This window comes from Pinus tabuliformis, chromosome Q, assembly GCF_031772625.1.
Source record: "Pinus tabuliformis cultivar Carrire ecotype Pingquan chromosome Q, CPIR1, whole genome shotgun sequence".
NCBI classification, from domain to species: Eukaryota; Viridiplantae; Streptophyta; class Pinopsida; order Pinales; family Pinaceae; genus Pinus; species Pinus tabuliformis.
In genome coordinates this window covers 1,030,328,950-1,030,401,038 of record NC_142296.1, presented here as the reverse complement: position 1 = coordinate 1,030,401,038, position 72,089 = coordinate 1,030,328,950, and the positions used below count along the sequence as shown (strand labels likewise).

The following is a 72,089-nucleotide window of genomic DNA, read 5'->3' as shown; positions in this document are numbered from 1 at the left end:
TGACTCAAAGGCATTCCATGATTACTGCAAACAACATGGGATTAGAAGACAGTTTACAACCAGGTACACACTGCAGCAGAATGGTGTAATAGAGAGAAAGAACGGAACAATTATGAACATGGTAAGAAGCATGTTGAAAGGTAGAAACGTGTCTAGTGAGTATTGGGCAGAAGCAGTTGCATGTGATATTTATGTGATCAACAAATCTCCTACAAAGAGTGTGATGAACAAAGTACTAGAACAAGCATGGTTAGGTATGTATTGCAGCGTATCTCATCTCAGAGTATTTGGATGTGTAGCTTATGCACATGTGCCTAAGGAGCGAAGAGGCAAATTGGATGATAAAAGTGAAAAATGCATATTCATTGGTTATAGTGAGCAATCAAAAGCTTACAAATTGTACAACCTTGTCTCAAAGAAGACCGTAATTTGCAGAGATGTTGTGTTCAAGGAACAAGAGTCATGGAATGGAACTGTAGAAAAAACAGTTGATGCACAAGTGCCACTGATGGAAGAAGATGATGTAGCAGAAAAGGAGCAGCAAGAATCACAGGTGAAGACACCAAACAGAGACACACCAACAAGGACTCCAAGATTTTCAGAGAAGCATGGATCCTCAAGCAGATCAACAGATCAAGATTCTCCCAACAATCAATCAGGTGATGAATCAAATAATGGTAAGAGAAAGATGAGAAGTTTAAAAGATATTTATGATGATTTGGATGTTAGTTCAAATTTTGCATTGTTGTCATTCCAACCTTCTTTGTTTGAAGAAGCAATCAAAGATGAAAATTGGGTGCAAGCCATGGATGAAGAAATTGAAGCTATTGAAAAGAATGACACATGGGATTTGGTTGATTTACCAAAGGACAAAAATCTCATTGGTGTGAAGTGGATGTACAAGACAAAGTTGAATGAGAAAGGTGAAATTGACAGATTTAAAGCAAGACTTGTAGCAAAAGGATTCTCGCAGCAACCAAGAATAGACTTTGGAGAAACGTTTGCTCCGGTAGCTAGATTGGATACTGTAAGAGCAGTTCTAGCCACAACAGCTTAGAACAAGTGGAAATTATATCAGATGGATGTGAAATCAACCTTCTTGAATGGAATTCTAGAAGAATAAATTTATGTGCAGCAACCTCTAGGATATGAAGTTGAGAGTAATGAAGACAAAGTTTACAGGTTGAAGAAAGCGCTCTATGGACTGAAGTAAGCGCCTAGAGCTTGGTATAGCAGAATTGACAGTTACATGATCAAGAATGGATTTTGCAGAAGCAACATTGAGCCTACCTTGTACATAAAGGTAAATGAGCATGGACAAATTTTGATTGTTTTCTTATATGTTGATGACATGATTTTTACACGTGATTTTGACATAGATGAATTTAAAGAATCCATGATGAAAGAATTTGAGATGACAGATCTTGGTCTCATGAAATATTTTCTTGTTATAGAAGTTGAGCAATCTCAAAAAGGAATTTTTCTTTGTCAGAATAAATATTCCAAAGATTTGTTGAAAAGATTCAGGATGGAAAATTGCAAACCTGTCCCTACACCAGTTGCAACAGGTACAAAGTTAAGTAAGGATGATGAAGGATCAGATGTCAATCCAACTTTATTCAAAAGATTGGTTGGTAGCCTCATGTATCTCACAGCTACAAGATCGGATATCATGCAAGGAGTGAGTTTGATTTCCATATTTATGGAGACTCCAAAAGACACACATTGGAGTGCAAGAAAACGAATTCTGAGATACATAGCAGGAACTAGAGATTGTGGCATAATGTATGCAAGCACAGAAAAGAAAGAATTGATTGGATACACAGATAGTGATTTTGCAAGAAGTTTGGATGATAGGAAGAGCACTTCTGGTTTTGTGTTCCACCTTGGTTCAAGTGTGATTTCATGGGCATCTAAGAAGCAGCCCATTGTGACACTTTCATCAGCAGAAGCAGAATATGTAGCAGTAACATTAGCAGCATGTCAAGCAGTGTGGTTAAGAACAGTACTTGATGGACTCAAGCAGAAACAACAAGGAACAACAACAATATATTGCGACAACACCTCAGCGATTGCACTATCCAAGAATAGTGTGTTTCATCAGAAGAGAAAGCATATTGATACTAGATATCACTTTATTAGAGAACTTGTGAGCAATGGAGAAGTTCACTTGAAGCCTTGTAAATCTAGTGATCAATTGGCTGATATATTTACTAATTCATTAGCACAAGATTTGTTTGATTTTCATAGAAGTTGTACGCCTAGCTGAGACATAGACCAGCAGGCATGTTTGAGTTGTCATGAGTCATGTTTTAGTTTAGCAGTTGTAATTAAGGGGGAGTGTTAAAATAAGATAATTACTCCTGCATGAGGAGTTAGCTAAAAATAGAGAGTCAATTAACTGAGTGATTGCATGATTGAGTGTTTGAGTGTTGAGTCAAGTGAGTTAAGTGATAGACTACTTTGAGTGTGAGATTGCATGTAATTGCATGTCAAGATATTTTAGGCAATTCGCTAGTTGGAAAAGGTTTAAATACCCTTCACCAAGTTCATTGTAATCATTATGTTTTATGTGATGAACAGAAGAACAACAACTCATGTTTTATGTGTGAATTGTTTTTTGTCTTGTCTGCTTTTCCAACAACTTCGACGTGAGGGAGGACACTAAAAGGAAGCAAAGGACCAGAATTTCAAACTGGAGGTTGGCTTTATGACTAAAACAGGGCGTGTATGATCGATTGAACATAGAGACCTAAGTTGGAGACTATGACAAATAACATTATAGGTCGCCAATACACATGCTGACAAGCATTTGGTAAGAGAGGCTCGAGTTGGCCTCAAGTAGATTTCTTGAAGAGTTGCACTAATTTTGGAAACCAACTTAATATGGATCATACATTCATAGGAGAGCTGAAGACAAAGATAGAAATTTCACTTGCTTGAAAGAGAAACCGTGTCTGGGTTCGGTAGGGGCCAATATCTGTATTGGGCAACAAATTGTTCCAAGAATTAAACCACCACAATCCAGAGGGTTATATTCAACATGATCTCAACATATCTAGGAGATTACATGTGGTTCAAGACCTCCCACACTTCCCAGATTGAAATTAAATCCATTACCTATAGGAGGAGACAAATTTGCAGGGTACTAGAGATAAGGGTAGGCGAGGCAAAGAGTCAGAATTTAATTCCATGCCATAATTAATGTGAATACATGACATATATCTGAATGAGGGAGACGTCCTTGAAAGGGCAATGGCGTACTGAGATTGTCAATAGGAAAACTTCACACAAAATTTGAGCAAATGAGTGACTGAGGTGATGCTGTCATTTGGCAATGTATGCAGAGTGGGTTCTTCCATTGATGAGGGCACTTAGTCCAAGAAATATCCAAAATATTGTACAAAATACATGCTATGAGAAGGTTGGATTAATAAGGATTTATAGTTGGTCATGGTATACATGTCCAAGAGAGAGTGCCATCATTCCTCATTTTCCCTTCATGAAGATGGCAGGGTATATTAGCATGCTCATCCACTGCTTGATTCTGTTTGCAGAGGATATGGTGGAAGTATTTTTTAGGAAAAGATTCCAAGATATAAAAAAAAACTATGAAGAATGAGAGAAAGAGCACTATTTGAAGGGAGAGAAGACCAGTAGAGGTGTTGAATAATCAATACAGAGTCCCCCAGAACTGTAATGGAAGAAATACCCTGTTCCTTGGCTAATTGAAGTCCAAGGAGGAGGCCATACATTTTTGCTACAGTGTTTGATCTCTTCCCCAGGCCCTAGACATAATTGTTCTTTGTTTCTTCATCGAGATTGATGATAATTCCTCCCCCTCCTGCCACCCTTGGGTTTCTTTTGGAGGCCCCATAAAAAAATATCAACCAAGTCTTTTGTTGCATTTTCCAGGTTTGAAAATCATCATCAGATAACCTGAGTTTCCATTATGAAGAGGAGGGGCACTCTAAACAAAACTTTCTTGGGAAGCTTACCCTTAGAGTGTTAAGGCACTCTAGCCATTGTTTCTCTTGGAGATCAAATTTAGAATTAGGGTCACTAACTTTTATATGATTAGTATCTGCATAGAGTGAGAGAGCCTTAGCAACTACTAATTGTGAAGGCATTTTGATATCCTTGAAGATGACCTTCTTTCTTATGAGCCAAATATGTCAGCAAACAAAATTAGGAAGCGAAGTCCATATGCATTTGAATCTTGGTTCACCTGTGAAAGAGCCTACATATTGAATGGGTCAGTTAGTCAATAAATTAATATTTTCCTTTGGTAAATAATTCCTAGAGGATAGGGGGTCAGTGACCATATTCCAAACTTAGAGGGTAAAGGAGTAGTGTAAGAACAAGTGGGTGAGAGATTTTTCATCAAGGGAGCATAGGGGACAATAGGATGGTCTAACAATGCCTCTTCGTTTGAGATTTTTAGAGCTAAGAATCTTCTTATGAAAGAGCATCCAACATAAAGAGTTCACTTTAGGGATGGCATTATTAGATGAAATCTTCTTCCAGAGGAATCATTTAGGGGAAATTTGCTATTGGAAAAGGAGTTATACATATACTCAGTGGTATACACATAGGCCTTCCAACCAAGCTTGCCTTTCAACTAGAAATCTATGGGAGCATAACCTAATAGCTTAATTTTAAGCAAACGAGCTAGATAAGCAAGGTTGGGAGGGGGGTCTCCTAGCCACTAGTCAGAACAAGAGCCAAAATTTGACCATGCACTAATCTGGGGTAGCGAGTGTAGTCCTTGAAGAGAAAGATGATGTTAAAGAGGGCGAAGATATTTATAGTATTGAAGAGGGGGATGATGGAGGATGGAGCTCGACCAAATATTGACCTTTAATCGACACTGAGGGGTCAAACTGATATGATTCTTGATAAGGGAGGAAGAATCTAAGATGAGTCTCTAAATAAGAGAGAGGGATTTAGAGGGAGGATCAAGCCTAGAAGGAGAGTTGAATATTAGACGTTCCTTGGATATAACTTGTGCCCACCACACTTTAGAATCATTTTTCAAATTCCAAGCCAATTTGACTCCCATGGCCTAGTTCATCATTTCCAGATCTCTTATCCCTAACCATCCATGATCTTTTGGAGCCATGATAGTCTTCCAATTGAGAGGGTGAAATTTTTTTGAGGAGGCTTTGATTCCTTTCCAAAGAAAACACTGAATCTCCTTACTAATTTCATGTAGAATAAATTTAGGGTCTAGGAGGACCGAAAACTACAAAATAGGAATGGAAGATAGGACGTATTTGACAAGTATCATCTAGCCTGCTATAGTGAGACATCATGCACCCCACTCATCAAGTTTGGATTTAATTTTCGAGAGGATTGGGCTCCAAGCCTCGAAGGTGAGGGATTTTTGACATATAGGAATTCCAAGATATTTAAAATCAGTCCAATTCTCAACAATATTGATGCCAAAGATGCTACCGATTTAGTGTCGCTTGTCCATTAAAACATTTCAGGAATCAATATGATATTTGGAGGAATTCTTTAAACCCCTAGAGGCTCCTAAGAATTTTTTTAGGACCTTCTTGAATCTTCTTGTGATGGAAAGTGAGGCCCCTCAAAGGAAAATAGTGTCATCAATAAATTGGGAGTGATTGATGCTTTTTACATCTTGGATAAATATGATGCTTGGAAGTTTGTCTGTGATTTTCTCATATTCCAATCTTTTGCTAAGGGTATCAACTACCATAATATAAAGAAAGGGGGATAATGGACATCCTTGTCATGGTCCCCTTAAATATTTGAAGAAATTAGTGCCACAACCATTTAATAATGGGTCTATCCAAGGAGAACTGATACAAATGGAGATCCAATGGGTAAAGGTATCATTGAATCCCAGTCTACCCAAGACTTTAAACAAGAAACTATGCCAAATTCTGTCGAATGCATTAGCCATGTCAAGCTTTATAGTCATTCCCTTATCCTCCCTTTCTCTGCTTCAGAAGATCACCGATGTTATTAAAGATCTTCCTTCTAGGAACAAATTTTCCTTAGTTTTCAACAATCACTTTAGGGAGCTAATTATTATTATTATAAATCTAATAATAATAAAACCAAATCCATTCAATAATAAAAATAACCAAGGGAAAAATCATTGTAATATGGAGAGTTGTTGCTTTTGTTTTTTAAATAGGCTAGTTTCCATGGTTAGTAAAAGCCCAAAAATTAATGTCAACTCTTTTTGTTTTTTAAGAAAAGAAAATATTTGTTATGGAAAAATCCATAAATAAGGAACAATAACTAATTTATGTTGGTGATTAGAGGTTTTTTTTTAATAAATTTTAATTTTGAAAATTTGATTTTAAACCACATAAAATTAGTCATCCACCAATAAAAAATTAGAAATTCAAATTTGAATAATTCAGAAGGTGATTTTCAATTTCTAAAAAAATGAGTTTAATATTTAGTTTTACCAGAACTTTAATAAACTTTATAAATAGTTTCTAAAAATTTACAAATTAATTAAAAGTCAAAGCATTTTGACTCAAAGTGATTACAATATACTCTACCTTCAATAGTGATAAAAATAACTTAATGCCATGTTGTGTCGCTTAGATGGGTATTATACATCTCTTCCTTGATAAGTTATAGAATGTGCTTTCGTTTTATTAATGCAATAAAATTCATTATGATCTTCATTATATCTTGAGATGTTCAACTTGCACCTAATAAAACAATAAATTTAAAATAGGTTTGCCTTTGTCCTTTGTAGATCTTTGTCTCCATTAATCTTGGTCTTAATAGATTAATTGATCCGAATTTAAACAAGAACGCAACACATTACATATATAACCATAAATACAGAGATGCAACAAAAATAATACTTCATTTCATTAATGTAAAATACTGAAATATGCTTACAAACAGAATGGAAATCAAATAACTTGGGCGGTGGTAGCTTGTCTCTGAGAAGAGATGTGGCGTCTACATGCCTCTGAACTGCCTTACAACGAGGCTCAAGCGTCTTTTTATTATTGAACAATAAGAGCAAACCCTAAACAACCAAAACCATAACCCGAGGATATGTAACACCAAGAGTTTATGGGCCCCGTTAGGGTTAGTTGGGCAACCAACTTCTCGGGGTCGTGACTTGGTCCTATTATCTTTGTTTGACATGCATGATACCTCGTTGGAAAGATCTCTCCGAGGACTATGAAGGAAAAAACGACTTTTGGACAGTTGTTGGCGGTATATTGCCAAAAAAACATCGTTTAGGGCCTCAAAACGGCTTTGGAAGTTTAGGACCTAAAAATCTGCTAAAAATAGTAAATTGTGCTACAATTAAGGAAACTGGAAAACGGAAAGAGACAGTTGTGGGGGTCCAAGTGGGATAGGCGGGTGGCCACCAACATCCACTTGGATCATTAATTGTCTTATGGTGGCCTTGAGTGGTCACTTCCATTAGTTGTATGCTTTTTAGTTGCCTTTTAGTGACATTTCTTATGCTTGATAACATGTTATTTAATTTATGAAAAATTGTTATTGTCCATATTATTGTTAAATATTAATATTAAATATGTTGGTTTTGAGCATGGTTTAGCAAAAAGTTCCAAAAAGGTTTATAGATTATCTTTTATAATGTAATGATTCATTTCTTGATGAAATTGTTATGGATAATTTTTTTTAGTATATTAACTTGTATGTGATAAAGTTAAAAGTGACCTCTCTTTGAGATTGTCATTGTCAATTTCCCTTAAGGCCATCAAGTTCACCATTCAGTCATGGGTTAAGGAAATATAGGAGTCACGAAGTGGCATTGTCCAAGCACTTAAATCTTGAAACATGTTTTTTTTTATTCACATTATATTTCATTTGTGTGTAAATTCTCCACGAAAATAGTCTCGTGGAACATGAAGGGCCTCAATAGTAAAGGAAAAAAAAGACTCCTAAAAGAAAAATGGTACACAAAGCACCCATCAATAATGTTGATACAAGAAACAACAATAGTAAGTGAGGTTCTACCTCATATAATTAGAAAATGGGGGAGGAATTTCCAAATGGTAGTGATTGATGCTTAGAGATACTTGGGTGGAATGGCTATTATTTGGAGTGATCAGGGCATCAAGGTTACCAATATGTTTACCTCTTTTCGCATTATAACAATACGATTTTAGTTAATTAACATCGAGGGCTACTACCATGTATCCAATGTCTATGACTCTAATATCGCAAATGGCAAGCCTACCTTTCTCAATTCTATTGCCAACACAAGTAATTTATACTCCCCATCTCCATGGATTATTGGGAGTGACTTCAATATTATCAAGTCTCTCAAGGAAAAGAAAGGACGAATCACAATGTTTACCAAGAGATTTTCTAAGCTATACCATCAAATACCTAAAGAAGTCTCCATTAAAGTTCTCAAGCAATGAGTCTCCAACCCACACATGTGGATCAATGAGATGTAATACATGTGTGTGTGGCGACTAACTTAATACATTGTTCTAATAACTCCACAAACTTAAGTATTTCACTCCATCACATAAATTAATTGTAGTGTGACATAAGTAAACCAAGAGTAGACATGAAACCCTTAGGCAAAAAGCATTCCCTAGATCCTCAATTAGGGGCTTAAATGATGAAGTGAAAATGCAAGGGGAAAAGAGGACTTCATGATTTAACCATCACAAACATGTGATCAAGTGTGACTAGGAATGTATATATTCATATGTTTTCAAAGAGGGAGCGAATACACGAGTTATCATTCATTGGGCCTTAGTTTTCTTTCTTTTTCTTTTTATTATATATAGGACTTAGGGAATGAGGTTTTCATAAGTTTGGCACAACTCGTAGATATAACATTTACATGAATTTTCACTTCAACCTTAGAGTTTAGACTTGGATACATCATTCTAGTGTATCTTTAATGATTTTAGCTTTCACTTTTTTCTTTTCTTTCATCACAAATGACAAAAGGAGAAATATTTTGCCACAAATCTATGAATACTTAATCATAAAGGTGTCATGTGATGAAAATGAATTAATGATGTTATTATCTATGAAAAGGATGGGTATTCTTGAGAAAGGTTATGCTTGTGGATGTGTTCTCCCTAGTTGAGAGGAAGTGAGGGTGGAAACCATATTCTCCATGTGTCATGTACTATGGCCAGGACTAACAATCATAAGCCTAGTAAAGGCACCACTAGGGAGAATGGTGGATTGGATAAACATCTGGGACCAATATTATTTGAGAATTTGTACTTTGACTAGGACTAACCGCCATAATTCAAGTACATTAATCCAAAGTAAGAATATTCATGAGGATTGACATTTCCGGGTGTCAAGTTTTGTGACAATGGATTAGGAAATGGTCATGTGAGGACATACCTGGTGAACATCCTGGTGGGTTAAGTGCCTAGAGAGGCAACGGTGTCCAAATTTATGCCTCCCAACATTGTGCTCTGATCTAATGGAGATATAGAACTTGTTAGTCAAGGCCTTGTTAGTGATGATGTAAAATCATTGTTGATGCTTATCGATCCAGATCCTTTCTTATATGAATATTTCAACTTGAGAGTACTTTGTTGTGTCATTATGAATACCTCCCTAGTTTAGAGGAAGTGTTGAAAAATATAACTAGTGTCAATATTGCTAATATTATTAATAAAATGTAATTTTTATCATTGATATTTATTATTATATTCATTATTATTATTTCATTTTGGTTAAAGCATGTTATTCATGCTTATAGAGTCAAAAAGAAAATATTTTGAGTTAAGAGAAATGTATTTGAGTCAAGTCCCATTTGGACTTTTGAGAGAAAAAGAAGAGGAATTTTTTTATTTTGAGTCAAAGTATCAACACAAGACGAAGTCAACCTGAGAGGCAGCTATTCGACCCTATATATATATATATATGACCGTGACTGATTAGCATTCAAATTGCTCGAGAAAATACTTGCATCGACATAAGTAAAGGCATTATTGCATGCATATGAGTCAATCCGTGATGTAACAGAATGAAAATTGGTAATGACTAGTGAACCGATTAAATTAAATAGAATTGTTGCTTATTTGCTAGAATTTCTAGAAAATAAACTATCATTCACGAAGGAAAATCTTATGATCTTGGAACTGGTAGGATTTGTTAAGGAATGGGATGAAAATTGGTGAAATTAGATCAGAGGATCAATTTTATGGAAGGAAATGAGTATTGACAATCATCGACAAGTATTGCAAATTCCATGAAATTGCCAAAATTGGTATGTACATGCTTAGTTTCAATAACATAAATATTGAATCTAGACAGTTAAGTGGAATTGGAATTCTGAAACTAGCCATAAAATTCTGCACTTAATTCTGGTTTTGTGTGTATTAAATTCGTATGATTCATACAAAAAAATCAATGGCTTCAAATTCCAATCCATCGTTATTCTTTATTTACTTTTATTATTATTCTTATATTTAATTTAAATTATTTTGCTTCTGTTTTTTTCAAGGTGGGAAAACTATTATAACTTAGTTGTCAAACCAACAGTAAGGGCATTCATCTCGCTGTTATGGGCGAAGGGAAATTGGCTTATCATCCTTATTCAAGGAAAACTACCCCACCTAGAATAACCCCTTGGTGGTCCTTAAGGGGTCAATTTTTCACTCCTACCAAATGCCTATGGAATAACCTCTTGGTGGTCTTTAAGGGATCAGGATTTCACTCCTACCAGATGCCTTTGGAATAACCTCTTAGTGGTCTTTAAGGGATTAGGATTTTACTTCTACCTAATGCCCATGGATCTTGGATCGTTCCTTAGTTTAAGAAAAACTTTTAACCAAACTAAAAAAATAAAATATACTGAAGAGCCAAATACCTAATTTTAAATTATTTTATTATTTTTTATATAAATAATTTTATATACTTATTAGATAATATTAATTAAACATAAAATATAAATAAATTAAGATAAAAAAATTGAGAATTAAAATAAATTTCTGTTACTTGATGTCATGCATCTTATCATTAATTATATATTACTTATATCGTGCATCTTATTATTAGTTATATATACTTGATGTCATGCATCTTGTTATTAATTATGTAGATTAATAAACAATAAAAGATACTTATTTCTGTTTTCTAAACACTAAATTAAATCCTAAAATATTTAAGAGAGAAATTTTAGTTCATACTTTCGAATTCTTTAAAGCAACTTTCAACTTTATTATAAAATACGCGTTTTTAATTTAAAGGGCATTGAATTGCATGAAATTAATAAATGATTGAAATAATACAGTCCAAATTAAATTTATCAAATGATTACCGATTACATCATCATCCTATAATCTTATTTTAGCAGTCAAATACAGATTAGATTTTATTTATAATTCATAAAATATAATATAGTTTTTATATTAAAAAATATTGTAAATATATAACATTTCAATTAAATAGGTTTGGAATAAGTAAATGGGTTTGGAATATGTATTAAAATTGTTTGGAGTGAAAGGTGGTTTTTTTGCGGTAATTTCAAGTATGGTAATGTAATTTTTGCACGCGTCGTGCATGACATAGCAGCTGGGGCCGATGGCTTTCGCTCCCCCCAGCCGCGATCGAATCCTGCGGCGGATGATTGTGGACCCTGCGTATCTGCTGGCTTCGGCCTACGACGGCTAAAATATTCTGCGTTGGTTATCTGCTGGCTTCGGCCTATGATTTGTAACGGCTATGCCGTAATATTCTGAATTCTGCTGGCTTCGGCCATATGTTGTAAATATCTGCTGGCCTAGGCCATATGTTGATTTTCTCTCTGAAATTTTTTTTTTTTTTTTTTTGCCTAATAACAGTAATGAATTAATTTTCTCGAATTAATCTGCTTTCCCAAATAATATCCATACCTTAAGTCTTCATTTTAAAAGTCTATTTTTTTATAATTGCAATGGATATCAAAGGTAAAATAATTAATTAGGTACGGAAGCTTCACTTTAAAAGGAATTTTAAATTTTTATGATTAGAATGAACATTAAAGGCGAAATAATATAATTTGAACGTGGATTGAATCTTCGTTTTAAGAGTCTACTTTTTATAATTGCAATGGATATTCAAGGTGGAATAATAAATTGGGTATGCAAGCTTAGGTTTAAAGGAATTTTTTTTTTTTTTTTTTAAAGAATGAACATTAAATGCGAAATAATTCGTTTTGTTTAAAAAAAATGAGTATAATATAAAAAGCAAAATTAAAAGTTCATCGGAATGAAATAATTTGTTTATTTAATATATTTGAATATAAATTTTAAATATGATTTAATATGACTTTTTATATATAATTTTCTTTTACTTTTATACAATCACAATAATAGTGTAAAGATTTACAATAATTCTAGTAACAACAAATAAGGTATTTTATCATATATAAATATATATATTTGAACAATAATGGTATAAAGATTTACATATTGTAAAATAATTTTAATAATAATAAATAATGACATTTTATCACATATATATTTGAAACCTGAGTACCAATTTTATTGTTTTATAAAAATAAATATATAGTTACATAGTGAAGTGAAGTTTAGTTTAACAATCAGCATCAAATTATAAAAATATTGTGATTTTTTTTGTAAGGGAGTTATATTTCAAAAAACTCATTGAGGAGTGATATTATCGAGTAATTATAATAAGATGTTAAAGAGAAAAATGGAGGAGCTAGAGAACCAAATTTAAAATCTTAAGAATTAGAAAAGTCATGAATTAGATGGAATGAGCAGTAGAAATTCTTATAGGGTTTTTCTTTGAGGTGTCAGTAGCAACAAAGACTAGAACTTCTCCATTTTTTCTGGCTAGCGAAGTGCATACGGTTACCATAAGACACAATTGTTTCTCTACATGGTTGAGCCATTGATGAAGATTTAAGTGTTTTGCTTCATTGGCTTGAAGGGCTTGAGCCATGAATGATTGCATGTGTTAGTAGAGCTTAAGGGTTCTTTGATATTTTGTATAAACCAAATGTTGAACCATATATGCCATTTACTCATCATAAATATAAACTCTCTTCTGCTTGGCCTCGTCCCGAGATATAAGGTGTTGCTTGACATCAAGTGGGTAGGAGTAATGAAAATATCTAGCAATGAGTTACCAAAAATCAATAAGTATATTATTTTCTTTGCAAGAGCTATTTCCAAACCTTTGCACAAAGCAAAGAACTCAGCTTGGTTGTTGGTCATGACAACAAGTCCCTAAGTAAATTGCGACCCAATTTTTCCATCAAAGCTAAATAGTGCCCCTCCTACTCTTGCCTCCCCCTATATTTCGTTAATATTATACATAGTAATATTTATAGGTTTATTTAAGACTATATATTTATATTTGTATCTGCATATATCTATATATACATATACATGTGTGTGTGAGAGATTTATTATGAATATTTAGATTATAGAATAAATATTTATTATGATAATAAGGTAAATATGTTTTTAGAATTATTTATTTATTTATTATATTTCTTTTCATTTTACGGTTTTCTAGCCAACCATTTTCGGTTTTTGACTTCTTTCTTTTTCCTTTTTAATTTTTATTATTATTTATTTCTATACTTTGCCTTATCTTTTTTCATTAATTGTCATGATGGATCCTCTTAGGGATTCGAAACGTTGACATATTTCAAATATTACTATGGATAATCTGAAATTTCTATTTACAAATAATTGTAGTGTAGTGGAGGAAGTATTTTTAGTAGTGGCTAGGAATAAATGCAAATCACTAGCAAGAAATAAATGATAAGAAGAAATTGTTGGCCAATCAATTATTGGTTGTTTCCAACATGTATAATTGGAAAACCATAAATGGTTTATGGTTTTTGCTATGCCTATTTATTAAAAATGCTAGGGGTACTAGAGTGTGAAATTTAACTTACTGATATGTTACCAAAGTTTCTCCAAAATCCTTATGTTATTGTTGAAATCTCTTGTCGAGAACATGGAAACTATGTAATGCACTCTAAATATTTAGCTGTTGAATAATATATTGAATTTAGTTTAGAATGTGGGTTTTCTCTCTTGTAACAATTTTCTTAATAATCATGATTCTATGCTTTGTGTTATTTATTATTGTAACTATATTTATTTTATTTTTGCATATTTTCTATCATTAATTAATATAATAACCTTATTCTACACCCTTATTTTTTAAATAATTAATATACATTAAATTAACACTATTAATTAAATGAAAATTGCATATGAGCATATTTTTATGTATTTATGTTATTATACTAGCATAGCTCCATCTTAATTCTCGATCAACCAAGGGCGGAGAGAGATCAAATCTCTCAAGATGCAAACTTCTTTTTGAGTGCAAAACTTGAATAAAGATTTTCACCTCAAGAGATTTGATTCTTCTCATAGCTTATTATATCCTTAGTTAAGATGGATCTATGTTAGTTCTTAATAATATTATTTATATTATATAAATTTTAGATCTCTATATATAAAACTATTCTCAATTTTAATTTTATTAAAACATTGATTTAATCTCTATGAAATATCCAGAGAATATTTTAATAGTAGTGAGGATAGAGGGATTAGGTATTATCAAAAGTAACTATAATTTTTTTTCTTTTAGATTTAATTAAAATAAAATATTTATAAAATATTTTGATTGCTAAATGAGTTATGATTTATGGACGTGTGGTACTGATAAGGCATGATATTGGCTCATAGTATTGTAACAAAACCTATTTACAAGTTAATAATATCTATAGTAAAGTGAAAGTGAATATGAATGGTTAAATTTTTTGTTATATTATAAGTTTATTGTAAGTATTAAGTTTTTTTAGATTTTTTTTTTTATTTTTTTTATTTTTTTTTTTTTTTTTTCTAAGTAAAACTATTCTATTGATATGAAACAAAATATAAGTACATCGAGGCTCTGGCCTCAGCAGTGCTGAACATCATTTGTCAAAAAATATAACAGTCTAATCTCGACTGCCCCATTGATGGGGAAACCAGTCTATGAAAGCAGAAAAAACCCACACAGGGGTTACCAGTTTTAACCAAAAATACCAAACATTGCAAAAAACAACCAGGAGGAAAGTTTTAACAAAACAAGTCATAACAGAAATCATCCTATCAGCATAAGAAAACGCCAGCTAGCAGAAGGGCGACACCTGGTTGCCAAGTGTCAATCCTGGAGGTCGTCTGGGGCAGGCTCTTCCTCGATAAGACACGCGTACTTATACCACTCCTCCTCCTCTGTTGACGTGCCGCTCTGAATTCCACGAGCTGGTTGAGTGCCAGTGGAGCTGCCTTCTGCTGCATGCGGGCTGGACGTGTCTCCTGCTCTGCCTCCAAATGCCTACGTGTCTCCAGCTCTGCCTCCAGCAGCCTACTGACTGCCAACCAACTCCTTTCCATGCAGGGTGGTAACATCCTCGACCAGCTACTGCTTGCCTGGGTCACAGGCACTCCTGTTCCTTTGAGCGGCCCTCTGCCACTCACCATTATTCTCTAGCGGAGCTTCCTGCGGGTCGTTTTCCTCAAAAAAGGTGATGGTGACTATGGCGGTGATAACAGGCCTGTGAAGGGTGTTGTGGAAACAAAATTGAGTCGTGTGAGGAGCGAGGTGAAGGGGAAGGGGAAAATTGGCCGCATGAATGATGAGCCCCAATTTTTGGTACAATTTGGGCTCATTTGGCCTACTTACCTTGCTCAACCATTCATCTTTTATCACTTATGCATTCATTTCTTGGTATATTCGTGCTATTTGTAGGAAGAAGGGCAGGCATTATATCTATGTGGCTAATACATGATGATTTCAGGTTTTTTGGCATTAAAGGGAGCAAAGACCACGTAAATGGAGACAAGGAGACAACAAAGGTGACATTGCGGGTTCATAGGGAAGTTGTCCACAGTCTTGATGACCTTCCTCGTGATTTTCACCTTAACTCCGAGCTCCAACAGCTCTCCCCACCGAGCTTAAAGGCAGCCAACGGATTCTACAGGATCAGCAGTTTAACTTTCAGTTGGACAGCCAAGCTCCACGAATGGAGGAAGCCAGCTTGATCTTCATTGTGTATAAATATGAAGGTCGTAGCCTTTGATAGGAGCTTTTTGAACTTTTGAATTACTATTGTAATTTCTGAGCACGAGTTACAGCTCGGTGTTTGTTTTTGTAAGCCAGTTTTGGCATGACATTAGATTCTTGATTATGAATAAAGGCAAGCAGATTTGGATCTAATTCTGAGTTTTTAAGGGAGCTATAGCTCTCAGGTTAGGGCCCAACCTGAGAGCAATAGACCTCCTCTTCTTTGTAGTGTTATTTGCCTTTCTTTTCAGCACTTTGTTTCTTTGTTTTGACATGCATTTCGAGAACACAGTCTGCTGATTTGATTTCTTTAATGAGATTGAGTAGGATTAGCTTATGATTAAATCACTTTCAGTTGCTTAGATTAGAATAGGAGGATTGTAATTCATTGGAGCTCCAAGAAAAGGTTGATAGTGCCTTCACTGCCATCTCTGTTTAGAGATTGGGGTGCAGTCTGTACCAACCACCAAAAAATGCAGTCTTTTTACTTTCATGCAAGCTGCAACACGGTCATTTTAATTCTAGATCCATCCATGCACTCTGATCTTGAGCCATACTTCTTCATTCCAACTCCATGCACGACTTCTCTTCATGATTTACATTGCTGTTCATTTGTTTAATAGCACAGGTAACACAGGTTAATGAATTCTCGTTTTTGGTGCAAGACGTAAGCAATTTGTTTTATTTACACTGCTCAGCATCATCCCATTTCCTTCTTCTTCTTCTTAGCCACGCCTAAAGCCACCTACTCGACCTCTGTTCAGCTCGTTTACCTTCCAACTCTTTCATTGTCCACGTAGCTCCATTTTCTTGACCTTTCGTTGCTTCCATTCTGCTATCCACCAACCAACTTCATGCACTCTTTCTCCATCTGATTTCTCTGCCCCTGAGCCATCACAAGCTCCATCTCCATCTCACCCATCCACCCATACCGCTCCATCACTTCACCATCACCCAAAATTCCCACGGTAGAACATCCTGTAGAAGTTAGCAGACTTCCTGTAGAATTCCTGAGTTTCCTGTAGGATACCCTGCAGACATCCTGTAGAAGCCTGCAAACTCGGTTGCCGAGCATCTGAACGTTGTGGACTCCTGTGGAATGATGTTAGGGATCCCCTGGGACCTCTCCTAGCCCTCCTGACCTTTCCCAAGCTTTCTTTCCCTTCGCACCACCTCTGCACAGCCAAACCCTAATAAGAAACAAAATCATAATCACTCCAACCACTTAAGCAAAAATACAAAAACAATGTTCTTTTCAATGGAAGTAGTTTAAGTTCATGCATTTCATATCACTAGCAGTCATGGCATCATTTCTAGAAGTTTGCACTCTCACTATTGCATCATAGAGGTTAAACTAGTCAGATTAGGGTTTACTAGGGTTTCCATGTTTTGATTGGCTTTCAGTTCATTTTTGCAAAGTAGATTAATTTCCTTTGAGATAGCCTTCGTCCATCATTTAGAAAGCTTCTTCTAAGAACATATAGAAGTTGGCTTGAGCCCTAGCGGACTTGTGCCAGCTGACCAAGTGATAGCTGCGACAAGAGCTAGTACTTGTGCATACAGCACCGTCGCTTCCAAGTTTGTATGAACTACCGGGTTGATAAAATTAGAGATAGGAAGCCCCAGGAGTTGTAGCATTATTGCTACAATACTGGGGCCCACCATATTTTTGGCGCCGTTGCCGGGGAAGCGTCAGAGTATTAGTAATTGTTGCTTTTCTTCTATTTTCTTACTCTTGCCTTCTGCTCAGTAGTTTATTTCATTTCCATTCTGCAAAAGTAGCATAGACATTTCCTGCTTTCATAGATTAGCATTTCCTGCTTTCATAGATTAGCATTTCAATTCCGCAATTTCAATTCTGCAAGCGTAGATTAGCATTTCCATTCCTGCAATTTCATTTGAGCAAAGTAGACTAGTTCTTTCCTGCTTTCAATTCAATTCTGCATCTTCACTTCAGTAAGATAGTTAGTTGTAGATCAATCTGTTTCAGTTTTGCAGGTACCAAAGAAAAAAGCAAAAGCAATCAAAAAAAAAAAAGAAAGTCTTTTCCATTTCATGCCTCGTAGGAACCGAGATAAAACAGGCAAATTCCTACCCAATACCCCCACCACATCACTGAGTCACCCTTCTCTCTTCTTAGGTGGCAGTGATCCAGAAGAACCTATAGGTGAACCTCCTGAGATATACAAAGATCCTATAGAAGAAGAAGAGTTAGAGACCACTCCATCTGAAGCTATGGCTGACAATAGAGGAGAAGATGAGAGAATAGAAGGTGCCTTCCCCATCCGAGAGACCAATGGAGAGATGAAAATGAAGAACATTAGCCCCTCCGCTTTACCTAACTTCCATGGACTGACTACTGAAGATCCTGATACCTTCCTGTTTGAGTTTGCTATCCTTTGTAGAACCTATGACTATACTGAAGATGAGCAAAAGCTGAAACTCTTCCCTTCAACACTTAAGGATGCAGCATTACGCTAGTTCATGGGCTTACCTGGGAATAGTATCACTACTTGGGCTCAGATGCAGCAAGCTTTCAATACCAAGTACCGGGACTACTGTAGGTCCAAGGAAACTAAGGGAGAAATCTTTCGGATGACCATGGGAAATGATGAGTCCTTAGAGGATTATGAGGAAAGGTTCCAACTTAGCTATAAGCGGGCCAGGTGCACACTTGACCCTGAATCCCTCAAGTTGGTTCTGCTCCGAGGAGTCCCTGAAGACCTCTTAGATACCCTTCACATGTTAGCTGGGGGGGATATTTACCAACTGCCTTATGAGGACATCAAGACTGTGTTTAGAAACCACTCCAGGGCAACACGGAAACGAGGTAGAGGAAACCTCCTCTCAACTGGTGTCCCTTTCTCCAAACATGAGCTTGCAAATCAATTAGAAGATCTTAAGAGTGAGGTGAGACAGACCATTGCCATGCAACTGGACACATTCAGGATCCAGCAGAAGAAAGAAGAAGCTGAGAGAGCCTTGGCTGTCTTCTGCCCTAGGTGCACAAGGAGACACCCTAAGAACGAATGCCCATTGCATTCGGTTGAAGTGTGTTTCGTTTGTGAGGAGGACCATCCCACAAATCAGTGTCCAACCTTACCTGGGTTTAAAGCCATGTACCAAGGGACAGAAGCCCCCACTGAACCTCTCTATTTCATCAACCAAAGGAGGCCACAAGGATCTAGACCTTATCAGCAGGGAATGCAAGGGGCACCTCAAGCTTATTACAGCCCCAACCAATCGACTCCTATGCCTTCCTGGGGTCCCCCTGCTCATCCTTCCTGGTCCATGCCTCCTCCATGGTCTTATCCACCTCAGTACCCTACTCAACCTGCTTCTCATTCATATCATTCACATGCCCAGCCACAGCCTCAGTGGAATGCACCTCAGTCGGGGTGGAGGCCCCAATACAACACTCCTCCTGCCATTTTGCCTCCACCGCCAGTTCAACCTCAGCCATTACCTCCTGCTCCTCCAAGGCAACCTCAAATACCTGCTCGACCGAACCCGAACCCCAACAATAGACAGGCCCAGCAGGTATACACTGGGGAAACCTCATGCCCTACCTATGCTGTGGAGATCTAGGAGATCAATCTTCGATCGGGCAAGACTCTTCCAGATCGCCAACCTCCTCCCCTAGAGGATGAGGAAGATAAACAGGAAAGTGAACCAAAGGCTATTCCACCCTTTCCTGAGAGACTAACAGCCACCACACAACCCAACCCAGAGGAGGATGAGCTTCTGGGTGAGCTCAAGCAGTTGTGTGTGAAAATACCACTTCTCCAAGACATCAAGGATGTGCCAATATACAACAAACTAGTTAAGGAAAAGTGTTTCAAACACCCAGGCAGGCGGAAGAAAGATGTTTCAACCATCAATGTCATAGGACAACTGTCTGACCTTATGCTAGGACAAGTCATCTGCCCAAAGTATCTAGATCCTGGGAGTCCTGTAGTAGATGTCCACATCAATGGCACCATCATACCTCACACCTTGATTGATCTGGGGGCTGCCATTAATGTGATGACCAGGGATACCATGCTCAAACTCAATCTTCAGGGTTCCTTGAGGAAGACCTCGACAGTACTGCAATTAGCAGATCGCTCCACTGTGACTCCCGAAGGGATTGTGGAGGATGTCTTGGTCTCTATTGACTCTTGGGAATACCCTGCAGACTTCCTGGTTCTGCAACCAAAGGCAAAGCTTACTGGATATCCTCTCATTTTGGGAAGGCCTTGGTTAGCCACTGCAGATGCTTACATAAGTTGTCGTGCAAGAAATATGACCATCAAAAATGGTCCTATGTCCAAGCAGCTAGTCCTATACCTAGTCCTATGACTTACCATTGTGGTTGGAGGAAGGAGAAGAGGATGAGGTGTACTCAGCACCTTTGTGCACCCTAGATACCACTAGAAGAGACCCCCCAACCGAGGATGACTTGATCGAGACCTTGATCCAGAATCCACCTTCCAGTGCACTATCCTTAGAAAAATTGGTGGAGGATGCCCAAGCCAGCACCTTAGTGGATCTTTGTACAACAAACCCTGTCACTCCCAGAGTCAAAAATGTGGAGTTCGGCCCTGAGAGAACGTTAAAGATCAGCTCCTCCCTATCTCCTTCTCAGGAAAAGGAGCTGTGTAGCCTGTTGGCCAGTCACCTAGATGCTTTTGCTTGGAGCTATAAGGAGATGAAAGGAGTTCATCCTTCGGTCTGTACCCATCACATATACATCAAAGAGGATTGTAAGCCGGTTAGGCAACCTCAGAGGAGAATGAATCCAGCCCTTAAGGACATTGTCAAGGAAGAATTGCAAAAACTGTTGGATGCCGGATTCATTTACCCCATCTCAGATAGTGAGTGGGTGTCCCCTCTGGTCTTGGTTCCCAAAAAAAATGGGAAGTGGAGAATCTGTGTGGACTACCGAGAACTGAACAAAGCTACCAAGAAAGACCATTTCCCTCTACCTTTCATAGATCAAGTGTTGGATGGACTGGCAGGAAAGAAGTTCTTCTCTTTCCTGGATGGGTTTAGCGGGTACAACCAGATCCAAATCAGCCCGGAAGACCAAGATAAGACCACCTTCACTTGTCCTTGGGGTACCTTTGCCTACCGTGTCCTTCCCTTTGGGCTATGCAATGCTCCTGCTACCTTCCAGAGAGCTGTCTTGAGCATCTTCTCGGAGCTGGTCCATGATGCAGTGGAAATCTATATGGATGACTTCACTCCTTATGGGGCCAACTTCCAGGAAGCATTGTCCAATCTGGGAAAAGTCCTAACCAAATGCATTGAGATGAACTTGTCCCTTAGTCTTGAAAAATGTGAATTCCTAATGACTGAAGGGACCGTGCTAGGCCATACCATTTCTTGCCAAGGGTTACAGGTGGATCCTAACAAAATTGCTCTCATCAAGAAGGTTCCACCTCCTCAAAAGGTAAGGGATGTTCGGAGTTTCTTGGGATTAGCAGGATATTACCGGAGATTCATTAAAGACTTCAGCAAGCTAGCCTCGCCATTGTTTGGCCTGTTGGCAAAAGATGTGGAGTTTAACTGGACTGATGATTGTCAGAGGGCTTTGAATGAATTAAAGGACAAGTTGGTGTCAGCCCCAATCCTGAGAGGTCCAAACTGGGCCCTACCTTTCCACATCCACACTGATGCCTTGAACAAAGCCATAGGTGCAGCTTTAGGACAAGTTGAGCAAAAACTTCCATATGCCATTTACTTTGTTAGCAAAAACTTGTCCAAAGCCAAGCTGAATTACACTGTAACCGAGAAAGAGTTTTTGGCTGTGGTCCATGCACTGAACAAGTTCCGACATTATATCACTGGCTATCAAACATTTGTGCATACTGACCATGCTGTAATTAGATATTTAATGAATAAACCAGATGTGAATGCTCGTATTATTAGATGGTTACTTTTATTGCAGCAGTTTGATTTGACCATTGTTGACAAACCAGGTAGAGAAAATGTTGTTGCTGACATTTTATCTAGATTGGATTTGTCTGCAGATGAGGATGGAACAGTGGATGACCAGATGCTCGATGAACATCTGTTTGCTATTTCAGTACTCTCTCCATGGTTTGCTGATATAGCAAACTACCTTGTTTCAGCACAGTTCCCTCCGCACCTATCTTCAAGAGAGAAGAGCAGAATCATCAGAAAAAGTGCCTCATTTACTTGGATCGGGGGCAATCTGTTCAAGCTTGGCCCCGATCAGATCTTAAGGCGTTGTGAAAGGGAGGAGGAAGTCTTTGATATCCTCCTCACCTGTCATGATGGGCCTTGTGGAGGACACTTTGCAGCAAAGAGGACTGCCTTCAAAATCCTGCAGGCAGGCTACTATTGGCCCACACTTCATCAAGATGTCAGAAGATATGTCAGCCAGTGTGACCAATGCCAAAGAATGGGGAAACCGACCCAAAGGGATGAGATGCCTCTCCAACCTCAGGTGACCCTTGAGCCATTTGAGAAGTGGGGTATGGACTTTGTGGGCCCAATCAACCCTCCTTCGAGGCAAAGGTCTTACATCATTGTGTGCACTAACTACCTGACAAAGTGGGCAGAGACCAAAGCAATCAAAGCAACAACAGAAGAAAAGGTGGCCGAGTTCCTAAGAGAAAACATCTTCTATAAGTTTGGCTATCCAAGAGAGCTGGTCACCTATCAAGGGAGCCAGTTCATCTCCAACCTGGTTGAAGATCTACTAGCTCATCACAAGATCAAGCATAGGACTTCCACCCCCTATCACCCTCAAGCAAATGGGCAGGTGGAAGTCACCAATAGAGCATTAGAAGGGATCTTGACTAAGGTGGTGAGCAGCAACAGAAAGGACTGGGCAGATCGCCTGGTTGAAGCCACATGGGCTTACAACACCACTTGGAAGACCACCACCGGCTTCACACCTTATGAGCTGGTCTATGGGAAGAAAGCTTTGTTGTCCATTGAATTTGAATACAACACTTTGAGGATGGCAGCTCAGCTAGACCTAGATCTCAGCCATGCACAACAAGAAAGGTTATTGCAGCTGAATGCACTAGATGAGCACCGAATGCAGGCCCTCCTTCACTCAGAAGTGGTTCAACTTCAGAGAAAGGTGTGGCATGACCAACATCTCCATGACAAGAAATTTCAGCCGGGAGATTGGGCTTTGTTGTATGACTCCAGATACAAAGATTTCAAGGGGAAGCTGAGAACCAGATGGCTAGGGCCATATGCAGTGCAAAAATGTCATGAAAATGGATCTGTTCTTATTCGGACCATTGATGAGGAAGCCATCCCCATGCTTGTCAATGGGCATCGATTGAATATCTACAGGAAGCCTCTCTCAAGACAAGAGTTCATCAAAACTATGGAGAAGACAGTGTTGGTCATAGAGAAGGGTTCTGCCTCTGCTTTGGGCATACCCTGAAGAATCTAAAAAAAAATAAAAATAAATAAATAAATAAAGATCCTTGGGTGAAAACCTTTCTGAGGCGCCCAAGGCAGGTGGTAGGGGTGAAAACCTCATTGAGGCGCCCCTATTGTCTTTCAAAAAAGAAAAGAGAAAAATTTGGAAAAGATCCTTGAGTGAAAACCTTTCTGAGGCACTCAGGGCAGATGGCAAGGGTGAAAACCTCATTGAGGCGCCCCTGTTATCTTTCAGAAAAAAAGAAAAAGAAGAAAGAAGAGAAAAACAAGAAAGACAAAGACAACAAGTTTATCATGTGAAATTGCATGCAGATTGCAGGAGTTCTATGGAGGAGAGGGAGCCTCTCAACTCAAAGCCAAGGATCCTTACCATGCAGTCAGTACATCTCACCAGCACCTCCTCCAAGAATACTCATTTTCTCCAAGGTATGTGCAATTTTATTACAGCTTGAGTCTTCTACAGGAAGACGCAGATTTTCTACAGGAAGATGCAGATTTTCTACAGGAAGGTGCAGACTTTCTACAGGAAGCGCAGCCTTTCTACAGGAAGCTCTGTATTTCTACAGAAAACTTCCTGTAGAAGCTCAGAACGGCCCAGAATCCATTTTGTGAGGAGATCTAACGACTAAGGATCGGTTTGGACGCATGCAAGCTATTGTTAACTCCCTTGCACATTGTTGTCACCTCGTCCTGCCATCCTTGTCGACATGCAACGAAGTTACCTGCACCAGCAAAGCAGATCGATGAGTCCTCAAGAAAAAGCAAATTTCAAATGAAAAAACGCTGGAGATCTCACACCGTATTCATCCCAGTCATCCAGAAGCTCCGGGAGCGTGATCGTGAGGCCAGATCCTTCGTCGTGCAGCATGCACCCAAGGAGGAAGAACTGTTACAAGACATCCCGCGGGAGTCCTGTAACAGTTGAGCCCGCTAGAGTGTATACTCTTCACAGCGCTGGCCATATGCAATGAACGCGGACGCATGCAGCCAAAGCATCCAATCCATCGTCGGCAGCCTGTAAACATGAACCTCCGGGCCTGTGTAAGTTCGCCAACAGCAGGTAAATCCACTCACCAGCGTCCAAAAACCGAAACATCGTGTGCAGCCGCGCAGGTAAGTGTCTCGACCCTTCCTTCCATCAGATTGCATGAATTTTACTTTGAATTGATTGCAAAGTGTAAAGGTGAATGGGTTGAGCGGCCGTATGGCCATTTGGCCGGCCACGTCGGCCAGTTAATGGTCTAATTGGATGTTTGGGTGGCGGCCATGACAAAAAGAATGGGCAGCACGCACGTGAGAGCAATCCCGTCGAAAAAACAAGTTTAACAGAAGAGGCGGCGGCAGATCTGTGGGAATTGATGCGGCAGCAAGGGAACTCGCAGGCAAATGATGGGATGACGTCGCCCAACGGTCCGGCGGGGACAGCTCACCCCCGCGCCATGGATTCCGCCGATTCAAAATCTAATCGGCTAGATTGCCCTCATGCATTTATCAACCACCGTTTTGAACTCGACTGGTTATCCTGATCTTTCTGCAGTTCGATACGCCGAGCCTTTGGCTATCAGAACGCTTGTGAAGCACACCCAGAGCGCAGACCAACTGCAGTCTTTCCCAAAAATCGCGCGCTGCTCCTACAGGAACGCTGTTTCTACAGGAATGCAGTTTCTACAGGAAGGCGGGTGCCTCACGTAAAAGGGTGGTAGATTAAAAAGGTAACCCTGAACTCTTCATGCAATTGGTTTTTAAAGGTGGCAAAATCGTCGTCCACAGTCTGGTCATAGAAAATTGGTGAAATTGTTGTCTGCTGTGCCTATACTGTCGTTCTACAGGATGTCAGTGAATTAAACTGTGTTAAGGTCCTCAGGGATAAGTTTTGTGGATTATTTGCACAACAGAAGCGTAATTCTACGCCCTGTCCCAATAAGCTAAATTTCTCCCGCATTCGCCACCTCTAGCAACAGTTTTTATCATGCCGGGTGGGTTTATTAGACGGGAACCCACTGATTCATTAAAATTAAGAGAAAACCAGGAGGTGGTGGAGCTCTTCACACGAGCACAATGGATATCCTTTTGTGACAAGCTGCAGGGTTATGACGACGAAGTGGCAGAAGAATTTTTACAAGCCTTGAGGCCGAAATCCAAAACATTGGCCACAGTGAATTTCAGGGGCCTAAGCCTCAAGCTCACCCCGCAATATATCAGTCGAATTACTGAACTTCCAATGGGTCTGTTGTGGGATAAGGAAGAAAGGAAGTTGAGCCAGGAGGCTAAGAAAGAATTCTTTCCACCTGAGGAGGAATTCTCGGAGGACAAAAATGGGGTGCGTAGAACAAGCTTGTTGCCACCATGGAATGAAGTTAGCCTACAGATCATGAAGTATATAACCTGTGAAGGTCGTTATAGCTTCGTGTACGGGTATCACTTTCAGTTGCTCACTGAATTGAGGCACCGGATTGATCTTCCTGTAGAAAAGAAACTGAGCATCCCTTATTTCCTGCTACAGTCTCTAATTGAGTGTGCCACAAAGCTAAAAGAAGGCATACCAGATCAGGTAGCCCACCATGGATTGATCAAACTTCTTGTGGAGGATGCGCTTCATTCATATAAGGTTCCCCTCTCATGGGAAGCATTCAGGAATTTGACAAGAGACGGAGACATAAGGATGCTGACTGAAGAAAGTGGTTCCTCCAGCAGTGAGGAAAAAGAATCAGTGGCCGAGGGAAAGAAGGAAACAGGCCAGAAGACCCCGACCACAGTGCAGAAGAAAGAACAAAAGAAGAAGCATGAGAAAAAGGATGACAAAGAAAAAGGTGACACACCCATCTTGTCAGCAAGAGAGAAGAGGTTGCAGAGCAGAACGGACAAAGCTGAGATGGTCCACATCAGCCCAAGTACCTCATCAGCACCCGCAACCAAACCAAAAAGCAAAACCCATGCAGCAAAGCAAGCCAAGGTGGCGACACCTGTGTCTACAGGAAAGCAAAAACAGGCTTCTACAGGAAGCCTGAAACAGAGAAGGGGTCTCCTACAGGAAGCCTGAAATTGGTCAAGGCAGGGTCCTCTACAGGGAGCCCTGGGAAAGCAAAACGCAAGAAAGAGAAGGCTGGCATTCTCGAAAAGGAGGCAGCAGCTGTGCTGGCCGCCCTCAATACACCTCCAAAGCCAAAGGAGAAGAGAGAGAGGGAGATCCCTCTACCTTTTGAAGCTAGGAGAAGTAAGAGAATAAAAACGGGCAAGCCGCAGCCTCCACCCAGCAGCCAAACCATTTCAGGGGGTGTCCCTACTTCACCCAGTGAGAGATCCCCCTCTAAAACATCGGCCACCCCCGAGAGGGGAAGCCCAAAAATAACTACCTGGACACGAAGGATAGACCAATCGGCTTCCGAAGCCCGGCTCAAGGAAACAGAAAAGAGGGAAGAAGCGCCACCCTCGTCACCGCCAGGGGCAGAAGAGGCAGGGCCACCAAGAACAGGAAAGGAAGAGCATGTTCCGGGCCCTAGTTCTCGGCCAAGGACAAGGAGCTGGAGCAAAGTTGCTCAAGGATGAGCAAATATTTTAGCTGGGGGGTGATGATGAGCCCCAATTTTTGGTACAATTTGGGCTCATTTGGCCTACTTACCTTGCTCAACCATTCATCTTTTATCACTTATGCATTCATTTCTTGGTATATTCGTGTTATTTGTAGGAAGAAGGGCAGGCATTATATCTATGTGGCTAATACATGATGATTTCAGGTTTTTTGGCATTAAAGGGAGCAAAGACCACGTAAATGGAGACAAGGAGACAGCAAAGGTGACATTGCGGGTTCATAGGGAGGTTGTCCACAGTCTTGATGACCTTCCTCGTGATTTTCACCTTAACTCCGAGCTCCAACAGCTCTCCCCACCGAGCTTAAAGGCAGCCAACGGATTCTACAGGATCAGCAGTTTAACTTTCAGTTGGACAGCCAAGCTCCACGAATGGAGGAAGCCAGCTTGATCTTCATTGTGTATAAATATGAAGGCCGTAGCCTTTGATAGGAGCTTTTTGAACTTTTGAATTACTATTGTAATTTCTGAGCACGAGTTACAGCTCGGTGTTTGTTTTTGTAAGCCAGTTTTGACATGACATTAGATTCTTGATTATGAATAAAGGCAAGCAGATTTGGATCTAATTCTGAGTTTTTAAGGGAGCTATAGCTCTCAGGTTAGGGCCCAACCTGAGAGCAATAGACCTCCTCTTCTTTGTAGTGTTATTTGCCTTTCTTTTCAGCACTTTGTTTCTTTGTTTTGACATGCATTTCGAGAACACAGTCTGCTGATTTGATTTCTTTAATGAGATTGAGTAGGATTAGCTTATGATTAAATCGCTTTCAGTTGCTTAGATTAGAATAGGAGGATTGTAATTCATTGGAGCTCCAAGAAAAGGTTGATAGTGCCTTCACTGCCATCTCTGTTTAGAGATTGGGGTGCAGTCTGTACCAACCACCAAAAAACGCAGTCTTTTTACTTTCATGCAAGCTGCAACACAGTCATTTTAATTATAGATCCATCCATGCACTCTGATCTTGAGCCATACTTCTTCATTCCAACTCCATGCACGACTTCTCTTCACGATTTACATTGCTGTTCATTTGTTTAATAGCACAGGTAGCACAGGTTAATGAATTCTCGTTTTTGGTGCAAGACGTAAGCAATTTGTTTTATTTACACTGCTCAGCATCATCCCATTTCCTTCTTCTTCTTCTTAGCCACGCCTAAAGCCACCTACTCGACCTCTGTTCAGCTCGTTTACCTTCCAACTCTTTCATTGTCCACGTAGCTCCATTTTCTTGACCTTTCGTTGCTTCCATTCTGCTATCCACCAACCAACTTCATGCACTCTTTCTCCATCTAATTTCTCTGCCCCTGAGCCATCACAAGCTCCATCTCCATCTCACCCATCCACCCATACCGCTCCATCACTTCACCATCACCCAAAACTCCCACGGTAGAACATCCTGTAGAAGTTAGCAGACTTCCTGTAGAATTCCTGAGTTTCCTGTAGGATCCCCTGCAGACATCCTGTAGAAGCCTGCAAACTCGGTTGCCGAGCATCTGAACGTTGTGGACTCCTGTGGAATGATGTTAGGGATCCCCTGGGACCTCTCCTAGCCCTCCTGACCTTTCCCAAGCTTTCTTTCCCTTCGCACCACCTCTGCACAGCCAAACCCTAATAAGAAACAAAATCATAATCACTCCAACCACTTAAGCAAAAATACAAAAACAATGTTCTTTTCAATGGAAGTAGTTTAAGTTCATGCATTTCATATCACTAGCAGTCATGGCATCATTTCTAGAAGTTTGCACTCTCACTATTGCATCATAGAGGTTAAACTAGTCAGATTAGGGTTTACTAGGGTTTCCATGTTTTGATTGGCTTTCAGTTCATTTTTGCAAAGTAGATTAATTTCCTTTGAGATAACCTTCGTCCATCATTTAGAAAGCTTCTTCTGAGAACATATAGAAGTTGGCTTGAGCCCTAGCGGACTTGTGCCAGCTGACCAAGTGACAGTTGCGACAAGAGCTAGTACTTGTGCATACAACACCGTCGCTTCCAAGTTTGTACGAACTACCGGGTTGATAAAATTAGAGATAGGAAGCCCCAGGAGTTGTAGCATTATTGCTACAATACTGGGGCCCACCAATGAACATATGTGTCCCTCCTACAGGCACCATGGAGCTGAGCCCGTCCTCTGCCACTGCGGGTATCAGGATACCGGCCAGAGAAGGAGCTATGAGGATTTGAAATATCAGGAGAAGAGGAGGGGGAGGTAGATTTTGGGCTGGGCGTAGCAGGAGGACGGATACCTCCACCACGACTTCCCCCTCTTCTGCTACGCATTCGGTGTCGAATGCGAGCCATGGTGGAATTCGACGTAGAGCTGCCAGTGGGGAGATTGGCGGAATGGCTATGCAGAGAGAGAGTGGAGGAATTCTGAGCTGGAATCAGATTGTAGTGCCTGGTGTGGGAGAAATGATACCCATTACCAACGTCTACGCAGCTGAGTAGCCAACAGCGGCTTCCAGTGACTATGCGAGAGCAAGGCTCCACTACCTGAGGAGGGCAAATGCTGTGAAGTAGAGGAGGAAGAATTGTGTTATGATCTGTGGAGGCCATTGCCATGAGCTTAATGGACAAATCTCGACTGGAGCACCCAATTAATGTCACCTACGAGGCACCATGAATTCCTTTCAGTCTAGCTTGGGAGGGGACGCGGGCGGCCATGTGGCCAGTCCTCCTGCTGCCCGTCCGTCTAATCGCCATTAATGTCATAATTATCACCCGCATCTGGGTGTAAGTATTAAGTTTTTATACATGCTTATTAATTAAATTTAAATAGGGTTACAAAACCATTATTTTAACTTATATAGTAAAATATATCTAAATTTATACCTACTATTTATATGTTATATATTCTAATGTGATATGTATATTATGATTTTTTTATTTAAAAAATTGTTCCTAATTTTATTAATAAAAAAGAAAATTACAATATAACAAATTGAATTTTATTATTTTTATTAACTTCAACTTTGTAACACCCCAAGATGCATAAAAATTATTGTGGTTACTAAGTGGATATTTACCATTTGTTACTGTAGTTTTATTACTTGATGATGTTAATAATAAATGACTAAGGTTGGGAGGCCAAGAAACATATATTTGGTTACCTAAATTATTAGTAATTAGTAGTCCAGATACTTTAACGAAAACAGAAATTGTTTACATTAATTAAAAGAAACAGTTACAGAAGACAATTACCCATCTGCCATGAAGGGAGATTTAGATGAGGAAAAGAATCCAGGAGACTATCCTAGAGCTGGGTGGAATAAACCAGTGGGATATTTCTCAAGAACAGTCAGTAAAAAGTACAGGACTTGAGGCAGGACAAGAGTTTGGAGGCCCAAGTTACTTGATTGTGGCTGGAATTATTTAACTGTGAACAAAAGAAAGTGCTTGGGGGAGGGTCTGGACATAATTGCTAGGCTCGCGACTGGGAGGAGAGACTTTCCAAAAAGGATTGAATATTACAGGTTGCTAATATTGAATAGATAAGTATCATAGAAAGTTCCATTAAAGAATTAATGTTGGACTGTGGAAAAATAATTTAAATGACAAAATAGAAATTTTCATTACGAATTGATACTAGAAGAATTACTTAAGTACAATACAATTTAATGAGGGAATTTCTTGAAAGTGCATTCAAGTAGAGAATAGAAATTACCAATTCCGAAAATAAAACAGTAGACAATATATGGTAGTAATGCATGAAAAATAGCAAGTAACACAAGTAAGTATAGAGAATAACTATATACAACAGCTAAACATGCATATGCTCCTAAAGCGTTAAGAGTATTTCTCTTATCATAAACAGTGGAACAATCTGTTTGAAATACTATATAATTACTGTCAAATTCATCTATGTATTATGCTATAGAGTCAAACACAAACTGGTTAATACACCGTAACCTGTTATAGGAGTAATACTAGGTTACTCATTGTAAAAATCATATTCAAAAGGAAATGTTTCTGGAGATGCTGAACGAGTATATGTGTCTCAATAGCAATAAATCGTGCGAAAAGTTATGGAAATACTGCAGAGATGAAAAGCGTAATAGATTGCAAGCCATTTCATAAATAATCCAGGTGATTCCTGGTAAAAATAAACTTTAAGCAAATCGCTCTAGAAAGGCCGAGCGACCTAAGACAAACTCACTAAATTCCTAATACTCTGAGTAAGAGAACAGAGACAATTTCATCACATCATTAAATCAGAGCAAAATAACTATAATAGTGTTTAAGTGTTGAAACATATAAGTTTATTTCATTATAGGAATAACTTAAAAATAAGTTCCACAAATCAAAACGGCTCAAATGTGTCGATATGACCAAAATCCATCAAAGTCCATCCAGTAGATAACCTAACAAGGTATAACAGAGAAAATACCCACAAAAATGCACACAGTCGATCAAGTCCTGATCGTTCACAAAATAAATGTGTCGTGCACAGTGTTTGGCCATTTCCCTTATACTATTAATTAACTGAAAGAAGAAACTTAAGCAAGTCTTGGATTAAAATCTTGACTCAATACTTAGCCTCTTTCCTGAATAATTAAACATCTTATAGCTTAAAGTCCATACACCAGAGGTAGAAGTTCCAACTTGGACACAAACATGGACGTCATAAGCTCTTAAGTCCTTACGGGATGATGTCCTAGCCATACAACTATCTGAGAAAATGTGTAAGAGTATATGTCACAATACCCAAACAATGGAGTCAGTATGCATGTAATTCTACATCATATGCTAACAGAACAATGCCGAGAGGAGGGGCATATTACCTGAGTTTGGAGAGTTCTAGTTTCGAGTAGCCAACCTGCAATACATAGAACTCTTTCATTAAAACAAAAGGGAAATGATTTGGAAAAAAATTTGCAAATATTTAGATCTATAATGTTATGGGTTTATCTTCAGCAGATGGTCCTTGGAATAGAGCGTTCCTCGCAACAACGAAAACCCATTGAACCCTCCCTGTGCCACGGAGGCGATCCTTTAAATTTGGTACCGGACGGAGACTCGCAACGAAAGCCAAAATACATACAATGCAAACAACTGAAATCATGAAGTAACAATCCATTGGGGTTACCTGCCTCCACATGTCTAACCATCACAACCATTGCAAACCACTGAAGGATTGGTAGACGGCCTGAAACCCTCACCAAACCAGACCATCGCAGAGCAACAAGGTACCTTAGGACAACAACAACAATGACTACACCAACTACCGGGCGTGAAAAATTGGTCAGGGGGTTAAACCCTAAACCCTCTTCGTCGTCGGATTGCCTGACTGATATCGACAGAGATAAAGCAAGACAATTGTTGCAAGAGATTGGAACCAGTTGGCGGGCGCATGTAGCATCCTAGTTTACCCACATGCCGCGTGTCCCTGCGTATAAGGGCCAGCTTGCCATGGTATGGGTAGGGCCACCGTAGGCCATGTGCGCATAAAACAACATTCTCCATATAAATCTTGTTACCTGTGTAATGTGAAATCATACTCCTATTACGTTTAAGTGTCGTCCGATTCTAGGGATTCAAATTAATAATATATTAATAAGTCCCACAAGTTGTGACAGGGACCAATATCCAAGGCCGATTACGGTTCTATGTAAAAGAACTAATTTTTTTTAATTATGTATATTTCATATTTTTCAAGTTATAGGTGTTACAAATGGTATCAGAGCTCAGGTTCATACATTGAGACTCTCTGGGAAATATATATATATATATATATATATATATATGTACTTGAAACAAATGTGTCTTTTTTTAAAGAAAAAATATTAACTAAACAAATGTATGTGTGAACACAGAGACCGCATCAAAAAAAGAAAAAGGGTCAGAATGCAGAGGAGCCCAAGACCACCCAACCCACCCGAAACAACGTATGTGAATGCTAATCCTGATATTTGGATACAACTGGGCGATGAATCCCATCAAGCTAATGCGGTGTTACTCAAGACTGTTTAGTAGTTGCGTGCTGAAATGACAAATTTAAGAACAGATAATGAACGGCTACGTTTAGAACAGGAGAAAATTCTCAGAAGTTTGTCCAATCAACAAAACCAACGACATCTAGACCCCAGTGCTAAAGACCGGGAGAAGACCCCAATGGCTCAGCATGGAGAAGAAAATGTTGAGTTAGCTGAAAAACATGGGGAAGACGAAGAAGGATGCTCAGACAATGTCTCTGACCAGCACAAAACAAAAAGACAGAAATCTGAATTGCAAGGAGAATTTAAAAATATTAAACCATCATTCTTTGAAGGGGAATCTGAAGAGGCAGCAGAAGCCTGGCTAATTGATATGGGCAAATATTTTCAGATTTATGAGTACACAGATAAACTGAAGGCACAATTGGCAGTTTATCAGTTAAGGGGTAAGGCTACCCTTTGGTGGGAAGAAATCAAAACAATAAGGAAAATTGACAAAGATCAGGTTACATGGAACGAATTCCAAAACATTTCAAATACAAGTATCTAACATAACATTATTACAATGAAAAAGCAAAATAATTTCACGATTTAAAATTGGGAACCTTAACCATGGATGAATATGTGACACGATTCACTTCCTTGCTGCGTTATGTGCCTTATATGAAAGAGGAAAAGGCAAAAATTCAGCGCTTCATTAGTAATCTAACCAACTTTATGAAGGAGAAACTGGAGTTTGACTACCCCAAGACAATGGATGATGCAGTGCGGAAAGCCCGCATCTGCTACCAACAAATGAAACAAAAGAATGAAGGACCTAAAGGAGGGTCGAACAGGAAAGGTAGAAGCTTGATTCCAAACAGACACCCAAAATTTGCTAGTAGCAGAAATGTACAACAAAAACCTTTCAACAAATTTCCAGCAAGGAATCAACCCAAAGATGCATATTCTAAAAACAGACAGTCAGAAGGAGTTACTAAATCTGTTAATGACCAGCAATCAAAACCATTGCTGCAATGTTGGGGATGCAGAGAACCCCACTATTACAAAAATTGTTCGCATAAGGCAAGGACAGAACAACTATCAAATATGCAAGAAGCATCCACAGTTGGAGAAGTGGCAAGGAGCATGCCTAGAATTAATGTTGCTCTGGATGATCATCAAGCAAAATATCAGCCCACCATGATCGAATGTGAAGGTATGATTGCTAAGAAACCTATCTCTGTTTTATTTGATCCCGGTGCTAGCTTAAGCTATGTTAGTCCTAAGGTGGTAGAAAAGTGTCAACTGCAGAGCAGTAAGTTTCCAAAACCATGGTTAGTTCAATTAGCCACTGGGACAAAAAGAAGGGTAATTGCAAAAATAGAACATTGTCCCATAACAATTTCAAGGCAACCTATATATGTTGACCTCAATATACATCACTTCTTATGACATTCTAATCGGGATGGATTGGCTAGAAAAATGTTGGTCCCTAATGGATTGCAAACAGAAAACTGCTAGTTTTATCGCTAAATCAGGCCAAAGGAAGCAACTCCAAGAAATTAAAACCAATACCAAGTTACGTCCCATCACTTCTAGTCAGCTAGGAAAATGTATTAGAAAGGGTTGTCAAATATATGTTGTTCAGGTGGGATTTACAAACATCAAAAATAAAATGACCTCTTTGGAAAACATTCATGTCATTCAGGAATTTGTTGATGTATTCCCTAAATCCATTCCAGGTTTACCACCAAAGCATGATATTTATTTCACCATCGAACTGATTCCGGGTGCAGCCCCTATATCCAAGGCTCCTTATCGCATGATCGTACCTGAGTTAACAGAACCCAAAATGCAGCTTCAGGAGCTTCTAGACAAAAAGTATATCCGCCCCAGTGTGTCCCCTTGGGGAGCTCCCGTACTGTTTGTATGGAAAAAGGATGGGACCCTGATATTATGCATCGATTATCATCAATTAAACAAACTAACCATCAAGAATAAATATCCTTTACCACGTATCGATGATCTATTTGATCAGGTGCAAGGAGCTAAAGTATTCTCGAAAATCAACTTAAGATTTGGCTACCATCAAATAAGGATAAGGAGGACATTTACAAGACTACAGTCTGAACTCATCATGGTCCTTATGAGTTCATGGTGTTGCCATTTGGCCTCACAAATGCCCCAGCTACCTTTATGAGTTTGATGCACGGTATTTTCCATCCCTACCTTGATAAATTTGTATTGATTTTCATTGATGACATTTTAATATACTCTAAGAATCAGGAGGAGCATAAAGAACATCTGAGAATAGTATTGCAAACGTTGCGGGAAAATCAGTTATATGCTAAATTTAGCAAGTGTGACTTTTTCAAAGATCAGATTCAATACTTGGGTCATGTTATATCAGTAGATGGAATAGCGGTGGACCCGAAGAAGATGAAAACCATTATGGAATGGACAGCTCCAAAGAATGTCATTGATATCATATCATTCCTAGGTTTGGCCAGGTACTACCGTCGGTTCATCGAGGGATTTTCAAAAATCGCCTTTCCAATGACCTCCTTATAGAAAAAGGGACGTGCTTTCCAATGGACAACCGAGTGTCAGCAAAGTTTTGAAAGACTAAAACACTTGCTTACCACTGCACCTGTGTTAAAGGTAGCAGATCCGGAAAAGTCTTTCATGGTTTGCATGGATGCGAGTAAAGAAGGTGTTGGCAGAGTGCTAACACAAGAAGGAAAGGTTATTGCCTATGAATCACGAAAGTTGAAGGAGTATGAACAATGATATTCTGCTTATGACCTTGAATTGACAGTGGTAGTGCATGCACTTAAAATGTGGCGACACTACTTGTTGGGGAAGAAATTTCTACTGTTAATAGATCATAGCAGCCTTACAAATTTTCAACCAGTCTAGCTTAAATACTTGACAGGCCAGATGAACAACATTTTTAAGTGAATTCAATTTTGAAATGAAACATCTGAAAGGGAAGGAAAATCGAGTGGTCGACACATTGAGTAGAAAAGTACATTGTATTTATGAGGTCCAAATTAGTCAAGTACGCTCAAATATTCCTGAAATCATAAAGGAAGCATCTATCAAAGATTCAAAATACACTTTTCTTTGGCAGCAAACAAAGGAAGCTCTGCTAAAAAGGAAAAATTAGATTTCGAAATAAATTCTGACAACCTCCTTACTTTTAAGGACATAATTTATGTTCCTAACCAAAATTCGGTTAAACAATTGATATTGGATGAGTTTCATAGGAAACCATGTGCTGGCCACCCAGGTTACCAGAAACTATGTTCATCCATCAAAAAAGGGTATTTTTGGCCTGGGTTAAGGAAGGATGTTACTGAGTACTTGTCCAAATCTTTGGAGTGCCAGCTAGTGAAGGCAGAACATCAGTATCCCGTGGGTTTGTTGCAACCACTGCCCATCCCGGAATGGAAATGGGAGACTTCATCACCGGCTTACCTCGCACCAAGAAGCAACACGACTCAATTATGGTGGTAGTAGACAAATTGAGTAAAACTTCTCACTTCATACCTGTGAAATCCACTTACAAAACTGTGGAAATCGCAGACATATTTATGAAGGAAATTTTTCATCTGCACGGAATACCCAAGGTGGTGATTTCCGATAGGGATGTAAAATTTACATCCACATTCTAGAAAACTCTCTTTTCAGGATTGGGTACTCAGATCCAATTTAGTACTGCCTACCATCCTCAAATGGACGAACAGACCAAATGGGTAAATCAAGTGCTGGAGGACATGCTACGCATGTTTGTGATGCAACAACCACATAAGTGGGAAGACTATCTCCACCTAGTGGAATTTGCGTATAATAATGGACATCATGAATCACTCGGCATGAGCCCCTTTGAGGTGTTGTATGGAAGAAAGTGCAGGGTGCCCATAGATTGGAATAATCCAGTTAATAAGCTAGCATTGGGTCCTGACATGCTAGCAGAAATGGAGGAGATTGTTAAGAAGGTTCGACAAAATCTAAGGGTTGCCCAAGATAGACAAAAAGTGTATGCAGACAAAAAGAGGACATACAGAGAATTTCAACTAGGAGATCACATATATTTAAGAGTAAAGCCCCGAAAAATTTCCTTACAATGGCGGGGTTGTGCTAAGTTAGCACCCCGATACTGTGGACCTTTTCAAGTCTTGGAACGGATTGGACCGGTGGCCTATAAGCTTGCATTACCAAGCCACATTCGGGTCCACAATGTGTTCCACGTGTCTTTGCTAAAAAAATATGTGTATAATCCTCAACATATCATTAACTGGGAAAATATTCAGGTAATCGGTTAAGTGGAATATATGACTTTTGGATAGACTGTTTTGGAAAAGGTTGTGACTATGAATTGTTTTTGTGTAGGTCGAACCGGAAGGAGAGTTTCTGGCAGAACCTCTTCATATTCTCGATCAAAGAGAAACCACCTTGCGGAAGCGAGCCATCACCCAGGTTAAAGAACAGTGGAAGCACTTTGGTTCGGATGAGGAGACCTCAGAAGAAGTGGAATTTATGCGGAAATCTTATCCGACGTTATTTTTTGAAAGCAGAGAGAACACGAGGGACGATGTTCCTCATATGGGGGGAGATGTAACACCCCAAGATGCACAAAAATTTATGTGGTTACTAAGTGGATCTTTAACATTTGTTACTTTAGTTTTATTACCTAATGATGTTAATAATAAATGACTAAGGCTGGGAGGCCAAGAAACATATATTTGGTTACCTAAATTATTGGTAATTAGTAGTCCATATACTTTAACAAAAAGAGAAATTGTTTACATTAATTAAAAGAAACAGTTACAGAAGACAGTTACCCATCTGCCCTGAAGGGAGATTTAGATGAGGAAAAGAATCTAGGAGACTATCCTAGAGCTGGGCGAAATAAACCAGTGGGATATTTCTCAAGAACAGTCAATAAAAATTATAGGATTTGAGGCGGGACAGGAGTCTAGAGGCCGAAGGTACTTGTTTGTGGCTGGAATTATTTAACTGTGAACAAAATAAAGTGCTCGGGGGAGGGTCTGGACGTAATTACCAGCCTCGCGGCTGGGAGGAGAGACGTTCCAAAATCTATGGAACTACTACATAGATGGAAAGTGTAATAGATTGCGGTCCATTTCAGAAATAATCTAGGTGATTATTGGTAAAAATAAGCTTTAAGAAAATCACTCTAGAAAGGCCGAGCGACTGAAGACAAACTCACTAAATTCCTAATACTCTAAGTAAGATAACATAGACAATTTCGGCACATCATTAAATCAGAGGCAAAATAACTACAATAACATTTAAGTGTTGAAACATATAAGTTTAATTCATTATAATAATAACTTAAAAGGAAGTGCCACAAATCAAAACGGCTCAAATGTGTCGATATGACCAAAATCCCTCAAATTCCATCCAGTAGATAACCTAACAAGGTACAATAGAGAAAATACCCACAAAAAATCACACAATCGATCAAGTCCTGATCGTTAACAAAAAATAAATGTGTCGTGCATAGTATTTGGCCATTTCCCTTATACTGCTAATTAACTGAAAGAAAAAACTTAAGCAAGTCTCAGCTTAAAAGCTCGACTCAATACTTAGCCTCTTTCCCGAATAATTAAACATCTTATAGCTTAAAGTCCATACACCAGAGGTAGAAGTTCCAACCTAGACACAAACATGGACGCCATAAGCTCTTAAGTCCTTACAGGGCGCTGTCCTAGCCATACGACTATCTGAGCAAATGTGTAAGAGTACCTGTCACAATACCCAAACAATGGAGTCAGTATGCATGTAATTCTACATCATATGCTAACAGAACAATGCCGAGAGGAGGGGTGTATTACCTGAGTTTGGAGAGTTCCAGTTTCAAGTAGCCAACCTGCAATACAAAGAACTCTTGCATTAAAACAAAAGGGAAATGATTTGAAAAAACCTTTGCAAAGATTCAGATCTATAATGTTATGGGTTTACATTCTACAGATGGTCCTTGGAACAAAGTGTTCCTTGCAACAATGGAAACCCATCGAACCCTCCATGTGCAACGGAGGTGGTCCTTTAAATTCGGTACCAGACGAAGTCTCATAACAAAATTCAAAATACATACAATGCAGACAATTGAAATCATGTAACAGTCCACCGGGGTTACCTACCTCTGTAGGTCTAACCATCACAAGCATTGCAAAACACTGAAGGATCGGTAGACGGCCTAAAACCTTCACTAGACCAGACCATCGTAGAGCATCAAGGTATCTTAGGACGATAACAACAATGACTCCACTAGTTGTCGGGCATGAAAAATCAATTAGGGGGTTAAACCCTAAACCCTCTCCGCTGTTGGATCGCCTGACAGATATCGATGGACATAAAGCAAGATAGTTGTTGCAAGAGATTGGAACCAGTTGGCGGGCGTATGTAGCATCCTAGTTTACCCACATGCCGCATGTCCCCAGGTACAATGGCCATCTTGCCAAGGTCTAGGCAGGGCCACCGTAGGCCATGTGCGCATTAAACAACATTCTCCATATAAATCTTGTTAATTGTGTAATGTGAAATCATACACGTATTACGTTTAAGTGTCTGCGGTTCTACGGATTCAAATTAATAATATAGTAATAACTCCCACAAGTTGTGATAGAGACCAATATCCAAGGCTAATTACGGTTCTATGTAAAAGAAATAATATTTTTTTTAATTATGTATATTTCATAGTTTTGGAGTATAGGTGTTACAAACTTTTTATTATTAATTGAGTCAACATTTAAATATTTACACTTATTTCTCGACACTACATCATATCCACTCTATATTACTTTTGACCTTTTATTATCTTTTAATTGAGTAAGCATATAAATGTTTAAAAAAATTTACAACACAACAACATTGCCCCATATTATGTTATGAAATACTTCTTAGTGTAATAAAAATTAAATTTATAAAAATAATCTTTAAAGTGAATAAAAATTAAATTTATAATTTTGTTAAATTTATAAAAATAATCTTTAAAGAAAGTGAAAAAAGCGAAAATAAAAACTTGTAAAAGTTACCAATAAAATGATTATTTAAGAAAAGTTTGTGTGTTTATTTATTTACCCTACTTTGACCTACCTTATCCAAAAGTCCTTTGGATTAAATAGGAAATGTAATTAGAATATGACAAGGAAAAATAATAGTCAAAATATAATATTACCTTTTAGTTTGTACACACAAAATATAATATTATGGGTATTGGTTTAGTATGTAAGAAGAGGTAGTTAGGTTTAAAAGTGGAGGCATGTTTTGTTGTATTAGCCAGCATAGTAATATGAAACGAGGTATATATTATTTCTTTGTTTTTTGGGAAAAAAAATTATTTACATTGTGGGAGTTTAAGAATATACATCACTTTATAGTAGTTGATAGGCGCAAAAAGACAAAAATACCTATTCATAATAGTTGTCCATTATTGCTAGAACTTCCACCCTCATAGCAGAGTATATTATTTTATGTTCATCATTTCTCTATAGTCGCACCCATTATATTATATTATGTACATTATTTTCCCGTTATTTCTCCTAAACCAAAGCTCATAAATGAAAAAAAAAAATGGTATTGGGTGGATAGTAACATGCCCTCTAAAACAATTTAGATATTTTGTTTAAATGGGATAAAATATAAGAATGAAAATATGCATAGTATATTATGTTTTTTTTTAGTATTAATTTATATAAAAGATATTGTATTATTATAAATTAAAAATATTTTTTATTTTTTAATTAAATTTTGAAATTACTAATAAAGATAAAGTAATAATAGAAATAATTTTTATAAAAATATATTTATCACATTTAATATATCAATATATTATTTCCATTACATTAATATTAAAATGTTAATGATTAGAGGCTTCTATAGTCATTCATATTGTTAGAGATTTGTGAAAAAGAATTATATAATAATTTAGGTGAAAAAGAATTGTATAATAATTTAGTCAGTCCAAAATTTTTTTTTATGGTTACTCCATCCAATTTTAGGATGGTCGCTACATCCATCATCACATACTCTTTGGTCCCTGATGAAAAGACTAAATTATTACATAATTCTTCTCCAAAATCCCGCCACCTACAATCCCAATATTATGGGTAATTTTTTTGCAGGGGAACCTTCTGTACAGCGGATCGTAAGTATATATAGTAATGTTATTTACAAAAGATGGAGGAACCAAAATGTATAATCACAAATCCTAAATCTAAATTGAGCAGAAAGAGATTTTTTTTGTACATTACTTGACGTGGTTGCTGAAGTTCCAGTACCCTGAGTAGTCTGCGCAGGTTCTATGGAAGGGTTTCGCCCAGAGGATGGAGGCGGACTAGTACCATAAATAGGGTATATTTCGTATCGGACCCTGCAGCTTCCCAACAGTGCTTGCGCTCCTCGCTTCAGAGAACAGCATTTGTACAGGGCTTCTGCGGCTAATTGCAGACATGACCTGCAGTCGTTGATGGATAGATCTCTCCAACACTGAACCAGACCGTAAACGGTGCCACTAACAGAATATGTAGCCGACCCTTCAGCGAATCCTTTGCTTCCAGGATCATTATATGCTTTATGGGACAGGTTGCAAATGAGATTTGAAGTGGTGGTCCTAAACTTATATAGATTACCTGTATCAATATCCTTTGAGTTCTCCAGATAATTCCCATTGGTGTCTACCTTTGAAAAGAAGCTATACTTCTCGTATCGCACGAAGCAGTTATCCAGCCATACTCGACCGCCTACGCCGTTTCCGCAAAGCTGTAAAACGATATCGTTTGCTTGCTGTGAACAGATTGAACAGTCGTTCTGAGATATGTTGCTTGTGCACTGGAGAAGGCCATAGATTCTGTTGGGAGTTTGACCATAGGAACAAGTGTTGAACCCTGTTTGAGGTGTGTTTTTCACTAGATCATCCATCACCCTATTCAAATTGCTCGACAAAATACTTCCATCAGCAAAAGTAGAGGCATTATTGCATGCATATGAGTCCATCTGTGATGTAAACTGGTAATGAATAGTGAAGCGATGAAATTAAATAGAATAGTTGCTTGTTTGCCAGGATTTGCAGAATAATAGCTATCCTTAACGCAGGCGAATCTCATGATCTTGGAACTGGTAGGCTTTGTTAAGGAATGGGATGAAAATTGGTGGCATTAGATCAGAGGATCAATGGCATAGATGGAAATGAGTATCGACAATCATTGACAAGTATTGCAAATTCATGGAATTTGCGAAAACTGGTATGTACAGGCTTAGTTTCAATAACAGAAATATTGAATCTAGAGAGTCAACTAGAGTTGGAATTCTGAAACTAGCCATAAACTTCTGCACATAATTCCGGTTTTGTATGTATTAGATTCGTACGATTCATACAAAAGAATCAATGCCTTCAAATTCTAATCCATCGTTAATTCTTTATTTATTTTTATTATTTTTATATTTATTTTAAATTATTTTGTTTTTTGTGGTTATTTTTATATTTATTTTAAATTATTATTTTATATTTATTTATTTTTTATTTTGGGAAAATTTATCATAATTTAGTTGTTAAATTAGCATTAAGAATAGTCATCTTTGGTGCTATCAACTAATGGAGTTATTCTTTATTTATTTTTATTATTTTTATATTTATTTTAAATTATTTTGTTTTTATGGTTATTTTTATATTTATTTTAAATTATTATTTTATATTTATTTATTTTTTACTTTAGGAAAATTTATCATAGTTCAGTTGTCAAACTAGCATTAAGAATAGTTATCTTTGGTGCTATCAACTAATGGAGGTTGGCTCATCATCCTTGCTCAAGTAAAACCACCCAACCTGAAATAACTCGTTGGTAGTCTGTGAGAGGCAACCCCTTGACTACTCCTAAGGTATGTCTCTGGTTTTTGGGCAATTAACATGTTTCCTTGAGTTCAAGAAAGACTAACTCTTAGCCAAGTAAAAACAATTTTAACCCATACTCCAAACCCAATTTTAAATTATTTGATACTAATTTTTATATTTATTTTTTCATGATATTTATTTTTTTATTATTTAAAATTTTATATACTAATTAAGAAGGATAGAAAATACTTATATTAAAAAAAATAAAAATTAATTAAGATAAAAAGATCTAAATGAAGATAGATTTCTATCACTGATGTCATGGATCATATAGTTAATTATTAGTTATATCACAAATCTTATTATTAATTATATATATCTGATGTTATGCATCTTGGTTAATTATTACTTATATCACAAATTTTATTATTAATTATATATATCTGATGTCAAGCATCTTATTATTATACATGTTAAAGCAGGGTATATTGCTTTTGCTTTTAAGTCGAAAAATTTTGATTTCAATTATGTGTGAAAATTTTAAACACATTATATTAAATTTATTAAAATTTGAAACTAATGTTAACATATTTTCATAACTTTATTTGATATCTTTGAATACATCACATTCCAAAATGAAATGTTTCTCAAATTTCACTGCCCCAACATGCAAAATGTACACACTCCTTCTTCCCTAACTTCTTTAGGTATTTTTCAACATCCTTCCTTTTTACAACCAAATTAATGCAAATTAATTTTTAATTGAACAATAAAAATCTTTACCATCCTTTACCCTTCTTTACTCCCACTTAATACTCAAGTCCAATAAACTTTTTTTTTTTTATAACATTTCAATCAAATAGTTTCATAAACAAACAAGGGAAGTTGCGAGGCACCGAGTCCCTGCATGAAGTTAACATTTAAGGTCTAGGGCTAAAGATCTACTAGTTCTGCCAATCCTGTATAGTGAGTCCCTCCGAAGCCTAAGTAAAGGTACAGGGCTCTCAGCCAGCCAAGAAGACAAAACAAGTAAAGCCTGGACCAAGTTAAATACAGATTACAAAATTCAAAAGTTGGCGTATGCATCTGCAATTGATCGGTAAACTGACAATTAGGAAGAAGCATGCTGCTATTCTCAACCTTGATCACAGCGTTTGCACTCCCCTTTATGTTCAGTACTGCTGTGTCTTGATGCAACCTGTGTTGAGCTGTTTGTATCAAGGGCATACCTTTATGTTCAATACTGTTGTCTCCTGATGCAACTTGTGTTGAGCTGGGCTCTGCATCTACACTACTGGGCTCTGTACCTGCATATAGTGTAGTGGAACAAAATTCAAAAGTTGGCGTATGCATCTGCAATTGATCGGTAAACTGACAGTTAGGAAGAAGCATGCTGCTATTCTCAACCTTACATAGGTTAAGCTTAGTTAGCTTCATTAAAACACTTTTGAAAAGGTAATGTGGCTATGTAAGCTATGAAAAGGGCCATTGGTTCATATGCTCTTGCTTCTCCTGCTTTTTTGTCGAATCAATTAATTAACTACTAAGTCTCAAGGAACAGATGCAAGTGTAACAAGGGTACTTTTCAGAAAACATATAGAAATATTTCTTCTTCTTCAATAAATGTCAAGGCTGAAGTACCAGTTTCGGTAACGTATATAGGGGGGTTGCTATATCGGTGTTTTGATAAGACCTGTAAGTAGAGACTGCGTCAACTTCTTCTGAAACTCAGACAACAGGCAATGATAAATGTCAAAATAGTAAACAAGAAAGAGTGTAAGACTGTAGAACAGATCAATGAAATAGGGATCAAACACGAGCTCCTCCAAATAAACTCGAGTTGTTTCATTAACTATGGCCTGCAATATTACATGATATATTACTGGAAAGGGTCATCCACAAGCCTATTGTGCCAACTCAGGAGATGTTGCAACATCTATTGAAGTTTTGGGCTTGCACCAGTTTCAGTAATACATAAATCGAGGGCTGTCGAATAATATAATATGCCCTGCAATATTTCAAAACAATGCACCAGTTTATGTTGCTAGCCCAAAATCACACAACTGCAATAGAAATAGTCACATGAGCACTATATACCAAAGATCTGAACATTATTGAATAACTAACTTGCAGAGAATCATCATCAATTCAAGATACACCAGTTTATGTTGCTAGCCCAAAATCACACAACTGCAATAGAAATAGTCACATGAGCACTATATACCAAAGATCTGAACATTATTGAATAACTAACTTGCAGAGAATCATCATCAATTCAAGACACGAGTAACATGAAAACCGCCGTGAAGCTTACATTTGACCTTGAAAATAAGCATTTCTTATGACAGACTGTAACATGTGAAGAATACAAGACAAGCACGAATGCTAACAATTAGGACATTAGACCGGCATCCGAGCAGAGACGATAGAAGCATAAAAAATGTGAGTTGCACCACCATGGCAGACCCAAATGCATATTTGAAGCATCCATCGTACACCTGTAACAGAGAAGGAAGCGGGGAAATAAGACAATGCGTAAAATAATGCAAAAATAGGCTTGAGATTCAGAATTACTTGTTGTAGATTCATATGCTCTTCGTTAGAGATGTTATTGTTTTCTTGGTTTCTTTTTTCTTTGTCTTTCGACTTTTACGATGTCAATAATCAGAAGAGCCATGAGAACAAGTGCTAAGAGAAACAATGCCGCGAGTTGAGTAAGTTGGCTTATGCTAATGGATTCCATGTTATGTGAAGCGGGGAGATGTATGTGAATATCCAAGTGCAGAAGAGGCCAATTTATAAAAAAGTTCAACGTGTTTGTAAGCTGGTTTTAAGTGTGAATGGAGCTAAAATACTTGAAGCTCGGATGGAGCAGGCCAGTATTTAATGGTCGGCATAAAACAAAAATCTAATGTTAAGTGAGCAATCGGTGCAATTAAGTGATCTATATGACATGGGGAGCAAATGGCATATGGAATGATGTATGTGGCGGCAGAAGTAAATGCGAAATTAGGTGATGTATCTGACATCGGGCAATCTTGGTGGTAGATTGGGTCCAAGCTATTCTAATAAACAATTGGCTAGACAGGAGATCTATGTCAATATCTAGGTGCAGAAATAAGTACATATACGGATTGATTTGGAATGGAGCTGAAATACTTGAAGATCAGATCGGAGCAGGCCAGTATTTAATGATGGGCATAAAACGAAAACCTTACGTTAAGTGAGCGATCGGTGCAATTAGGTGATCGATCTGACATGGGGAGCAAATGGCATATGGAATGATGGATGTGGCGGCAGTAGTAAATGCGAAATTAGGTGGCTATGGCCAGTGTGCCCACAAGAAGAGCATCTTAACCAGCCAAATTTCTTGAAGATAGCCCCTTTGAGCCTGTTGCGGTAGATTAAATATGCTGCCGTTATAGAAGACAGTAAGGCAAAACATATGCCACAACTGTCTAAGACATTGTTATCATACAATTGAGTCGTACTTGAATGTCGATTGACTAAGCAAATAGGACTAGACAATACCGGTCAACACTAAATGTGGAACCATAATAGATAATGATTAACAGGTGAGGCTAGGTTTATGTTACCCTATTACCATTGACCTGTTGCTAGTAGTGATTTATGTATAAGAGTTGTGATCGAATACAGGAAACCCAGTAATATGCAACAACAGCAATGGTCTAAGCAATGGGAATAACACTAATCTAATGCTTATCTGACTACTCAAGTATGGATATCACATTACTCACCACTCTTTATCCCGAATCAATAGAGATCATAGGTAAGACGTATGGGTATAGAAGCTGTGTTTGAATCAACCAAGCTCGTGTATGTGCCTTATTTGCATGATATCAAAACCTCTAAGCTCATATTGATGAGTAACAAGCCAATGTGTTTCATAGCTCAATGGGTACAGGTATGTCTAACACTCACTATGCTTATCTCCATAATGGAGCTGAATACCAACCTTATAAAGCTCTAAGCTAATATGGAAACATAGAATGTATCTATACAGCAACATATAGGATATAGACCTTTAATGCGTACCTGAAAAAGTGCACAACATGCATGTGTGCATCCTATGTTGTACAAAGGCCTAGGGTTACACAGACAGTAGGCAAAATAAGACGTTGTTGCAACCTGAAACATGTATGTTTTAATGGCCAGAGGTCTGTTTCACAACTTTTTAAACATTGCCTTAGCTTCTATAAATGAAATGGGAATAGCTTCTTTCAATGGAATGAGAAGTGACTCAGTCAATTAGGCCTTTAATGCATACTTGACAAACTGTACAGAAGCTCGTGTGCATCGTACGTTAAGCAGAGGATAGGGTTGAATCCATGTGGAGAGACAGTTGCAACTTCAGCTCATGTTTATTGGCAAGCAATATTTCAATAGTTCCAAGTCTATTGAGCCATAAATAAATTGGAGCAATACTTCCAAGTCTATTGAACCTATATTAAAGAAATTAAAGCAATATATGGGCACTGTTGAATCGAAACAGTATCCAACCATAAACATATAACATATATTATCCCGCGTATTAATAGCTCAATAACCTGGTAAATAAGCCTGGTCATGTTTATTCACTCAGCTAAATGGCATTGAAGGAAGGTGGTATATTGGAAAGCAATTTAAATTCAAATCTTGCAATGGGTGTATCACCTGCAGCAATATTGAATGTTGGATAGCTGTAAGCATAGATACATAGATATGAGTAATTAAGGTTGTTAATTAGTTATGGTAAGATAGAGGACCATACTTTAACAGGTCGCCTGAATTCATCAGAAATCTTTGTTGGTGGAGTTTTCACTAATTCCACAATGTCCAGTGAACCAACAATCTGGTTTAGTATCAAAAAGTGCCAGGTGATTCGCTAGTATCTAAATTAATAGGAATGTATGTTTAAGCCAATATGGTGGTATTTGATAAAAAGCAGTCAACATAGTTATTCAGATCAAACAGTAGTAAAAAAAATGTTTCAAGTGGATATTAAGTCAATTCAACTGATACAAGAGTCCAAAATATTAGTAGCCTGCTTCATTTTCATTGAGTTGCCAATAGTTACAACAACATTTTCCAGTTGCAGGATCAGATCAATCTCTATTTTTACCTAGAACAAAATGAACTATAGAGAGATGACTGATCCCTGATCAATGCATTGACATCTAATCAGTACAAAGAGCAAGGAGATACCCCTCCTAGATAGGAGGTCCACTTGAGAGTTATGTTCCTTGAAGATGTGGCAGAAAGAAATCAAATTGAATCATTCTTTATAGCTTGGATTAGCAAGAGCCAGTGGGATAGTGAGGGGACAGTTTCACTACAAAGAAAAACAAGAGAGTTTTGTGTAAGATTCAAATTCACATGTTATTAAAATAATTGAAAATTTCCAGTTCCTTACTGAAATTATTCACTCAATTGTCAATTAAGAGGAAAGTGTAGTAATACAAAGAGAATTAATTGCTTTACATGCTGCTTCTCAAGGCCGGAATGACCTTTTGTGCTTTTCAGGCATGCAGATATAAATTAGAACATCAAATTATGTACAACACAAAGGCAATCTATGTATCGATCAGCTAATAAGGAAAATTAATGCACTGACAGAAGTGAAGAGCATGTTACAGATTGGGTGGGGATCAAGGTGTGATGCATGCCAGACCCGGGTTTTGATGAGCCTGTGCTAGCGCAGTAATCATTTTTCTGAAATTGCATTTGAGAGAATGGATGATCAATAGCTTATACATATAAATATATTTAACCATCCATTTTGAAATATCAAAACTGAGAAGGCTAACTTGAGAAGGATTTTTTTTCATATTGATCATATTAGAAGCTACAATTGATTAACCACCACTACTGCTACTGATTCAAAACCTATGAAGTGAATAGGCATGTTCAGGAAGGCCTATCTGTTCGGGAAGGCATATAAGTCAAAGAATCTTATTGTTATATAACCTGTTTAATGTATAGCTTTATGGAGAGAAAATATATTAAAATGACAACCATCGTTGTATAAGGAACAGATTAGTGGAGACAGAGTTAGGCAGACTATCCAGTAATCCAAAGTAGCAAGTTAAAGTAGGAGCACTGACTAGGAAGAAGGACAAATGTTGGACTTGTCCTAGATCCACCTGAAATTGTAGTGATCACCATCAGTTTGGAAAACTCAAAACCTTGACTTACAAACTCATTATAGCATCCATTACTTTGAAGGTATTTAACCATCCAAGGAAGTTAAACACCCGAGTAGAAGAAGCAAGCAAGCTGTGCTATATTGATCTGAGGCTATCATATTAGCAGAAGCCAAGCCACCAGAACTTAGACACGGAACTGTGCCCTGGACACATTTTATTCACAAGCAAGAAACAAAAAGCATGTCCTAGGCACATTTCCAAGAACCAGATTCAAAACAGCATGAAGAATTAGAGAAGTATAATTCTGAGAGAACATTTTTTCAGAGGCAGAAACATGCCCACCAACACTCAGTTGCATAAAATACTTTTGTTCTTTAATCTTATTTGCCGAGGAGAAGAAACCAGCATGGCATCCACCAAGTAGCAACAAAGAATGTGGAAGATGCACTGGACAGTCGAACAGAACATACACAAAATCTAGACGCATATACAGAGGAACCCACAGTGCACCACAACATCTTAGATGGAAGAATTAGGGTGACCCAGCACCACCAGTCTTGAGTCTCGCAAAAATTTTCTGTTTTAAAGGGATTCTGCACAGCTAGGTCTTTCATGTATCTCAGATAGCAACATAAAACTAGCCTAGCCAAGCGTAACATTTTTCCCTATGCAGTTAAGTTATATGGTTAGTATCTCACCAGCTTCTTGCAAACTACATTCCAAACTTCAAACTGCATGCACTACAAACCAGAGTTCAATGGATATGCATGCCCTGCATACTGAGGACAAAGAAATGGTGTGGGGATACCCTCTGCATTTGGCTATACATTCGGAATGGCCCTTGTGGGTGTTGCCCATTTGAGACTAAATGAACATCACTTGAAGTTCTTCTCATGGCAAAAGAGGGGAAGCCAAACTGGAGAGTAAAGATTGGTGGAAACTCATGGCCATCTAAAATGTCAGCAGATTTTCCAAAAGATCCTTTCCGCTTACAATAACCTCTTCTTCAAGGACTGTCCGAAGGAGGACCCAAGGAACAGAAAGATAGATTAATGAAAGAATAAAGACAACACATTTGTACCGGGCCTAGCCTAAACAGAAGAACAAAAGGAGAATCAGACTGAGAAACAGAAGCATACCTGAGAGAAAGAGTCGAAACAGGGGAATTAGAAAACAACTCTTCCCAAGTGCTAGCTTTTGAGTTTGAAGAAAGATCCTGGCTAAAGGATCTTATATGACTCTTTGATTCTGACAGAGGAGGATCTGATGTAACTACATCTTATAATAACCCTGGACAGTGTTATGACCTTCTAAGCTTAAGTCTGAAACTCTTTTACTAATGATTTGAATTGGCCATGATAAAAAGACGAGAAGAAAATTAACTAGCTAGGACAAGGTTAAAGTGGATACCGATTGCGCATGAATTGCTTTTCTGACATAGGGATTATTTGCCCAAATGTCCGAAAGTAAATATTTGTCCTGTTTTACAGTATGAAAGTCGAATACCAATAGTTAAATTTACAAAATCAAAATCCAAAACCTCTATTCTCCTCCGCCAGAAAACAAACCAAAGAAATGTGAATTTAATAATTTTCCTTTTCAAATCCTAGCTGTTCAGTTGGAAGGCCTTATATATTGAGATATACAACACATATGAAGGAAACCCTCGTCTTTTATTGCATATGTCAGTTGTCAAAAGCCTAAAAGAAAATAGTCGATACAAATTTGCTATACTGCAAATAAAACTGGTTTCAAATACGTAGCGTGTATTGCAATTTACCACAGCAGGGCATGGCCTATCCTGGTAACCAAGTTGTAGATGAACTGTCAGACATCCGTCCTCAGAGGATTTTGTAAAACAACCATGACTAGAGATTCTGCTCGTTGACCCAAGAAACTGATCAAATATTTCTAATTTTTCGTACCTCTTGGTTAGAATTCTTGATCGACTACCTAGGCTATGTGTGTAACAAACCGGATCAAGAATATTGCCTCTGTTGGTTCCGTTCAAAACCTGTTTTTCAAAATGCCAAATCAGGACTAATTTTCCAAGGAATAATGTAATGTCCTGAATTTAGCAAAGGAGACTCGAGTGGACTACAAGCATTACCTCCCACACTTCTAATATCTTCGATTGACAAGAAGCATTGGTGGAATACGAATAGCTACCATTGCAAGTCTCCTTTACTGCCTGCAGCAACAAGTATGGAGAAGTTCTATATTCAACACCTGCTGAAATGCCAACTGATTTAAATTCTCTAAACATAACAGTAAACAACTCGTAAAATAATACCATATTAGACTAGTAGTCAAATGGCATCCTTAGAACTACCATCCTTGTATGAAGAATACAAAAATTGTGCCTATGATTCTATGGTATCTTATTTTGTTGTTGTAGGGTACACACCTGGTATAATTCATCTGAAATAAGTCCCTTTCGATGTGCAAAAGGCACCTGTGTGCTGTCAAATGCTTCATCTGTAATTCCATTTCCAACCAGATAACCCTGAAAAACTAGCCATGCAAGAAGCCAGACAATGAGAAAACGTAACGTAGTTTCTAGTCATCAACATATTTTGGAGAGGCCTGAATGAAGGCTATGAATTTCAATTAGATTAGCAAAGAGTTTTGACCTTAAGGTTCAAGGTTGGGTACTTAATACCAGCTGCATTTTCTGTCATAGACAATATACAACACATATGAAGGAAACCCTCCTCTTTTATTGCATATGTCAGTTGTCAAAAGCCTAAAAGAAAATAGTCGATACAAATTTGCTATACTGCAAATAAAACTGGTTTCAAATACGTAGGGTGTATTGCAATTTACCACAGCAGGGCAAGGCACCTGTGTGCTGTCAAATGCTTCATCTGTAATTCCATTTCCAACCAGATAACCCTGAAAAACTAGCCATGCAAGAAGTCAGGAGGCCTGAATGAAGGCTATGAATTTCAATTAGATTAGCAAAGAGACTGGACGTGGTAATAAACAGGCTAGTAATAAAAAGAAAAAACGAATAATTAAAAGTTATATAAAAAATTATTAAATAAAATAATATGACAATTAGAATATATAAATATATAAAAGTCGCCACAGCTGGACCGCTGGACTTCATGCTACCGCATGGATACCAAGTGTCGCGTTACCTGCACAATTCATGCAGTGAATGAATGGCTTCTGTGCGCAGCGGGTGAACCACTTTCTGTGTGCAGTGGGTGAACCACTTGAGTTAATGGCTTATTTGAATGGCTTCGTGCAGTTAATGACTTGGGAGTAGGTAGGTGATGTTGTGAACGGCTTATATGTGAAGTGAGTGAACAGCTTCTTTGAATGGCTTAAGTGAATGGCTTTCTTTGCGCTGTTAGACAACAAATTCTATGCCTTCAGAGAAGAGCAGAGAGATCCAGGACTCTCTAATGGCAACCGTTTAAGATTAAACATCCTATTGACATGAGGTAAGATTGATATTGACAACTTGACATTTGACCGCATAAAATATGGTGTTATTGTGCAGGGATTTCTTAACTACATGAAGATCTTGCCGTCAAAGAGGAGGGATTTCTTAACTACATGAAGATCTTGCAATCCTAACAATCCTCCATGATATCAGTGTCGTCATCAAGCCTTCTAGGTAAGTTTTTCATATGCCCTTTATTCCTAGCAAGATCTATTTCAAAAGCAGCAAGCAGCTCCACTAATATGAAATCCTGTCTGAAAGAAGGTGAAGATACAGGGCTCCGCTACCAGATCTAGTTCTTCTAGCAGGTGAAAAAGTAACTAAAGTAAAGGGGTAGTTCATAGAGGCCGCCATACCTGAAAGCAACTCTCGTGAGCTAGACAGAAAGCTACTACCAGAGCTAGCCCACAAAAGGAATAAGGTACTAAATTTTTTCTGGAACCAAAAGCCTTGAGGCGAAGGGAGCAAAGAGAGCATTGGTTTTGATTCAATCTCCACCGCAGCGACAGGACCAGGTTCAGGTTATACGGATCCAGAGCTACCAGCATCATATTGAGATCCCTTGCCATTAGTTTGACCGCGTAGCAGAACCGGTCCTAAACCCTGAATAATTACTGTTTGCTTTGCTCACATCGCATTCGTGGGCTTAATAACGAAGCTAGGCAACTACGGGCAGTGAAAGTTTGATCAGCAGCATCTGAGCCAGGTACATATCTAGATGCAGCTTGTGGGTATCAGAACAGGCCTGCCATTGCCTTCCGTGCGGGAAATTTTTGCGCAGCTTGCAGTTTATTTGTTGCATTCGAGTCACCATAAACAAGGGCCGAGGAAACAACACCTAGCGAGCAGTTAACAGCTGTTGAACCATGGCATGCACCAGCTGCCAACAGCATACATGCACAACCTTATAACAGGGAACACCAAACCTTAGCATACCCCTGCAGATAATACGAATCGAATTAATGTTAACATTAAAACGAGACCGTTGACGTTAGCGATAATGCATCGGGCGTAAAAGCAATCTAAGCTATGCTCGAGGCGGAAGCACCGGGCGTAAAAGCAATCTAAGCTATGCTCGAGCCTCTTCCGCCTCGGGAAGAGGCCAAATAAGATGGCAAAGCCTCAGGTGGAAATGAAACTTAGGTTATCTCGGCACATGAAACTTAGGTTATCTCGGCACATCCCCGCACAGGGCATTTGCAAACCTTATGATAATCACCGAATAACACCGAGCAGCGACTAAGAACTAATGCTATATCCCCTGCGAACGATTACTATAGTCCCTGCCGAATGCCAGATGGCAGGGACTAATAACATATTAATCAAAATTTGAACGGGGACTCGGTCTTCGTTCTAAGAGTACTTTTTATAATTGCAATGGATATTAAGTATGGAAGCTTCGCTTTAGAAGGAATTTTTAATAATGAACATTAAAGGCGAAATAATATAATTTGAACGCGGCTTGAGTCCTCGTTTCAAGAGTCTACTCTTTATAATTGCAATGGATATTAAAGTTGGAAGAATGAATTAGGTAGGGAATCTTCCCCTTAAAAGGAATAATTTTTTTTAATGATTCGAATGAACATTAAAGGCGAAATAATTCGTTTTGTTTAAAAAAATTGAGTATAATATAAAAACAAAATTAAAAGTTAATCGTAATTACGTAAATCTTTTTATTTAATATATTTGACTATAGTTTTTCAATGTGATTTAATATTATTTTTGAAATATAATTTTTTATTTTTATAAATTATAACTGATTATGATGATTCACATATTGTAAAATATTTTTAATAATATAAATAATGATATTTTATCAAATAATTTTTATTTTTTTTAAACGTTGTGTAAATTTTATTATTTTATAAGAATAAATATATAGTTATACATTGAAGTTTGATAATCAATATTAAAACATAAAAAGCATTGTGTATTGTGTGTTTTTTAATAAGGGAATCACACTTTAAAAAAAAATTGTATTAGAATAATTTTTTGCCGAGTGATGTTAAGGAGTAGCTATAATAAGATGTTAAACAGAAAAAATAGAGTTGGAAAATTAAATTTAAAACTGTAAGACCTAGAAATGTAGAAAAGTCATGAATTGGGTGGAAGGAGAAGTAGAAACCTCTATAAGGTTTTCTTTTGAGGTGTCAGTAGCAACAAAGACTAGAACTCTTTCATGTTTTTTGGATAGCTAAGTGCATATGATTACCAACAAACAAGATTGTTTCTCTACATGGTTGAGTCATTGATGAAGATATAAGTGTTTTTCTTCATTGATTTGAAGGACTTGAGTCATGAATGATTGCATGTGTCGATAGAGCATGAGGGTTCCTTGATACTTTGTATAAACCAAATGTTGAACCATATATGTCATTTACTCATCACAAATATAACCTCTCTTCTGCTTGGCCTCATCCTGAGATACTAAGGTGTTGCTTGACATCACGTAGGTAGGAGTAATGAAAAGATCTAGCAGGGTCCCCCATTGCCAATTCTGCTTTGGTAGAGCATAATAGAGATTTCCCTTGACTTCTTCTCGAGGAGCCATTATAGACCAATGCCGAAGAATTAGCTAAGAAAGTGAGACATACAAATAATCAAAATGGAAGGGTTACCAAGTACCAAAGGAATCAACATAACAGAGACCATTTAACCCACAATCCATAAACATAATGTACTAACACCAAAAGGAGAGTCGAACATATCCAACATGAAGAGGATTAATGACACATTAATTGTCCATGATAATCATAGAGTTTCAAGCCATCATCCAAGAGACATTCACTTGTATCTACTTAAGATATGATAAGTTGCTAGAAGCCACATGCAAAGGGAATGTTGCAAATGAACATGTAGAGCTACTCTCTTCACCCATCTTTTTTGCCACATGCATTGTGTGACTTAGAATTGATCACCTTATCACCCTGCAAGGGGGATTTGAATTTTCCATTTTGATTATAACAAAAGAGGTCAGCTTGATTAGTTAAGTTTCATAGGGTTGAAAGTATGAAAAATAAGTAGACAAAAACATGTCTTAAATTAACATCGAATTTGTGAGCTTTTGCTGATTTGGATCATTCTTCATGTCACCTTCTATCATGACCTTCTGATCTTCCTCTTTTTGTTGATCTTTCTCTTGAGTACATGGAGGATTTGATGATAACCATGAGGGAACTCTCTCGATCTCTGATTCTGATCTCTTCTCTTCATCAAGTGCAGCCCATGGTTCTTTGATCTCCTCTTTGGAATCTTCTTTTGCTTTTGGTCCTTCAATGTTGTCAATATAATCTCTGCTTTGCAACACTCTTCCTGAGCTTTGGTGAAGATCATTGGGCTCAAGAGGAGTTGTTTGGATATGTTGTGCCTCAGATTTGCAATGGGGTTGAGCTGCTCCATTGTGTGGTTTTGGAAATGGTACGGGTAGTTGAGTGGAGGTGTGAAATTGAGATGGAGATGGATGGCATTGTGGTTGGGTAGGCATTTGGGGCTGCCTTGGTGGAGGAGGAGGCGATGGTTGTGGATGAGCAGGTGGTGGAGGAAAATGAGCGGGATGAGAGTTGTACTGGGGCCTCCACTCCTGATAAGGTGCATTCCACTGAGGCTGTGGCTGAGCATAAGGGTGAAATGAATGAGCAACTGGTTGGGCATAATATGGATCTATGAAGGAACAAGGAGGAGGTGTGAACCAGGAAGGATGAGCAGGGGGACCCCAAGAAGGCATGAAAGTGGCTTGGTAAGGGTCATAATAGGTCTCGGATGTCCCTGCAGTTCCTGCTGGTAAGATCTAGGTCCATGTGGCCTCCTTTGGTTCATATAATAGAGTGATTCAGTGGCTTCTTTGGTTCTCTGATATGCAACTTTGAGTCTGGGTAAGGAAGGGCACTGATCTGTAGGATGGTATTCTTCACAGATGAAACACACTTCTAGGGAGTGCATTGGACATTCGTTCCTAGGATGCTTTCTAGTGCACCTAGGACAAAAAATGGCCAAAGCCCTCTTGGCTTCCTCTTGCTTCTTTTGGATCCGCAAGGTATCCAGTTGCATGGCAAGAAACTGCCTCATATCACTCTTGAAATCTTCGATCTGATTTGCAACTTCATTTTTGGATAAGGTACTGCTCCCAACATTTCTGCTTGTAGCCATTTTCTCCAGAGGAATGTTTTCTTCTTCTTCTCCCCTAGAGGTTCTTTAAATATGCCTTGATGTCCATCCAGGGGTTCTTCTTAGTCACAGCCATAGAAGAAGAGAGAAGGTTGGCTGTGTGAGGCAATGGGGGGTGTTGTGCAATCATTTTTCTAACTTATCTCTACTCCTACAAGGCATGAAAAGAAATCTTTTTGGTTGATTTTTGTATTTTTTTCTTCTTGTACCTGCAAAACTAAAATAGGTTGAACTGCAACTAACTAGCTTGTTGAAATGAAAATGCGGAATTGAAATGAAAGCAGGAAAGGACTAATCTATTTTGCTCAAATGAAATTGCAGGAATAAAATGCTAGGCTATGCTTGCGAAATTGAAATGCTAATCTACGCTTGTAGAAATGAAATTGCGGAATTGAAATGCTAATCTACGCTTGCAGAAATGAAATTGCGGAATTGAAATGCTAATCTATGAAAGCAAGAAATGCTAATCTACTTTTGCATAAATGAAATTGCATAAGGGAAATGAAATAAACTACTTAGCAGAAAGTTGTAGTAGAAAATAGAAGAATAGCAACAATCACCAATACTCTGCCGCTTCCCCGGCAACGGCGCCAAAAAGATGGTGGGCTCCAGTATTGTAGCAATAATGCTACAACTCCTGGAGCTTCCTATCTCTAATCTTATCAACCCGGTAGTTCGTAACAAACTTGGAAGTGACGGTGCTGTATGCACAAGTCAACTTCTATATGTTCTCAGAAGAAGCTTTCTAAATGATGGATGAAGGCTATCTCAAAGGAAATTATTCTACTTTGCAAAAATGAACTGAAAGCCAACCAAAACATGGAAACCCTAGTAAACCCTAATCTGACTAGCTTAATCTCTATGATGCAATGGTGGGAGTGCAAATGTCTAAAAATGATGCCATTACTTCTAGTGAGATGAGATGCATGAATTTAAACTACTTTCATTGAAAAGAACTCATTTTTGTATTTTTGCTTAAGTGGTTGGAGTTAGTATGATTTCGTTTCTTATTAGGTTTTGACTGTGCAGGGGTAGTGCGAAGGGAAAGAAAGCTTGGGAAAGGTCAAGAGGGCTAGGAGAGGTTCCAGGGGATCCCTAACATCATTCCACAGGAGTCCACAACGTTCAGATGCTCAGCAACCGAGTTTGCAGGCTTCTACAGGATGTCTGCAGGGGATCCTACAGGAAGCTCGGGATTTCTACAGGAAGTCTACTAACTTCTACAGGATGTGCTATAGTTGGAGTTTTGGGTGATGGAGGAGTGGAGGAGTTGTATGGGTGGGTGGGTAAGGTGAAGGAGGAGTTTGTGGTGGCTCAGGGACAGAAATATGAGATGAGGAAAGAGTGGGTACAGTTGGTTGGTGAATAGGAGGGTGGAAGCAAGGAAAAGTTAAAAAGATGGAGCCACGTGAGAAGTAGAAGGGTTGGAAGGCTAACGAGCTGAATAGAGGTCGAGCAAGTGGCTTCAGGCGTGGTTGAGAAGAAGAAGAAGACGATAAAGTGATGCTATGCAGTGTAAAAGAAACAAATCCTCTATATCTTGCACAAAACCGAGAATTCCATCAACCTATTCTAACTGTGTTATTAAACCAATGAACAGCAATGTAAAGTGTGGAGAAAAATCGTGCATGGTGTTGGAACGAAGAAGTAGTGCACAAGATCAGAATGCATGGATGGATCTACAATCAAAATGACTGTGTGGAAGCTTGCATGCAAGTATAAGACTGCGTTTTTTGGTGGTTGGTACAGCCCACACCCCCAATCTATAAACAGAGATGGCAGCGAGTGCACTATCAACCTTTTTTTGAAGCTCTAATGAATTACAATCCTACTACTCTAATCTAAGCAACTAAAAGCACTTTAACCATAAACTAATCCTATCCAATCACATTAAAGAAATTAAATCAGCAGACTATGTTTTTTTCAAATGCATGTCAAAGCAAAGAAATAAAGTGCTGAAAGGAAAACAAGTAACAATACAAGGAAAAGGAGGTCTATTGCTCTCAGGTTGGGCCCTAACCTGAGAGCTATAACTCCCTTAAAAACTCAGAATTGAATCCAAAGCTGCCTGCCTTTATTAAATAATCATGAGTCTAACATCATGCCAAAACTGGCTTACAAAAAGCAAAAACTGAGCTGTAGCTCGTGCTTAGAAATTGCAACAGTAGTTCAAAAGTTCAAAAAAGCTCCTATCAAAGGCTACGGCCTCAATATTTATACAAATTGAGGACCCAACAGTCCTCCTAAACTTTAGGGACTCGGCTGCCCAAAACTTGGAGTTAACAGCAGTCCTACTTGACTTGCTTGGCTGCCCTTGTGCTGATTGATTCGGTGGCCCTTGAACTCCGAGCTGATGGTGGAGAATTCGAGGTAAGGGCCCATAAATGAAGGGGACACCTTCCTACAAATCCTCTAGCTTGTTCTCCCACGAATTTGGCTGCCAAGTGCTCATTAAGACCTTCAATTTTGTCTCCAAGTTGACCAAAAAGGCTACACAAGGCACCCATTAGACTTGTTGGCATAATGACTAACCAAATTCACTCTATTAACATAAATATAATCAAAACATGCAATAAACTAATGAGAATGGTGGATTAAGTCAAATTAGGAGGTTGAATGAGCCCAAATAATTGCCCATTTTTGGGGCTCATCAAATACATAACCTCCTCTACGTTGATCATCAATTTTGCAGTATTCAGAAACAATCGCATGCGCACATTGAAGCATCAATCACACATATCAACACAATATATCACGGGGAAGGCATACAGCTGAAAACCCCCAACTATCTGTATATTATATTGATTGAGAACATGTAACAATACATAGTACAATACTCCTCACAAGTACTTAGTACTATCTCCACCTGTTACACACAAACTAGCTCAGATCTGAATCAATCACAGGTTCGAATCTCCTCTGTTGCTTGCCTGCCTCCACTGGGCAATACTGCATGAGAATAGATGAGTATGGCTGATCCAAACTCGTATTTCCCTTGGCTGAACCACGCAATCCTCATTGGCAATACTCACTTGATTGTGCAAATCTCATGCACAACTATAGTCACAACTGACAGCTGTCTTGCCCTTTCACTCACCTCTAACACTTGTCTCCACTGAACTGTCCATGCACTAAGTTAACTGGTGTATTCTTTAGTTTCTTTATGAGTTAATAATTAGTGAATTAATTAATAATTAATTCACACCACTCATCGCTAGTGTATTATGCAATTAGATTAAATACAACTAGTTCAACCAAGTCAAACTGAACACAACTCCATCAACTCCTCAATCAACTCCACCAAACTCAATCACTTGAGTTCTAATTGAAGTCCATCATGCAATAGCTCAACTGACCGATAATAAAAGCGTATTTCCTTCTGGCAGTTGCATGTGCCACATCCGTAGCTCGAATTGAAGTGCTCCAAGAGGATAAGATAATGTTTATAGTCCAAATATTATTAAGAGCTAATAATATTTGACTGTTCTATATTTAGACTGGCAGTCTAAAAATAGACTCTGCCCATATGTCTAAAAATAGAAGTCCATCTATTTTTACCAACATGACCAATCATCCACAAATAGCATCTTTCAACTCATAGACCATGATCAATATGTCTAAAAATAGACATAGTCTAAAAATAGACTTTGCGCCAAAAATAGCCTGCGGGCCCACTTAGTGAAGGCGACTCCTTTCCACTAAGCTCCATCATCTTGTTGCATTTTCAACAAAATTTGCACTGACCTTGGCACTAAGGTACTCTCTGCACCTACAACTCTCGTTACTGATGGTTTCTGCCTTAAATTCACAGTTATTTTCTTTAGGAAGACTTACAGAAGATGGGTTGACTCCTGTCTTAGGGCTTGTGTCATGCAGAGGCAGCTTGCCAGAGGGTCCTTGATCATGTATCTCAGTGTCTGAGCTCATGCACGAGTAATTTTATTTCTATGACTGCTACCCAACCTTCCATGCTCTGGTTACTTGTTAAAATTTTATGTATTTGTTCCTCCCTGTTGCAGGTTATTCACTCCAGCTTCCTGATGCCTTCCACCCAAACAGGTACTACTCACAGCTAAATACTTTGGTTATTGATACTTTTTCTACCCACTAATTTTTCTTGTTTTCTTTCCAAAAAACTATGACTCATGGAAATGAATCTCTCGTAGGTACGACGATTTTATGTCATTAACTTTATATTGTCGCCTTGAGGAATGGTCCAAGCAATCTGGTACTCATATATTTCGCATGTTTGCTCCAGGTGCTTTTCCTATATCAACCCTTACTCTAGTCATCAAAATTATGGTACTCAGGATGTGCAATTGCCAATGGTTGTTATGGTTCATTAATTTACTTGGGTGCAGTTAGCGTTTGTTTGACACCAAGGAAGTCGTTGTGCCCCTAAGGGTTTTTACTGTGTTTTTTTATAAAATTAGCCAGTGATGGCATTATATGTGTAGGTTAGTGGGTGCATTCCATGCGACCCAACCCAGATTGCATGTATCACATCATATGTGTGTCTTGTTGGGTTTTGTCTCAGATACTTAATTTGACCTCTATGAAGGCATAATGTAATTATTTACTTCTTAGTTTATCACGGTTGTATTTATAAAATTTCTGTAGAATATATTAGATTTTTATGGAATGCTATCATGGATTTGGTTGTTGTCCGAGTTTGTTCCTCTGCTCATACACACAAACTTTACTTGAGTTATCGAATTGTGACAGAGTTTTATTTTTTGTTGCAATGGTTACGACATGCAATGAATAGTATTAAATCTTGTTAATTCCTTGTACTCACTTTGTTTTTTCATTTTTACTGAGTAGTTAAGTTTGCAGTACTCTAGGACAAACATAACGACACAACTTTAGACCGTATGGGATAAACTCATTGTTGGTTAGTTGTTACCCTTTAACAGTAACTTCCCAAAAATGAATTAGGAAACTACCAATTTTCCAACATGTATCATTTCACTGTTACATTTAGAAAGGATTTCTCTTCTAACTAACCCCTACCTAGACACTCAATTTATTTCATTAGAAAGTGTATAACTAGGAACCTAAGTTCTTTCCTTTACATACAGGAACCAAATTAATATTACTAGCATTTACACCAGATGTTGCAAAGAGAATGCAGGAATATGAAAGAAGAGCATAAATGAAGGCAATTGTGATATGTTATCTAAATGTTACCTAGTTTGGAATTATTTCCTTTAATCAACTATATAGAACATATGAAAGAAGAGCATAAATGAAGACAATTGTGATATGTTATCTAAATGTTACCTAGTTTCGAATTATTTCCTTTAATCAACTATATAGAAAATTACCTGCAATGTCTCATGATATCAAAGATGAGGATGTCATTTTTCCCTCCACCACTTATTTCTATTTTTATATTTAAATAAGTGTAGAAACAACACTTGTGATTCTACATTCACTATATGGCAAAGTCTATGAGGTTCAAATAGTCAAGGTATTTTTATCTTGTTGGTAGACAAATCCAATCTCTCTTGCAAAGAGTCATAACAAAATTAAAACAATAAAAACAGAATATACCAAAATTTTGGAATGTAAACTTCATTTCCAACAAACCACCATGAAATGCCTTGTTCCGCCTTTATTGTCAAAAAGAGGACAAAATATTAGAGAGTGTGCATAAAGCTGATATATTTTTGTCTTCTTGATAGAGCCCAGAAGGAAGCATAAGTACTCAAATGAACAAGCCTAGTCATTTGTATTTGACTCAATTGGTTCATGCATTAAAGGAACTCAAGTTCCTTTTTGTTGGATTTACAAAATATATATATTTACAATGTAATGAGTAACTTGGATAGGGAAATATGTGGCATCTCTGATTATATTATTATTCGAAGACAAATGCATGAAAGACACTCAAGTTGCTTTTTGTGGGATTTACAAAATATACATATTTACAATGTAATGAGTAACATGTATAGGGAAACAGGTGGCATCTCTGATTATATTATTATTCGAAGACAAATTCATGAAAGGAACTCAAGTTCCTTTTTGTTGGATTTACAAAATATACATATTTACAATGTAATGAGTAACATGTAAAGGGAAACAGGTGGCATCTCTGATTATATTATTATTCGAGGATGAATTCCTTTACTTTTTTGGACTAAGCAGCATATCTTACAAGATAGATATAATAAGGGGTTGACTTCCATCCAATCCTCATTTTATTATTCCAAGATGAATTCCTTTACTCTTTTGGACTAAGCAACATATCTTACAAGATAAATATAATAAGGGGTTGACTTCCATCCAATCCTCATTGTAATTTTACTGGGTACATACAATCCCCAATAATTTGGGGTCAAATAGAAGGTTTTAACTTCAAACAAAGGCCAACTCCGATATCTCAATTAAAACCTTATTTTATTTTATTGAGATTAGATGAAAATGAGAGTTCCATGGAGATATTGTACATTCGTTCCTTCTTTTAGATAAAGTGTACATTCAATCCCCAAGCATTTGGGGTCAAAAAGGAGGTACAATGAACTTAGATATCTGAATTAAAAACTTATTTTATTTTATTGAGTAGATGAAAAGGAGAGCTCCATAGAGATATTGTACATTTGTTCCTTCTTTTAGATAATTCGCTGCAAAGCAAGTCCAATTTCAAATTGAAAAAAAGAAAGTTACTTCATAATCATAATTTCGACGTGTTCTATTCCAATGTAGGTAGATGATATTTTCATAAATTATTTGTGTAATTTAAATTGGGTGAATTGAAAGAAGAGCATAAATGAGGACAATTGTGATATGTTATCTAAATGTTACCTAGTTTGGAACTATTTCCTTTAATCGGCTATATAGAAAACTACCTACAATGTCTCATGATATCAAAGATGAGGATGTCCTTTTTCCCTCCACCACTTGTTTCTATTTTTTATATTTAAATAAGTGTAGAAACAACACTTGTGATTCTACATTCACATTCAGATATATGGAAAAGTCTATGAGGTTCAAATAGTCAAGATATTTTTATCTTGTTGGTAGACAAATCCAATCTCTCTTGCAAAGAGTCATAACAAAAATAAAACAATACAAAAAAAATATGCCAAAATTTTGGAGGATGTAAACTTCATTTCCAATAAACCACCACGAAATGCCTTGTTCCACCTTTATTGTCAAAAAGAGGACAAAATATTAGAGAGTGAGCATAAAGCTAATATATTTTTGTGTTCTTGATAGAGCCCAGAAGGAAGCATCAAGTGCTAAAATGAACAAGCATAGTCATTTGTATTTGACTCAACTGGTCCATGCATGAAAGGCACTCAAGTTCCTTTTTGTTGGATTTACAAAATATACATATTTACAATGTAATAAGTAACATGTATAGGGAAACAGGTGGCATCTCTGATTATATTATTATTCAAAAACAAATGCATGAAAGGAAATCAAGTTCCTTTTTGTTGGATTTACAAAATATACATATTTACAATGTAATGAGTAACATGTATAGGCAAATAGGTGGCATCTTTGATTATATTATTATTCCCTTTACTCTTATGGACTAAGCAGCATATCTTACAAGATAAATATGATAAGAGGTTGGCTTCCATCCAGTCCTCATTGTAATTTTGTTGGGTACATACAATCCCCAAGCATTTGGGGTCAAATAGAAGGTTGTAACTTCAAAATAAGGCCTTTTTATTGGATTTACAAAATATACATATTTATAATGTAATGAGTAACGTGTATAAAGAGGTGGCATCTGACTATATTATTATTCTAAGACAAATTCCTTTACTCTTCTAGACTAAGCAACATATCTTACAAGATAGATACGATAAGAGGTTGGCTTCCATCCAGTCCTCATTGTAATTTTGCTGGGTACATACAATCCCCAAGCATTTGGGGTCAAATAGAAGGTTGTAACTTCAAACCGAGGCCAACTCTGACATCTCAATTAAAAACTTATTTTATTTTATTGAGATTATATGAAAAGGAGAGCTCCATAGAGATATTGTACATTCGTTCCTTCTTTTATGGCCAACTCTAACATCTCAATTAAAAACTTATTTTATTTTATTGAGATTATATGAAAAGGAGAGCTCCATAGAGATATTGTACATCCGTTCCTTCTTTTATTGGGGTCAAATAGAAGGTTGTAACTTCAAACAGAGGCAAACTCTGATATCTCAATTAAAAACTTATTTTATTTTATTGAGATTAGACATATTGTAAATGTGTTCCTTCTTTTAGATAAACCACTGCAAAGCAAGTCCAATTTCAAATTGAACAAAAGCAAGTTATTTCATAATCATAATTTCATCGTGTTCTATTCCAATGTAGGTAGATGATATTTTCATAAATTAGTTGTGTAATTTAAATTGGGTAAATTTCACATCTATGAATTGATCTTGAAAATATTTTAGAGTTCTTTACTGGATTTGATCATTAGCACAAGCCTTAGGTAAATTCTTATACATGGTTTTTTATGTTTTCATAGGGTCAAAAATTTGCATTTTGTCTCTCATTTTCTGTGAATCACATAGTAAAAATACATAGCATAAAATTCTTGCCACCCAATTTTCTAATGTGTGTCTAGAGATATAGGATAGAATAATTATCCTCTCATTTTTTGTAAATCACATAATAAAAAATACATAGCCTAAAATTCGTGCCACCCATTTTTCTCACATGTGTCTAGGGATATAAGATAGAAAAATTCTCACAATTACATCTAACAAATCGACATTATGGCTAAGATACAAGACAATGAATTCACTAAAAAAAATGTCATATCAAATAAAGAGTGGTTGTACTCTTGCTCATCTAGTAAATTAAAGAATAAAGATGGAAGGAAGAAATTATATTACATGTATAAATGTTTTTAAACAAAAATAATAATAAAATTATTTACATGTTTATAATATTCCCTAAATCTTATTCATTCCTTTCTCATAAAATGATATCTCTTTCTTGTCCTTCTCCACACAAACTTTAACACTATTATTATTCATCTATAATTTGCGTGCTGTTTTTAAACAAGAATAATAATAATAATATTTACATGTTTATAATATTCCCTAAATCTTATTCATTCCTTTCACATAAAATGATATCTCTTTCTTGCCCTTCTCCACACAAACTTTAACACTAAATTATTATTCATTTATAATTTGTGTATATCATTGTTGGATGTTGTACTCTTACTCATCTAGTAAATTAAAGAATAAAAGTGGAAGGAAGAAATTAAATTAGAGCTACTCTTACTCATCTAATATTAAAGAATAAATGTGGAAAGAAGAAATTAAATTAAAGCTCTTTTTACGGTATCAATCTTTTTAAACAAAAATAATAATACAAATATTTACTTGTTTATAATATTCCCGTATTCATTCCTTTCTTATTAAATGATAATCCCTTTTTTGCCCTTCTCCACACAAACTTGCCCTCTGAATTATTATACATCTATAATTTGCATGTATAAACAAGAATAATAATACAAATATTTAACTATTTATAATATTCCCTAAATCTTATTCATTCCTTTCTCATTAAATGATAATCCCTTTCTTACCCTTCTCCACACAAACTTTAACACTAAATTATTATTCGTCTATAATTTACATGTTACATGTATATATATAAATAATTAATTTAGAATACCATGTACTTTACGTTACCATGTACATACATATCTTGAAATATCTTTCAAGAAAGGCATTCAAAAGGTGTTATATGCAATGCGATAGCTCATATTAATTCTCATCAAAAGTTATACAACTATCTACCATTGAGAATATGAAAAAATATCATCCATATCAATATAATTCAAACATTAATAAGTATGTTATGAAATAAGTATATATATAATTAATCCTAACACCATAGTGTTAATTCTGGTAATCACCTAGCTCATATTAATTGTTATCAAAAGTTATCACAACTACCTACAATTGAGAATATGAAAAATTATCATCCATATATATAATCCTAACACTATATTGTTAAGGAATAATCCTCTTAAAAAATTTAGTAATGACTAACCAATAGTTACATAAAAATTATCATCCATATATAATCCTAACACTATATTGTTAAGGAATAATCCTCTTAAAAAATTTGGTAATGACTAACCAATAGTTACATACATTTAAATTATGATATATAAATTTTCATGAAAAAAAACTATTTTGAAAGAGAAGTCCCACTAATTTACTAAAATAAACAAATTACCATATTTACATAATCACATAGATTGTTACATTTATTAAATTTATAAAAATAGTTACATTTATTAAATTTATAAAAATAATCTTGAAAAAATGAAAGAAGTGAAAACAAAAACTTGTAAAATATAAAAGTTACAAATAAAATATTTATTTAAAAAATGTTTTTGTGTTTACTTATTTGTCTTCTTGATCAAATAGGATGAGGGCCGTGCGGGAAATAATAAACAAAATATAATATTATATTCCAGTTTGTCCATACAAAATATAAGATCATATTCCACTTTGTCCATTATTTCTCCCACTTCCCGTCTCATGGTGAGGGTATATTATTTTATGTTCATCACTCATGGTGAGGGTATATTATTTTATGTTCATCATTGCTCACCCATTATAGTATGTTTATTATTTTTTTCTTTATTATATTCTGTTTATTATTTCTCCTTGACCAATTTTCGTAAATTTGGTAAATAAATAAAAGGAAAAAAATAAAAATAAAAAAATATTTGAGTGAGTATGATTTTTTTTTAATATATAATTTACATATTTTTTTTCCCAAGGAAAAATTGTAATTTTCTATTATAAATGGAAAATTACATATTACAGATGTGTGGCATATGTTATATGTGTGACTTTAGTCATCCAAAAAAAAATATAAGTTTGTATATGATTACCCATTTAGGGTGGACCTTCAAGGTTCAGTAAAAGTTATACAAAAAATTACAAAATTTCAAAATTGCTTTGCTGTAGATTTTCTCTTAGTTTATGCATCGGATAATCTATGATAAATTAGGGCCTGTTGTCCCACTGCTGAATTCGATCTATATAGGGCTTGTGATAGTATTGATAGGCCTCTTCCTGTTTGTGTTCGTGAATCAACCATTCACCTCTAGGTTGATGCGCTGCCTCTTTTGAAAGTTGATCCGCAATTTTGTTGTGCTCCTTGTAAATATGCATACATGTAATCTGATCAAATTGTGATTTTAAAAACAATGCATCATCCAAAATGTTCCTAAGTGAATGAACATGGCATGCAGATGTGCAATTGAACCAATTGATAACAATCTTAGAGTCCCCAAAGATCTGAATGTGTCTACAATTATGATTCATTGCAAAATATAAAAGATGACGAAGTGAGATGAGCTCAGCAAAGTTGTTTGTGCCAGCACCCAGGCCCATACGAATGTGGAAGGAATGAGTATCGGATAGGTGAAGTAGGAGTCCCCCCACACCCCTGGTCTTGGGTAAAACCATCAAAGTAGGCCCATGGGTGTTCATGGTCAACGACTTCAGGGATGATAGATCGGGCAGGGGAGGGTTGTTCATCCTGCAGAATTTCATTGAAGCTGTTGCAGATCCTAGAAATAATCATTGGCCACTTGATATGCATGTTGTTGAAAATTATTTTGTCCGTGCTTAACCAAATATTCCAACAAATGATCAATGGAATGCCTCCTTGATGTTATTTCCTTCCTATCTCTGAATAATATTTAACGCAGATAGTACCTACTCCCAAACTTGATGAGTGGTTGTGCAGGACATGAATAAATGATCATTTGTTTCCTCCTCCCGATGACATATGACACACCAAGATGGACCCTGAAAGGATCTTTTCATGAGATTAATGTCTATAGATGTCTTGTTCATGATGATGTTCCACATGAAGAGGTGCGTAGCGGGTGCCTTAAGTTTCCAGATCGCACGCCACCAATTTTCCAATACAGTGGGCTTATGAGCAGCGTGGATGATGGGGTATCCCTCTTTAAGTGTATATACTCCATGTGATATCGGGGCCCAAATCAATTCATCATCGTCATCCCTTGTTCCCTTATTCGAACATGTGATTATGATAATGCAGTAGTGTATTGCCTCCACTCCTGTGCCCATTGATGAGGGATACCGAGATTTACTGTTGTCTTCCATGCTTGTTGGAATATGGACGAATTCAGCTGATCCACAATATGAGTTGTTGTGACTTCACTGTTGTCTTCCATGCTTGTTGGAATATGGACGAATTCATCTGATCCACAATATGAGTTATTGTGACTATGCCTCTGTTGTTTAGAAATGTAATTAGTGCCGGAGGGAGTTGGTATAGATTGTCACATCCAATCCATGGGTCTACCCCAATACGGACCATTGTAACATTGTTAATTCACCTATAATTTAAATATTTTGTTTGAATGAGATAAAAATATAAAAATAAAAATATGCATAATAAATTATGTTTTTTTACTATTAATTTACATAGAAAATATTTTAATATGATAAATTAAAAATATATTTATTGTCTTAATTAAATTTAAAATTACTACTAATAATAAAATTTATTTTTATAAAAAATATAGGCCTCAATTATAAATATAAATTATTTGGTTTGTAGAATTTAGTCTATGCATATCATTAAATCAAAGGGCATAAAAATATGTTAAAATTGAGAACAAGCTTCACACCATCCTTGAAAAACATATATTATATAGTACAGTATTTCCGGTACAGTGATATTAAAATGTTTTCATACACCCAATGTTTACGGTGATATTAAAATGTTTTCATACCACCAAAAAAGCCAGAGATATTAAAACGTAAAACGTCTTCACATACCCAGAAAAAATACATTAAGACAATCAAAACGAGACATATATATGTCATTTTTATAATGTTGGATACCAAACTTGTTTATTCCAATAATTAAGAGGTATGATTTGTAAATACACACATTTTTAAATTATGTCCATCATGATCTTACAAATAATGATGGAGAGAGATTCTGCTGATAGAATTATACTTCTCCGCAGGGAGAATATTGTGTTTTATTTTATAATCTATTCTACTTGTTCAGAGTCGCAACTTGGCCTAGTGGAAAATATTCTAGTGGTCGATGGTTGCAACTCACCTTTACGGGCTCCATCAATTTTGCCAACATAACCACCCTGATTTCCGATTGAGTCATTAAGGAGGATTTTGTGTAGAGGCGGATGACAAAGATGATTCAGTGATAGACGACCGTAACTGGTTAATTGCACTATTCGAGCTGCCGGCCTTGGATGCTCCGTAGCTACTGACACTACTTTTCACAAACGCGGGCTTTTTGGGATCCGGCAATGTCGCACAAGAGCTAGAGATCATTAGTAGAGCATTAGATATAGCAGGATGGATGCCCGGATCGGCCTGTGTGCATACAAGTCTTACGCGAATGCATCTTAATGATTTCTTCCACTGGCATGTACTCCTTACATATGTTTTTCTAGTTATTCTTAAGAGAAAAAGTAAAGCAACTCTAATGTTTAAGCATTCACTGCCACATTCAATATGCACACACAATCTTTTGCGATATATATACATAAATAACAAAAGAAATACTCATCACCGTGACATCCCAGATATTGTCCTTACATCAAGGTGCCACACACTTCCTTAACCCATGAGGAGATTGCTCCAGTTTTTCAATTAAGGATATCGGTGCAAAGGATGTATTCAACGTTTCTTCCTATGAAGGTTTCAACTTAGGCTCATGTTTTGTGGGCAATTCAAGATATTTCTCTACAAGCTTTGTATTCCCCCACCCGAGAGAACGTCGGAATTCCAAAAATAACAGTGTTCAAAGCTTCTAGTGTTAATTCCTTGTATCTAGTCGTGGCCATGAACAGGCCACAATCGGTTCTCACGCAAACCGTCTCGTGGGATTCCTTTTCTTGTTGGGAGCTCTTGAAGTGGTCCATAACTTCCCTTAAGTTCTCTACCACGTTCATAGGGCAGTTGGAACGTTCCCCGTGATCAACTGAAACTGTGAAACACTTGACATGTAGCCACAGATTGCTTGATGGAAGCTTGGCTATAAATACTTCGGTTTGGTCCCCAAACTCACCACTCAATTCCCTTCAGTCTTACACCATCAAAACAGAGTGAGTAGAGTTTTGGAAGTGCTGAAACGAGAGAGAGAAACAGTGACAGAGTGTGAGCAAGTATCAATGGGTGGAGGTACGATTTCTTGGGCATTAAAGTTTTTGATTCTTTTTAAGTGTTTATTCTGCATTATAGAATTGTTATTATGCTAACATTTGGTATCGGAGCCTGTTTTATCTCTGCCTTGGTGTTTATAGACATGCTCTGTTTGATATGCCTTGGTGTTTGTGAACGACATTTTGTCTCCATGTTATTATGCTCTGTTTCATTAAGTTTTGAATTAGAAATCATGTAGAAACTGTTTTCGGAGGTTTTATGCATGCGGCCCAGATGGCCCAACCCTCTTTCTTTCCTTACATAAAAATTGAAGAGGTATTTCGTAGGGACTCGAACCAGCCCCCTAGATCAGGTTATGAAGGCACACATTGAGCCATTGAGCCATCGGTTTGACTCAATGACATATTTTTTAGAATTTTCTGAATTAAGGCATTTATTTGGAAATATGTCTAATTTTTGCTCAATTTTTATGCTTATAATATTTATTTGGTTTAATTATATGCAATTTGGATAATTGTTGTGCAAATTTATTAACTATGCGCATTGAGCCATTGAGCCATTGGTTTGGCTCAATGCCATATTTTTGAGAATTTTCCGAATTAAGGCATTTATTTGGAAATATGTCTAATTTTTGCTCAATTTTTATGCTTATAATATTTATTTGGTTTAGTTATATGCAATTTGGATAATTGTTGTGCAAATTTATTAACTATGCTCATATTTAATTTGCATGAATTGATTATTTCTGCTCTAATTAATACATTCTATCTATTTTGGATGAGTATACTAGACCCATCGTAGAATGTTATGCATGAATATTATAGTTTTATTTATGCAATTTATAATTATTCTCATATCAAATTAATTTTTATGCATAAAAGAAATAATGTCTAGTGATTCATATAATTTTAATTGATTAGAGAATAGCCACAACATCTCTAATTAAATAATAATATATATTATGATTGATTAGGATCACATAAAGAATATTTAGACATTAATTATGCTTAATATAATAAATTATATCCCAGAGGAATTTTTATTATATTTATATAATTAATTAAAATATAAAATATAAAATTATTCATAACTTACCCACATGAATTATGAATTAATAGTTTTATCATAAAATTTAATCTAAGATAGAATTTATATCAAATTATAATCATAATATACCCTTTCGAATTATGAATTAAGTGAATAATTTGATAAATTCTATCATAAAGAATAATTGAATCTGCTTGAAATAAAAATTTAGCCCACAGAGAATTTTTATGTCATTAGATTCAATTTTAAGTATGATTTACATCGATAAGGCATGAAATTTTATTT

The 72,089-nt window shown here is 37.1% G+C and overlaps 2 protein-coding genes across 2 annotated transcripts; both read right to left on the bottom strand.

Moving 5' to 3' along the window:
• Positions 1–38,648: 38,648 nt before the first annotated feature.
• On the bottom strand, positions 38,649–41,912 carry LOC149223004 (antimicrobial ginkbilobin-2-like protein). Its single transcript, XM_089387743.1, has 3 exons — positions 41,246–41,912; positions 38,828–38,862; positions 38,649–38,738 (listed from the first exon to the last, which is right to left on the bottom strand). The coding sequence occupies exons 1-3, from the start codon at positions 41,910–41,912 to the stop codon at positions 38,649–38,651; spliced, it is 792 nt and encodes a 263-aa protein (XP_089243869.1).
• Positions 41,913–50,120: 8,208 nt separating this feature from the next.
• LOC149223003 (serine carboxypeptidase 1-like) lies at positions 50,121–51,870 on the bottom strand. Its single transcript, XM_089383216.1, has 6 exons — positions 51,602–51,870; positions 51,376–51,474; positions 51,079–51,159; positions 50,749–50,982; positions 50,379–50,447; positions 50,121–50,258 (listed from the first exon to the last, which is right to left on the bottom strand). The coding sequence occupies exons 1-6, from the start codon at positions 51,665–51,667 to the stop codon at positions 50,241–50,243; spliced, it is 567 nt and encodes a 188-aa protein (XP_089239342.1). The 5' UTR covers positions 51,668–51,870; the 3' UTR covers positions 50,121–50,240.
• Between the last annotated feature and the right edge of the window lie 20,219 nt (positions 51,871–72,089).

Coding starts and splice junctions, on each gene's coding strand:
- LOC149223004 (XM_089387743.1), bottom strand. CDS start 41,912: ATGGATGATCTAGTGAAAAACACACCTCAAACAGGGTTCAACACTTGT. Junction 38,863..41,245: donor AACTTCAGCAACCACGTCAA/GTAATGTACAAA, acceptor TTTGTATTGCAG/GTTGGCTACTTGAAACTGGA. Junction 38,739..38,827: donor CTGGAACTCTCCAAACTCAG/GTAATACACCCC, acceptor GTATTGTGACAG/GTACTCTTACACATTTGCTC.
- LOC149223003 (XM_089383216.1), bottom strand. CDS start 51,667: ATGTGTTGTATATTGTCTATGACAGAAAATGCAGCTGGTATTAAGTAC. Junction 51,475..51,601: donor ACCCAACCTTGAACCTTAAG/GTCAAAACTCTT, acceptor CTAGTTTTTCAG/GGTTATCTGGTTGGAAATGG. Junction 50,448..50,748: donor ATAGGCCATGCCCTGCTGTG/GTAAATTGCAAT, acceptor ACTGTAAAACAG/GACAAATATTTACTTTCGGA.